The 72,089-nt window shown below is 39.0% G+C and overlaps 1 protein-coding gene across 1 annotated transcript; it reads right to left on the reverse strand.

Moving 5' to 3' along the window:
• Positions 1 to 5,608: 5,608 nt before the first annotated feature.
• nedd9 (neural precursor cell expressed, developmentally down-regulated 9) lies at positions 5,609 to 40,252 on the reverse strand. Its single transcript, XM_087786453.1, has 7 exons — positions 40,084 to 40,252; positions 22,532 to 22,948; positions 11,177 to 11,275; positions 9,545 to 9,697; positions 7,830 to 8,984; positions 7,672 to 7,761; positions 5,609 to 6,604 (listed from the first exon to the last, which is right to left on the reverse strand). The coding sequence occupies exons 1-7, from the start codon at positions 40,093 to 40,095 to the stop codon at positions 6,038 to 6,040; spliced, it is 2,493 nt and encodes an 830-aa protein (XP_087642579.1). The 5' UTR covers positions 40,096 to 40,252; the 3' UTR covers positions 5,609 to 6,037.
• Between the last annotated feature and the right edge of the window lie 31,837 nt (positions 40,253 to 72,089).

A 72,089-nucleotide genomic window follows, 5' to 3' on the forward strand; every position in this document is an offset into this window, starting at 1 on the left:
AAGCTTTGAAAGCTGCTGAAGTCGACTGTATCCTCTCGTCCTCAGTCACCGTCTTGATCTCGCAGGATTTCATTGTTACTTGAGCTGCGGAGGATGTAATAACTGCTGCCATCTAGCGGCCGGAAGTGTTATAGCAATAAAAAAAATGAATGCAGAAACAGTATGAATAGTATTTTTAAACTCTCTTTTTTTCCCCCCGAAACTGCGGCGTGCTGTAAAAAAGCACCTCTTGTTCTACTACATCAGCTCTTTCTTCACATCTGGAGATCTTATCAGCAAACGCAGCAGAAATAAGCTAGTATGCAAAACAGCAGGAAGTGATGCGTCTCACTGCGCCTAAGAACAGGAAGCTCTCTCTCTCTCTCTCTCTCTCTCTCTCTGCACCGAGAGTGAAGAAAGGATTCCACCTGACCAGATGTTTTGTCTGTCAGCAGCTGGATCTCTGTCACCGGTCAGGAAAGAGAGAAGCTGTAATTTTCAGTGGCTGCAAATACTTGAGAGGAAATGGTTGTGGTTCGAGTCTGCAGCTGCGCTCGGCTCGTAACGAAGACTTCCCACAATTCAAGTCGACGTCCATCTCGCACTTACTGTGGAACTTATGACTGTTTTTTTAAGCATTTCGTTATTTTTGGAGTCAATTAACGTCTCTATATTGTACGATTTATTTTTAAATAATTATGAATCTATAATGTAATAATTCATATTTTTGTCTTTAGGCAATCTTTTTTTGAATTACTTAAATTAGAAAATAATAAAATATTATTATAATAAAATACAAATTAAAATAAAACTGTATGAACAAAAAATCGCTAATTTAGAAAATATTTGATAAAAAAAAAAAAAAAGTATATATAAATTAAATATTTTAATATGTAAGTTATTGAATTAACTTAATATAAAAAAAAACGTTTAAATTAAATTATTTAAAAAAAATGTAATGCTTAAAAAACAACATTTCAATAATAATGAAATAAATCAAATTAAATTCAATCATTCAATATTATTTTGATATACTTCTTAATATGATAAATATGTCCTGGGTCTGCACCGAGGTCTCCACCTAGTTGCCCCGGAACACCACCTTAAGAAAGGCTGCATCCGAATATTATGTTATTTATTTTGTATCTATGTATTTTGAGGACGAAATAAAAACTTGTTTTAAAAAAAAATCTAAAGGCTACTGCTAGCTTAGCAATTTCTTCACCAGCCGTCATTTCTTCATCATCAATTAAGGCTCGTAGTTATTTGTAAATACATTTTAAATAAAAGCATTATTCATAATTTTGTGTCGACAGAGACATAAGACCTGAATAGACCGCCCCCTAGAGGATGAGTTTAAATGGTAGAAGGTCGTTTTTCTGAAACTCTCACGACCTCGGCCACAGCTCAGGTGTCGCTGGTGGTTTGTGTCGCCGACACACGATCCAGGTGTTTATCAGCGAAATCTGTAATTGTGTAACGACTCGCAACAAACACGAGTCTCCGCGTCTCATTTTACAGTCTTGTTGGCTTTGTTTGTAGCCGTGTTCACGTCAAGAAATTACCTAAATTGTTTGTTTTGACGCCGTTTTCAACAATTATGAGTAAGTTTAGTTTTTCTCGAACCGTAGCCATGAGTGCGACGATTGCAACTCATGTGTTAGTCGTCTTTTTTTATATCTCGGTGACTGATAAATCATGTCGCCTGAAGCAGGGGAACCACCTTTTTTTTAGGAGTACGACCAACAAAAATAGTTTGTTTCTTTTTATTATAGTTTCTATGATTATTATTATTATTATTATTATTGCCATTTTGTCTTTGTTTTGTGTTGGTCTGTGAGATTTGATGAGTGTAAACTGCATTTTTTAAATATGATACATAAATAAAAAATATAGATTTAGCAAAAATATCAATCCATCCAAATTCCTTATATATAAATATAAATATATATATAAAGTGTTTCTTCTGTTAAAGTGAAACCTCGTGCTCTCCGTCCTTCTTACTCTGGCACATAAGAATAGCTCCTTTTTTTAAAAAAAGCTCCCGATTATCGTCCTAATAAAGCTCCAATAAAAAAAGAAAAAAGAAAAACTAGAGCAAATTCTTTCCGTGCTGGTTTCCCTGGAGAAGTGAAGAGGAATTTAAGGGGGAATAAAAGCAGTGGTGGCTCGACTGTTAATGAGATTCTGTGTTTGCATGTGGAGCAGCAGAGTCTGAGTGTTCGTGTGCAGATCAGAGCAAACGTTTCCTGTAATAACTTTGAGTTCTTGTCTTCGAGATCTTTTTAGATCAGACACGAGGGGAAGTTCTTGTACTTGTTTTAACCTCATGAGGTAAAAAAACATCATGAGGAAACTAGTTATTAATACATTTATTTTTATTTATTTATTTAAATATATTTAGCTTGACTTTAATTATATTTGTTTTTGTAACTTAAGTCGTTTTCTTTGGTATTACAATTATATTTCGTCTTTTTCGCTCCTCGATTTTGGCTTGACGGTCCCTCACAGCAGGCCCTGTATAGAACGTGGCCCCTCAGTCAGATGTATTAAATCAAGGTTCACGTTAAACATTATTTAGCCATAAATTAAGTAGAATATGTTGCTTGTTTTACTTAAACGTATTTAAGTTTTACCGATTTAAATGAAGCATTTTAATCATTTTTAATTCACTCTTAACTTGATGGGCTTATAATAGCGCCACCTTAAACTCACTCTTAACTTTAAGGGCTTAAAATAGCACCACCTTAAATTCACTCTTAACTTTAAGGGCTTAAAATAGCGCCACCTTAAATTCACTCTTAACTTTATGGGCTTATAATAGCGCCACCTTAAATTCACTCTTAACTTCATGAGATTAAAATAGTTCCACCTTAAATTCAGTCTTAACTTTAAGGGCTTAAAATAGTGTCACCTTGAATTCACTCTTGACTTTATGTGCTTAAAATATTGCCACCTTAAATTCACTCTTAACTTTAAGGTCTTAAAATAGCGCCACCTTAAATTAACTCTTAACTTTATGGGCTTAAAATAGCGCCGCCTTAAATTCACTCTTAACTTTATGGGCTTAGAATAGCGCCACCTTAAATTCACTCTTAACTTTATGGGCTTAAAATAGCGCCCCCTTAAATTCACTCTTAACTTTATGGGCTTAAAATAGCGCCACCTTAAATTCACTCTTAACTTTAAGGGCTTAAAATAGCACCACCTTGAATTCACTCTTAACTTTAAGGGCTTAAAATAACGCCACCTTAAATTAACTCTTAACTTTATGGGCTTAAAATAGCGCCGCCTTAAATTCACTCTTAACTTTATGGGCTTAAAATAGCGCCCCCTTAAATTCACTCTTAACTTTATGGGCTTAAAATAGCGCCACCTTAAATTCACTCTTAACTTTAAGGGCTTAAAATAGCACCACCTTGAATTCACTCTTAACTTTAAGGGCTTAAAATAACGCCACCTTAAATTCACTCTTAACTTTATGGGCTTAAAATAGCGCCCCCTTAAATTCACTCTTAACTTTATGGGCTTAAAATAGCGCCACCTTAAATTCACTCTTAACTTTAAGGGCTTAAAATAGCACCACCATGAATTCACTCTTAACTTTAAGGGCTTAAAATAGCGCCCCCTTAAATTCACTCTTAACTTTATGGGCTTAAAATAGCGCCACCTTAAATTCACTCTTAACTTTAAGGGCTTAAAATAGCACCACCTTGAATTCACTCTTAACTTTAAGGGCTTAAAATAACGCCACCTTTAATTCACTCTTAACTTTATGGGTTTAAAATAGCGCCACCTTAAATTCACTCTTAAATTTATGGGCTTAAAATAGTGCCACCTTAAATTCACTCCTAACTTTAAGGGCTTAAAATAGCGCCACCTTAAATTCACTCTTAACTTTATGGGCTTAAAATAGCACCACCTTAAATTAACTCTTAACTTTAAGGGCTTAAAATAGCGCCACCTTGAATTCACTCTTAACTTTATGGGCTTAAAATATTGCCACCTTAAATTCACTCTTAACTTTATGGGCTTAGAATAGCGCCACCTTAAATTCACTCTTAACTTTATGGGCTTAAAATAGCGCCCCCTTAAATTCACTCTTAACTTTAAGGGCTTAAAATAGCGCCACCTTAAATTCACTCTTAACTTTAAGGGCTTAAAGTAGCGCCACGTTGAATTCACTCTTAACTTTAAGGGCTTAAAATAACGCCACCTTAAATTCACTCTAAACTTTATGGGTTTAAAATAGCGCCACCTTAAATTCACTCTTAAATTTATGGGCTTAAAATAGTGCCACCTTAAATTCAGTCTTAACTTCAAGGGCATAAAATAGCGCCACCTTAAATTCACTCTTAACTTTAAGGGCTTAAAATAGCGCCACCTTAAATTAACTCTTAACTTTAAGGGCTTAAAATAGCGCCACGTTGAATTCACTCTTGACTTTATGGGCTTAAAATATTGCCACTTTAAATTCACTCTTAACTTTATGGGCTTAAAATAGCACCACCTAAATTCACTCTTAACTTTAAGGGCTTAAAATAGTGCCACCTTAAATTAGCTCTTAACTTTAAGGGCTTAAAATAGTGCCACCTTGAATTCACTCTTGACTTTATGTGCTTAAAATATTGCCACCTTAAATTCACTCTTAACTTTAAGGGCTTAAAATAGTGCCACCTTGAATTCACTCTTGACTTTATGTGCTTAAAATATTGCCACCTTAAATTAACTCTTAACTTTAAGGGCTTAAAATAGCGCCACCTTGAATTCACTCTTAACTTTATGGGCTTAAAATATTGCCACCTTAAATTCACTCTTAACTTTATGGGCTTAGAATAGCGCCACCTTAAATTCACTCTTAACTTTATGGGCTTAAAATAGCGCCCCCTTAAATTCACTCTTAACTTTAAGGGCTTAAAATAGCGCCACCTTAAATTCACTCTTAACTTTAAGGGCTTAAAGTAGCGCCACGTTGAATTCACTCTTAACTTTAAGGGCTTAAAATAACGCCACCTTAAATTCACTCTAAACTTTATGGGTTTAAAATAGCGCCACCTTAAATTCACTCTTAAATTTATGGGCTTAAAATAGTGCCACCTTAAATTCAGTCTTAACTTCAAGGGCATAAAATAGCGCCACCTTAAATTCACTCTTAACTTTAAGGGCTTAAAATAGCGCCACCTTAAATTAACTCTTAACTTTAAGGGCTTAAAATAGCGCCACGTTGAATTCACTCTTGACTTTATGGGCTTAAAATATTGCCACTTTAAATTCACTCTTAACTTTATGGGCTTAAAATAGCACCACCTAAATTCACTCTTAACTTTAAGGGCTTAAAATAGTGCCACCTTAAATTAGCTCTTAACTTTAAGGGCTTAAAATAGTGCCACCTTGAATTCACTCTTGACTTTATGTGCTTAAAATATTGCCACCTTAAATTCACTCTTAACTTTATGGGCTTAAAATAGCGCCACCTTAAATTCACTCTTAACTTTATGGGCTTACAATAGTGCCATGTTGAATTTTCTCTTGGCTAATGTTCTCTTAATATTCGCTCTTTTCATCCCTTTTTCTTTTCCACTTCGATTTATCAACCTCTCGATGGAAACAATCACAACACAACCGGCGATAGTTTTGACCAAAAAGGTTTACTTTTTCTCTTCAGCGCCCCCTGCTGGCCCCTCTCTCCCCACATACACATGAATATCAACAACACTTAAAAACGAGTCACACTTCCAGCAGTGGGTGACGACAATCCATCGATGGTGTGGGGGGGGCGGGAGGAGGGACAAACAAAAACACGACAATCTCATAAGGTGCTTCCATGTAATATGAGACGGGAATGTTCGGAAAAGGTCGCCAACATCTACGGAAACACACGAGCTACACAAATATATATATATATAAATGTTATAAAATAACACAATCTACACAAAAATAGAGCCGATATTTACACAACGGACTATTTACAACATTAATAAACGGGCAGAATGGAGGCGCACAATATTCATATATATATATATATATAAAGTGTTAATAGGTTGGCGGCGCGTTAGCATCACAACTTAGCCATCTGCAGCAGCTGCTCCTTGAACTGCTGCGATTGGTGGGAAAGATCCGTGACTCGATCCACCATCTCCTGAATGGCCGCCGTGTTGGGGTAGTTCAGAGCGGCCGTCTTGGTGGCGGCGACCACCGTCTTCAGCAGGTCGCAGAGCACGTTGCTGGAGTTCATCACGCGGTTGGCCACGTCGGGCGCCGCCGCCTGCCGGGACAGCGTGTCGCCGATGAACACCAGCTTGTGGGCGCTGAGGATGACGAACTTGCTGTGCGCCACGAAGATGCGCGGCGGCTGCCCGTCGCCCACGCAGCGGAAGAAGGCGTCCACGGCGCTCAGCAGCGTGTCGAAGTGCTCCTTGCACTGGTCGGCGTAGAAGCCCAGCAGCTGGCGGTCGTGCGCGCACACGTGCGCGGCGGCGGGCGACACGGCGGAGGTGGACGACGACGGCGACGAGTCGGACGGGACGGCGGACGAGCGGCCCGAGTGTTGGTGCGACGACCACTGGGTGATGTCGTTTTCCACCGGCTTGATCACTTCCTGTTCCAGCTTCTTGAACTGATTGATCTGCGGAGAGAGAGGTATGATGGGTAAACTTGGTACAGGAAGTCGTTTGGAAAAAATAGTATCGTTATTAACTTTATTATTTCGCTCTAAAATGTGTGAAAATCAAAGACTATTTCATACTTTGGCTTCACTGATGGGAGTAAAGTAGTGATGGGTTGATGAGGCTTCATGAAACAGTTGATGAGGTATCATGATACAGTGTCTTCATTTTGATAGACCACTAGATGTCACTCTGCTTTATAATCTTTATCTCTTATCTACTGATTCAATGATATCTGGCATCATTTTTCAAACTGAGAGTGACATCAAGTGGTATTTCAAAATATAGACACTGTATCATGATACCTCATCAGCTGTTTCATGAAGCCTCATCAACACATCACTACTCTACTGATGTGATTAAACTACAAAATGACGAGTGGAATTTGGTTCTCAAAGCGGGACAATATGTCCTGAAATATAATAATAATATGTTAGTTTGTGTCTTTTTCAAACAATAAAAAAAGTTACTTCAATCCTAATAAAGTACAATTAAAAAAGTTTTAGAAAAAAGTATTTTTAATAAAATAAATTGTAAAAATAGTTTGTCAATGTTTGTCATCTCGTGTCATTAATCCCGGAAGTCTCCACCTCCAAGGGACTCTTTGTATAAACAAAGTGGGGCGTAATTACAGCTGGCAGGAGGATGAGAGAAACCATTATCATAACGCTCTCGTAACCCTTCGTTCGCCCAGATTTCAGTCGGGGGAGAACTTTAAAAAGTAATAAGTTGAAAACATGGTCATGATGAGAGACTTCCTGCATCTTGGAGAGGAAGATTCAACACTTATTATTACTTACTGTTTTTAAGAGATTTTCTTTTTTTTATTGAAGTGAAAAAAGTCGGAACTATATTTTTTTAAGTGATTTTTCTTTACATTTTTTAAGATTTATTTTGATGGAAGCAACCTCATTTTTTATTGCTACATTTAGTATTAAATCAACTTTTTCCATATTGAACAATAAGATACTCCGTACTGAAACCTTCTCAGTAACTAGAGTTCAACTTAAAGTATTCCCGGCCTCACCTGCTCGGGTCCCAGCTGCAGTTGGTTCTGCTTTATGATGTTTTCTTTCTCCAGAAGTTCTTTCTGCTGACGCTCAAAATCCTCTTTCCCCTGCGGAACAAGAAGCGCCCAGAGTTCAGTCGCTGAGTCGAGCCACCATGCGGGTCTGATCCACTCACCTGCAGGTGAACGTAGTCGTAGTCCTCCATCCAGCTCTTCACGCACTTCTCACTGTGGTTCATGTTGTCCTTGTCCTGGCTGCTCAGCACCGGGAAGGGTTTGGTCGGAGCCCCGTAGTTGTCGTTGTTGGAGGAGGGCGAGGTCAGCGGGTGGATCAGGGTCTCGTCGGGGGAACTCCCGGCGGAGAAGGATCCGTCCATGTGAGTCCTCCTGAACAGCAGCTCTGCATTTGCCCCGATGGAAGACACCAGTTGCTTGGTGTCGTCGGGCACCGTTCTGGACACCATCACGAAACGGTCCAGCTCGTCGGTTTTGTTGTGATGCTTCCCGGTGACCGGGTTGACCAAAGTGTTCAAAGCCCAGTTGCAGTTCTCCAAGACTTGGTAGATTTGTTGGAGGATCTGCTGCGAGTCCTCCAACCGGCCCAGCTGCCGCCTCAGTTTACTGTGCAGGCTGCAGTCTGAGAGCGCTGTGGCGTTGGCCGCGGCCCCCCGGCCGAACCCGATCAAGTCCCCGAGAGACGCCCGGACCCGGTCCAGAACGGTCCGGAGGTCGTTGATGTGGTGCTCCATGAAGGCGAAAGTCCTCCAGTGCGGAGAAGCTGCCAGAGAATGAAGCGTCACTACGGAATTGTCCACCGCCTGCTGCAGCCGGTACAAGCGCTGGATGGCAGAGTCCAGGTCCAGAGCCAGACGGCCCTCCGAGCTGGACCCCGTGGACGAGGAGGACGTGGACATGCTGCTGCGAGTGCTTCCAGTGCTTGAGAACGACAGACGGTTCACCCCGTCCGTGATATCCGCCGTGGCCCGAGGGTCCGGCGACGGGATGTCGTACACGCCTTTGCTGCCGTCTCGTACCGGAGGCGAGGGTCTCTGCATCCCCCGCGGGATGTCGTAAATGTCCGATCCCGCACCCGAGTGGGACGAGGGTGGCGGCACGTCGTAGATGCCTTCGTTGGTGTCGGTGGAGGGGGAGGCCGCCGGCTCCATGGACGGGGGGAAGTCGTAGTGGGACTGGGGACTCAGGGTGGGTTTGACGAGGGCGGGCGGAGGAACGTCGTAGATGCCTTCCTGCTTGTGTTTGAGAGGCTGCGGGAAGTCGTAGTTCCCCTCCTGGAGGCCAGGGTTGGTCCTGCAGGGAGGCACTGAGTAGACCTGTGGTGCAAGAACGAGAAGTGGAATCATAAGAAAGACACTAAGATTGTATAAAAAAAAAGAAGGGAATCTGTAGTTAACTTGTTCCTACGATCTTATTTTTCTGCTTTCTGCTTCTCCTGGAGAAAAAAGTCCTCACCAGTCAGTGACTCACATCAACCCTGAACCGCTCACTTAAGGCGGTTCTGCCCAAACTGTAATTAGGAGCGACGCAAATAACAGCTCGCTGCATATTTCAGCTTATTACAAACAAACTGATGGCAGCGGGCCCGGCGCTTGTAGGGAGGTCTGGTGAAACTCTAGGAGCTTCTGGTCCTACCAGTGGTTCTCGCTGAACTCTGCTGGCAGACCCGGTTAAGTACCTCGCCACAAGTATGTCATAACTGGGAACGTTATTCAATTATTACGTCCAATTAAGAGAAATCCGAGGAGACGGATCAATAAACAGAACCTTTTCCAGCTCCCGCTTCCTTTCAAACTCGCATTAACTGGACTGGAATAACTGTCGGAATGATTTTTTTTTTCCTTGTGGTTAGAGGTTTACTGAAATGTTCTCCTACCGCTTGAGAGGAGGGGGGGACGTCGTAGATGCCTTGGTTTCTGGAGTCCAGTTGGGACGGGGGGACGTCGTAGACCCCCTGGTGTCTGCTGCTGCTGCTGCTGCTGCTGCTATGCTGACTGGGGAACGTCTGACTCGGAGGGATGTCGTACACCTGGTGATGGAAAGATAGTTAGGCTCGGGAAGGAACATCTAAAGACGGGATGTATGAAACTGTAAAAACATCACGCAGATTAAAGTTATAGTTCACCCAACACTTGTTTTCTACTAACCCTGATGTTGACAAAAGACACACTTAAAGGTATCCAAATACTACCATAAAATCTTGGCACTTGAGTCAGTTTGGTTCACTCATGGGTCCTACAGAACTCTTTTTGGGCTCAAAAAGACCGCCCTGAACTTCTCTGTGTCTGGACTAGGAACATTTTTCCTTTTTGGCCTTATTCGCCCACAAAGGCAAAGCGGTTTTGCGCTAACTACTACTTTATTTCTAGTGCTACACTAGCATGAATAGTCTAGTTTTCTTTGTCTTATTCCAAGAAAGGTTTTTAACTAGAGCTCTGTAGCTAACATTAAGCTAATATTAAGCAATGCTGCGTCTCAAATCAAGCACTTTAAGTAAGTAAGTAAGTAAGTAACATTTATTTATATAGCGCTTTTCGAGACCAGGGTCACAAAGCGCTTAGACAATCAAAACAATACTCAAAAAAGTACATACTTTAAAGATCAAGATAATACTGAGAACAACACACTGCTTTACAGTACACTGTAAGACATGTTATGTTATGAGCAGTGCGCAAATTTGAAAAGTATAGTATTGTCTCGAATCAAACACTGCTGCTACACACTAACCGGAAATGACTCGACTTCAACCAGTCCTTATTATTTTTGTGTTGATTCGTGGTGAAATTAGTGTTTTCTAAAGACATTTCGTCGTTCGCAAGTAGTGACGTAGCTTCCGTTTAGCGTCATCTACGTTACTAAGATGGCGGCCATTACGGGTGGAAGGAGTGCACTCAAAATATTGAATGTAAGTACGGAAGTGCGTGATTTGGGACACGTCACGAGTGACTTATAAAATTTGCAAATCCTCCAAAGTTTTTGTTCTTTTCTTTAGCCCGTAGCAGCGTACGCGTCATTGCTCGGAATCTGATGCAATCTTCTGAAAATTGACTCTTGCACCCTTTTGAACCTTGTGCTGTCCCTGGGTCAAGGTGACCCGGTGGCCGTGAAAAAACGAATATCTTTGTTTACCTTGACCCAGAGACAAAACACAAGAAATACCTCAAAACAGGTTTGGTTTTTTGGGCCTTCGGGTCACTTTGACCCAGAGATAACAATAAGGGTTAAGTCCATGTTAAAAGGACAATTGAATATTTATTACTAAATAACGTGGCCTTTGAACTTTTCATTAAAATCATTTCTCAACGTTTTGTATCTTGGCAACAACTCCAGGTACTTCAGCTAGTAAGTATTTTTTAAGGTAATATCACAAAAAAAATCACAGGGTTTCGGTTCATGGCTATACGAGTGTTTGGTGAACTTTAAGACCATCTATTGGTAAAACATAGAGCGCAGGGTCAGACAAATCCGCGGTAGAGATTAGTGGATAAAAAGGGTCGGGACCACTCACCCCCTGGGACCGGCTGGGCGGGACGTCGTAGAGGTCCTGCTGGTTGTGCTGACCGGGGCTGAAGGTGTAGGACTGTCCCACTCTGGTCGGGGTCACCACCTGTCAGGGGGGGGAGACAACAACAAAAACCGTCAGAAAAGCTGTCGTCTAGTAACGACACCTGGGACGAGCGAGTCCCTCGGACAGATGCGACGCGTTCCCTTCATCTCGCGCCAGGCTTCGGAGATTCACATCCAAGCTGGTGTCAGACGAAACCATAAATGACAGAATCAAGAGTTGGAGTCGTTTGTTTATTTACTCGTTTGTGGTGAGAAAAAATAAATGGTTGATTTTTGCCTCCAGAGGATTTTTTAAAGCCAGCACCTGGTGAAGTCATCGTCTGGGTTCTGAACCAGGATCGTGGCTCCTCTCTCTTAAAACACTTAACACCCGCTCGGTCGGATAATGCTGCGATTACTGCTCGGAAAACACAACACACGGTTTCGCTCGAACGTTTTCTCTGCACATTGTTTTTTTTCCTGATTTCGTCTTTTCCCGGCAGACGCCCTCAGTGTTTCCAGCTCCCCCCCCCCCTCCGTCTTCACGCCGCAGAGCTCCGTACTACGTCGGACAGACACAGGAATGTCGGGAATGTTCCTGCAGACTCGACTCGTGAGGTCCCTGGACTGGATTTAGGAGGTTGATGATGTCATCAAGGTAATTCAACACAGCGTTACTGTGTTTGTGGAACATGTTTTCATTTGAATAGAAGGTTTTTAGTTGTTTTTTTGACACAAAAACTGTTAAAGAAAATGAATATATTTCCATCTAAACGAATGATATGTCCGTCAATTAATTATTATTAAAAAACATTTTTTTATAATAAAGTACATTTTTGTTATCCTTTATTTGAAAAAAATAGGAAATTAAAAAAAATGTAACTAAAATTCAGAAATAAATAATGTAAAATCAAATGAAAACGTTCAAAAAAAAGGTTTTTCTTTTAAAAGAAAGCTTTTTGGTAAAAAATATTTTCTTTAATCATTATCAGCTTGAATGTTTTTGAATCTTAATTAAATTAAATTTAAATGTAATAAAAGAAATATGGTAGAAAATGGATACAATTAGAAAATTTTACTAAAATTCATAATTCAACCATTTAAATTTACATTTAAAAGTACAGAAGAAAATACATTCAAATTGAATTCCTTTATTTGTTCTTTTTTTATATATTTTTTTGTTCTTCTATATATATATAAAAAATCAATAGATAAGAAATTTTGACAGAGACAATGTTTTCTTTATTTTATCTGAATATTTTAGTAGTTTATATCATTATATAATTGATACAATTTACTAAAACTCAGAAAAAATATATATAAAAAAGGGTAATTTATGGATGAAATATTGACAGAGATATGGATTTGTATCTTTCTTCTTTAATCATTTTTGTAGTTTTGGAATTTTTAGTGAATTCTTAGATGTGTGTTGAAAAATGGTTAATAACAAAAAAAACGTATTAACCAACACACAGGGGTTGACTTGGACTCGACCCTCCTGGGAGGCTCAGGATTGCATCTCCCAGTGTTCAGACGAGTTAATATAATCCCTCACAGCAGCGAGTCATTAACACGATGGCTTCGGAAGAATCCTCTTCTTCATTTGCTCCGGGGGGTACAGTGTGTGGGGGGGCGGCAGCGGTTGTTAAAGAGATTTATGGAGAAGGTAACGGAGGGGAAAGTGAGAGAAAGCTCCGAGTATGGGAAGGAATGCCATTCACCCTCGTCCAGATGTTTCTCATGAGTCCACTGAGAACACCACGCTGGTGATTTAAGGTGTTCGTTGTTGACATTCCTGCGCGGCGTCGTAGCCAGACGCCCGACACTCTTGGTCATCCACGCGGGAATAAACAGTGATTTACCAACGATGGTACTTTACTTTGGATTTCTACTGGACTAAGGAAGTATATCAGCTCCTTTAGAATATTGCAGGGTTTAAACGATTGTATTTAATAATTATTATACTGAAGTATTGAAATAGTTTTATTCAAGAATTATATTTAATTATTTGTGTATTAAAAGGTTAATTTTCTTTATAATAATTTAATTAAAAAATGTATATATTTTTGAAATGGATGAACTTTTATATTCTAATTCCAATAGTTAAAAACTAAACTTTGTAAATGCAATATTTCTTTATTTATAGCTGTTTAAATAGAATATCGAACTATGTGTAAACATGTTTTAGGAACTTTCTAACAAAAAATTTCAGCATATAAAAGATTGAATATATTGAATTTAAAAGGCTACAAATTAAAATATATTTCTCAAAGACAATTCACTTTTGAATAATTGGAGTTAGAATTGTAAACTCTATGTGTAAAAAATGTTTTAGGAACTTACTAGTTTTTTCTATCAAACATTTCCATATAAAAATTATTGAATATATTGAATTTAAAAGACTACAAATTGAAAAAATATTTCTTGAAGACATTTTTTTTGGAATAATTGTAATTAGAATATTAAACACTATGTGTAAAAATATTTTAAGAACTTTCCATTTTTTTTCTATCAAACATTTCAATATATAAATTATTCAATATATTGAATTTAAAAGGCTACAAAATAAAAAATATGACATATAGACTGTTTCTTTTTGAATGATTGAGATTAGAACATCGAACTCTATGTGTAAAATATATGAATTACATCATATACAAAAAATAATTCAAGATAAAAATTCAACATCTGAGATGTAAAACTCAATATTCTAATATACTTCCAAACAGGTGCAAAACGCAGTATATCTCGAGGTCGTCCCGGTTCGAGCCAAAGCTTACAAAACACGTCAGCAGCTCAACGATGGACTGAAAGGTCACTTCAGCCTCTGATGTCAGAACCCGAAGCGTCCTTTTTCACTCGTACGTGTCACCGCCGATGCACACACTGCTCGTTTGTCTCCCATCTTCCCCGGCTGTTTACCCAGAGGGCTCTTGCTCAGAGGTTCCTTGGCGCTGGAATAATTGCTGCTGGGTAAATATTTACCGCGTCCGGGAAGGTTGCTGCCTTCCCGTGGCGGCCCCCGGGAGCACCGAGGGCGATGACTTCACGGGTGCCCACGAGCAGACGGTTCAGGTGAAAGACGGGACTTGGAAGGGTCGGGATCAGAGCCGGCGAAGGCTAATGGATGAGTCGGACGCCTGGTGGCGAGTGAGTCACTGCACCTCAGTGTTCACCCAGAGTTATTAGTGGTTCTTGGCAGGTACAACCTTTTTTTTAGATCCGCCTCAGTGACTTCAGGACCGTCTGGTAAACAAGTACTTCATGAGGTGGCGTAGGGTTCTTGGGAGTAGCACGAAAGATACCAGTTTTTACAGCAGGGCGGGCGACAAAAGTGGCTGAATAAAGTAAATTAAATTTCATAATTTTTTATAAGTTTTTGTTAATATTAAAATCCCCTGTTTGGACTTGTTTTCCCACGAAAACTTGCTCCTGTGACAACGCTAGCTTACAGTTTTTACCTTTTTTGGAACTTAAAATAGCTTTTAAAGTACTAATAATGCAGCTATTCAGATGACAATACTACTGCTAATATAGATACTGATATGAAACCTTTAATGGTATCCTTGATGGGCCACATTTTATACACTAAATTCTGTTTTTGGGGACCGTCAAGCAAAGCATAAAGTAGCGAAAAGCCTAAATATAATGGAAAAACTAAAAAATGTAGTCACCAAAACAAACAAAATCAAGTAAAATAAGATCAAATTATTCAGTTATTGTATTTTATTTTGTGTTAATCTGGTGCAAAAGCACTTTAATATTATAAAATTTTCCTTTTAAACGTATTCACAGGCAAAAATACTTGAAAAAAACACACCAAATCACTACAGTATAGTCTAATTTAAAGTTGAACTAGTAATGAATATCACAAATAAATACTAAATTCTTAGTATTCGATGTGATGTTTGTTTGTTATTTTTTCTTTGATCTCATGAGGGGCCACATAAATACAGTCAAATGGCTGCATGTGGCCCCCAGTCTGCTTTCAAAGGGTGAGGTTGTGTAGCAGCTAACTTAGCTGTACTGATGGCATACTAGCCTACAACTTAACTAGTAGCTTGAAAACAGTATAATGTAAATATAATATTATAAAAAAAACTCTGTAAAGCAGCTAAATTGCTAATGTTAATGAAGGCTACTTTACAATCCGTGCTACTGATAGCATACTAGCTTAAACGCTAGCTAGTAGCTCAAAAACGGTATAGCTTTTGTGCTAACAACAATTGTGTTATAAGTCAATCATATATACTAGCGTTGCTAATGAACAGGTAGCCAGGAAGCGTAACTTTATTATTAAGTTAGATTCAATACATTTAGCTAAAATGCAAACCAACATTAAACAGAATTAAAAAAAAAACCCTGAAGCTTCGAAAACCATTCCTCGGCGTCTCAAGATGTCGCCGTCGTCGCGCCAGACTAATTAACGCGGCTAATTACGATGTTAATCCCGGACTCGTGGCGTGGCTAAACCCGGACAGACAGCGGGTCTAATGAGCCGCACAGGAAGAGGAACAATCGTGACGGATCATCCCTCGTTCCCTTTGATCAAAGTGTCGTCTTAAGCCCCGCGATTATCTGCTGAAGAGTGATTTAAAAATGAAGCTGACGCTCTTCTTTCTCCGAACACCATCGTATGACCCGCCTCGTGGAGGAAGCAGGAAGCTAGTTAACTTCCCGAACGTCCTGCAGGATTGTTAATCCTTGAACATCGCTTAGTTAAGAACAAAGTCTTGAGGGATTTAATCACATATTCATATTTAAAGAAGAGATTGTCTTTTTGTCCTCGTGATTTTTCTTTTTGCAAAATACACAAGTGATGCTAATAGCCTCGCATGCTAAAGCTAATGCTAAACCTAATTCTTCTCAGATTTCCTTCAGTGTCTTGACAATAACAACGATTAGGTGGTTTAAATTCAAACTGCATTAAATTATTGAGACCTGAGAAGAAAAAACTAAATGTATATTGAAGTCTCCATCTTAATCATTAGAGGCTAATCTTGTAGAAACGCTTTTGTCTGGTTCACTGGGATATTTGTACTTTAGCACTTTCATAATTCGGGCCATTTAAGTTAAAGTCAATATTCTACCTCTGTTTAAATATAAATGATCTGCTATTATCTATGTTTATGAAGCAGTATAATGGCATCGCCCTGAAACCAGGGGTTTTATATATACAGTATATATATATATATATATATAATATGTTTACTAACAGGAAGTCATTCTTGGAGGCTCAATCTACCATAATTCACAAACTCAACAAATCATCATATTCTGTTTCTTATCTTTTATTCAATATTTCCATTTTTATAGGTCGACTACATTAACTTTAATTTACTTAGAGATTTTGAGCAAACCATGGTGGGCCACATTAACCGACTCGGTGGGCCCCGGTTGAGCGTCGGGTTTGTGCCTCAAACCGTAAACTATATTTGGACTTTAAATATAGAGTTTACGAACTGATGTACTTCCTCCGTTTTTGTTCATAACAGTCTCCTCAGTATTCAAACCACAGCACAGACAACTTTTTGGTCGGAACTGATTTACGACCTCACTCCCCCCCTGCACCCCCTCCTCTCTGCTCGGCTTTTCACGGGCCAGCAATTCATCACAAGTCCCGACAATAGCAAGAAAACCCAGCAGCGTCTGAAGGTTCTGGCTCGCAGCTGCGGCGCTAACTCAGAGAAATGATAGTTGTGATAAAAACAAACATCGGGATCAGACCTTGTTAATTCTCATGGAGTTTTGGGAGGCACCCCCCCCCCCCACCCGGCGCCCGTAAACGGGTATCTGATGAGTCGTGGGGAGTCAATTAATCTTTGGGGTTCAGCAGGTCGTTGCGGCGCTTCTGAATAAATCGCGCCCGTGGGTTGAAGGCAGGAAGTGCGGAGCTGGTGAGTCAGGAAGAGGCGAATGAATAGGCCCGGTCTGGTTGGAGTTGATAAGGAGCTGGGCGGGGGGATGCTGAACTTTGAACCCTGCCCATCTTTGAACGGCCTGACCTCCGTGTGAGTCAGACCCCGGACGGGGAAGGGGTGGAACAGACGTACCTTTCAGAAGAGACCCTCGAGATGAGAGCCTTTCAGTAGTGGAATGATAAAAGACAAGCACAAGGCTTCATCTCTTTTTTTCTCGTAAAGCCCCTACAAGTTCCACACATCTGTCCTAAACTCCGAGACCTCACTTGGGGGGGCCCCTCGGCCGCCCACAGGGTCACACAAGGATAAGGCGCGACATCAAACGGGGGGGTTCAGGGAAAAAAAGTGCCAGACCTCAGTGTTTCTATGAAACGAAACCCCACACCACATGAAGAGAAGAAACAACCAGTCCCCGGTCCACACTGGCACGCTCGTGTCTGCTGTGCGGGCGAGCCATTGTGGCAGAACTGACTCCGAAACATGGCGAGGGAAAGCTTTTTTTTTCTCGGCAAGGCTTCGGGGTCTAAGAGCAGGGGAGGGTCACAAGTCAACATCCTTTTTTTTGCCGTATAACTTCCTTAAAGTTCACTGACATTGTCGGTCCGCCTTGCACTTTCGGTCGGAACTCTGGCTTTTTTTTAATGAGTGGACGAAACTTCAACTGAACCATTTAAGGGGAACTTAGTACCCCAAATAAAAAAAGTTGTAATGCATCAGGAATTGCCAGGACCAAAATTGGTAATGGTACCTAGTACCTAGGAGTTGTTGAAGCACACACTTGATGGTGTTGGATAAGACATGTTTGTGTCTAAAGTATTTTCACTTGAATGACGGTGAAGGCGAAGAAAATACAGGTTCAAACCCCCCCCCCCCCCCCAAAAAAAAGTCATGAGAACTACAGTATTTGTTTTCCAGTTAGCAAAGCAACTGTTCTCTACAAGGATGTGGGTACGTGCAGCGTTCCTTGACCACAACACGAAGATTTTGCAAAGTGCAAACGTGTACTTGTTATGTGGCCTCAGTTTCCTCCATGATTCGGAGAATTTAAAAAAGCTAGTTTGAATATTCACTTAATCTATGACACTATGGAGTTGTAGCGATGCTAACCCGTGGCTACTTAGCATCTCCGATGGACTGGTAATTATTATTATTATGTATCAACTGCTACGCTCAATATTCACGTGGTAACTAATCACAGCGAGTACTAAACAGGATGTGAAAGACTAAGGTCGAGAACGTCTCACGGTGTCAACATGTGATTGTAAAATACCTAAAAAGACACGTGATGTCGAGCCGTGCACATTTGTTAGCATCCTGTTAGCTGGACATTTGTTGTGGTGCCTTGTTACATTTTTGTCTGTTTTTATGTTAATCGGAAAACATTAAAAACAAGTTTGGAAATGTTTTTGCTACACGTTCAAAGAAGTATTTTTGCTTTTAAAATGCGACCACGACAGAACACAATATGGTCGTAGCAAAAATTATCATAAAAATGCTGGCTTCTATTGAATGTGATTCTTCAAAAAATGTGTGGTTGAGAAAGAAACATAAGCACTGTGAGACTGAGAGTTCTGAGGGTACAATTTTAAAACTTAATTTCCTTTTGTTGAACCTCCGTTGCACACAACCAATCCTTATCCAAAAAAATCACCATTGACGTCCATTACTCTTTGATGACTATGATGACGATCGTTTCTTGTGTTGTGTCGAAATTATTGAAGAAGCTTCTGGACACATAAAAATCTCCCAACACATGACAGTTTAATCGATAAAAACTCGATCTGCAGCCTTAAAAAATAGACTTAAAAATAACATTCCCTCTTGGCAAAAGGAGTTGACCAACAATACTTGTGGGCCCACGGGCTCTGGCTGGACTTCTGTCGGTCAGCGCTGGAAAACAATATTTTTGCCTTGATTCTGTCAGCGGGAATACGGTGACGCTACACAGACTCAACATGTTGTACTTTTACAAATGTACAAGAAATGAAACAAAAATCTAATAGGCAAGTCCACAGTGTTTTGGACAGCTTGGGCTCAGACATATTTTCATATTGTCTGTTTGTGTTACTACCAAAATAGTGTTTTTGTTCTTTTGTAACGCAGTTGCCTCCCCAGCTACTAGAGTATTTGTGTCAAACTCCTGTTTGAAAATCCTTTAGCAGTCTAGTTGCAGGCAAAACTAATTTATATTTACTAGTGATGTGTTGATGAAGCTTCATGAAACAGCTGCTGAGGTATCATGATACAGTGTCTTCATTTTTAAAGACCACTAGATGTCACTCTCTGCTTTATAATCTTTGATTCTGATCGACTAATTCAATGAAACCTGTCATCATTTTCAAACTGAGAGTGACTAGTGATCTAGTGATCTTTCAACATGAAGACACTGTATCATGATACCTCATCAGCTATTTCATGAAGCCTCATCAACATATCACTAATATTCACCTAATGGTAAGTACGATTTTGAGAATGTATTTTCATTCTTTGAGGCTTCTTCCTCAAATAAATTCATAATCTGTCTCTTATTCTATCTCGAACGCATATTTATAGGTCACCATTACATCAATCTACTATGATTTAGGGCCAAACATCCAATGGGTCTGGCCCAGGGGCCATTTCTAACACATTATAAAATGAAGTACCTTTGCGCACCAACCTCAAAACCCATCTTTTTAATACCACCTACATCACCTATTAACTCATTTTCCAACCTCTCTCGTTTTCCTTTCTACTCTCCTTGGTTGTTATTTTGCTTCATCTCTTTCTGTATGTCAGTTATCTTCACTTTTTGGTTTATGTAAAGTGTCTTTGCATACCTTGAAAAGCTATAAAAAACGTAAGTATTATTATTATTACCGTTATGTTGACAGAAATAATCTCTGTTGCTTATCCTATTATGTCCGATACTAACATTGATTGCAGGATTTTGCCCCCGGGGGCCTTGAGTTCGACAGTTGGTATTAAAGGACCAGTACAAGTTGATTGACAAGTCTCCGGTCTATCTTCATCAAAAAAAACCTTCTCGCTCACTGAGTCCACCTCCATTTCCAACTAGACAACCCATCATTACAAAGAGAGGATGAATCGTTCAAGGGAGTCAAAAAAGAAAAGTCACCTCAGGATATAAGAAGCTCATTGAGCATGTAATTACTCGCCGTCTCCTGGAGGTATGATCGGGCCGAGGTGCGAGGAAGTAGTTATCTGGGTGAGCAAGCAGCGAAATGTGGCCCTCGAAGTTTCAGCAAACTTTGCAAAAGACTAATTGTGACCAGGATAGAATCGGAATCTTCCAACGCTAAAAAAGTAATCACGTTTTATAACTGTTCAGCTTCTTTTTCCGTCGTGGGTCGCCACGGCAGGTCGGCCTCTCCCTCACCTTGACTCGTCTGGATCCACCTCTCTAGTCACACCTTTGGTTCTTCATGTCGTCCTTCACCACTTCTTCAACTCAACCATGAGATCCACACAATTAAATAAGAGGAATTGAAGCGAGAGCCTTAGAATAGATGTAAAAGTGCTACACAAATAAAACTGCGACTTTCTGGTTGTACCTGAACAATTTAATGGCCATGTTTCCAAATAAGCTATACATTAGTTTTACCTGATATAAGTACCTCATACCTAACCTAATTTAAGTCATTGAAACAGGGGCGTAAAACTAAATAACACAAGGGGCCAAATTGTTGTTGCACTCTTGGTCGTGGGCCAAACACAAATTCCCATCAACCTCAGTTGAACTCTTATCAGAAGTCCCCTGTATAACTGTTTAAATGAATAATCTACGTTGCTTATCTTCTTAATATGAACGTGAACATTACTCCACCATATAAAATTACTTTTTACCAGATTCGACCCCCCAAGCGTCCTGTTGTGTTATCAGTTTTATCTTGCCCTTTAAAGTATATACTTTATTGAATATTGTTTTGATTGTTTAAGCGCTTTGTGACCCTGGTCTGGAAAAGCGCTATACAAATAAAAATTGCTTACTTACTTACTTACATACATAGCCAAATTGAAATAGAATATTTTGAATATCTTCAAAATATATTTAAAAGGTGTGGCTCAGATCTTAATAAACTAGTTTTGTTCTGACCAACTGTATAAGCTATGGAACTATATATGAAAATCTGTATTTGGAAAACGGTCTCTAACTATCCTTGACCGTTTTAGCTGAGTCGGCATAAACCCATAGGAAAGCTCTAAATCATCACATAAAATATTGGTTTGTCGCTGTGTCTCCCTGTATTTTTGGGACTTATATAATTTCTCAAAAAACCTATAAAGACTGACCATAAAACAAAATAAGTAAGCACAATGGTTTTGCTGGTGATAGTTAGCACCACATTGAAGTACAGTAAAGCCTATTTTTAATGAGGCTCAGCTCCACCACCAGAGTCCAAAACGGCACAGCGCTGTTTGCTTTTCCACATGTTATTCCCATATTCACCAGCCCGCGGTGGCTTTTGTCGAGCTCCGTTACACACAATGTGCCAACACACAGGGATAAGGCGAATGAGAACCGTTCACAAAAACACTACCCTGCTCTGCGGCCGGCTAAAAGGGCCGACACACCCAGACCACATCTATCTGTGCGGAGCCGCGAAACCTTCGGTTCCTCACTGTGTGAAAGTCAAAAAGGTTTTTTATCACACCAGGTCGAAACATAAATGTCTTTTGAAGGTCAAAGAACAACGACTTTGAGGTTACCTTCAATCTCCAAAACTGGTTATTTTTATCTCCCATACCTCTGTCCCTAACAACCGTAATTACACAATAACACACTCCGAGATGGTTGGCGGGGGTTCCTCGTAACCTCTGGCCCCCGATCTACCACCAGTGAACATGATGAATGTCACGGTTTCCTTCCAAACCAGATCGTTTCTGTCTTCGTCATAAATGTTGCGGCCTCTACTTGGACATAAAAGGCTATTTAAAGACACATGGAGCTGAGATTCCCTTGATTTATTTCCAGAGGAGCGGGTCTAGGGATTGGAACTTATTCTTGAGAGGGAGTTATGATGCCCCCCCTGGGTCGATAGGGTTTAGTACTTTTCGGAAAATAAGGCGCACTTCAAATTTTCCCAAGAATCCAGTGCGTCTTATGGTTCTACTTACTGACCTCAGATTTTAGGTGGTACACGGCACTCGAAAATCTGTCAAAGTGTTGGTAAGCAACGAAGCTCCTTAGATTTTATCGCAAAAAGCACTGTAGTCAGTAGCCTCGTGGAGTAATACTTCGGAGGCGCACCACGCTCAATGGGCCTTATAGTCCAAAAGATACTGTAAATACCCCCAAAAATATTATACTACTTCAACATTTGGAAGGTGTATACCATCTAGTTTTTGTCCACATTGAAGTCAATTTACTGGGACATATTCGTTTGTGTCCTTACCTTGCTCGGTTTGTTATCAACTGCAAGCGTACTCCTCGGCGGGACTTGGTAGACATCCTGCCCTGAGGGTACTTGGTAGATGCTTTGCTGGTTCAGCTGCTCGGGGCTCTGGGCAGAGGGTGGCACCTGGTATAGCCCCTGGGTCGCCCCGCCGGGCTTCTGTTGATAAGCCGAACTCTGTGTAGGCGACTGAGCACTGGCGGATGCGACCGGCGACTGGGCCTCGAACATCGGGCCGATCAACAGCTTCAGGCGGTTGCCCGGTGCGATGCCCTGCCGGCCGTGCAGGGAGCACAGCCACCAGCCCTCCAGGCCGCCGGTGTTCTGCTCGATGACCGTCAGGATGTCGCCTTTACGGAAGGCCAGCTCTTCGGGAGACTCCGGGACGTTGTCGTACAACGCTTTAGCCATCAGGTTCTGCAAGACGGAGAAATACGGTGAGAGGACGATACCAGTAACAACAAAACTATCCTTAGTGAAGAGAGATATAGGTAGGTAACTTAAGACTAAATGTCACATTATAAAGGTAAACACCGGTGTACTTAAGTATCCTCAATGATATCACTTTCATACAGCAAAACAAATGTAGAGCTAAGACCAAAAGTCTAGACAAAATAGGCATCAAAAGAATGCTGTGCAGCACTTTATTTTTTCCCTGTATTGTGTTAAAGCTAGCTAAAGGGTTTAATCCTTACTACACCTGAACTTTCCTCTCGGGAATTGACGGGTTAGGGGGTTATTAGGCTGGTAGGTGGGTAGGTAGGTGGGTGGGTAGGTAGGTGGGTGGGTAGGTAGGTAGGTGGATACAGCTGCATGGGGATATTTTGCCGTAGACAATTATTGCAATAAAATAGTTGAAAATCCGATTATATTTTCTGCAATAACAGCAAGTTTTTTGGGGGAAATAGTTATCTTTTACAGGGATCACAAACAGGAATTACAGCGTATATTCGCCAGCTTGCCAGAGTGAGTACTGAAGTGCCAGAACTTCTCTTGTCCAGAGTGTGAAATTAGCCAAAACATCTATTTGAATGTTTCCATGTTAGCATTATCTTAATTCAAAGTTAAAGTTTCTGATTTAGGAGCAATATAAGAGTCAATATGGTTGAGGTATTTCAACGGTGCTATGGTAGCTGTAGATTTTACATGTAGCATCAAAAAAAATGCCACATTATAAAAGTAAACACCGTTGTACTTAAGTATCCTCAATGATATTGCTTTCATACAGCAAAACAAATGTAGAGCTAATACCAAAATAGGCATCAAGAAAATGCCTTGCAGCACTTTATTTTTTCCCTGTATTGTGTTAAATCTAGCTAAAGGGTTTCCATCCGTACTACACCTGAACTTTCCTCTCGGGGATTAACCCCTTATTTACCCCCCGGGGGCTGTAGGTAAACAGTGAAACAAAAAGGGCAACTCCAGAGTCCAGAAACTGCTGCTAAACATTATTAACCGGCGGCTGAGTTGATGAATGACGCGGAGATAACCGTCTTTCGGCACTTCAAATTACCATGCAGGAAAGCATTAGCCTTCCGCACCAGATGTCTTTCAGACCCATCCAAACTTGATTCTCCCGGCTCCCCGGTAGCCCCCGGGGTTTCTGTATTCTTAGGAGACGGGGTGGGCAGCGGGATAATGAGTCTAGAAACACAGATTTGGGAGATAGGGGATGCGGCTGAGGAAGGCATTTACTGCTAATTCAGGCACTAAACGCATCAATCTTGGAGCTTTTATTCCTCTGACGAAGGACTTAACTGAGCATGAAGACTCCATTTTCAGAGGCTTTTGAGTTCAAACAAACAAACAGAGCCATCATTAAAGAGAAATAGATGTTTTATTGTGATTATTTTGCATTTTAAGAGACAAGTATCTTACTTTTGAGTTTAATTTAAATTAATTCACCACTTGTTATGTAGTAGTGAGTCTTACTCTATACTCAACTTGTTAGCATCAACATGATTTGATGGTTTCTAGTACTAGCTAGAGTAGTAGCTAGCAGAACAAGCAGGGACATTCAACATGCTTGATTCGTTCCATTGGTGAAACTGTGTCTTTTACATCATGAAACTCTTTTATTTCAACTCACACCGCTGAGTCAGATAACCATGAGAAACCAGGAAGTAGCTTCTGTTCAAGACTTTCCTTGACCCATCTCTGGCCTTCCTCTTTTCCCATGTGAAACTCTTTCTTTTTAACTTTGTTATCGCCACTTGCAGATTTCGGCCTCCCTGGCCATTGTTTGATCCTACTGTCAACACCACGCCCACGGACCAATCGCGCTTACACTATCGCCCCCCCCCAAGCTACCGGGAGGAGAGAGTTTCGATTCTGTCCGCAGGGGTCAGCCAATGGCAGTGATCGCCTGTACCAACCATTCAATCGAGGCCGTCATCCATGAGGGAACAAAATACCGATCGCTGTTAATTACTGCAGCTCCAATTGTTTGGATACGCCGAGGCACAGAAAACCAATTTGAGCACGAAGACGACAGCCAGAATTTTCGATGATTAGCAGCGAGAATAAATAACCACAGCCTCACAACAACCGCTTATTCTGATTGTGTCGGTTAATTACAGCGATTGTCGCAACCAGCTGCCAAATTCAAAATCTGTTTAAAAACACGTCGAATTAGTGACAATACAAAAAAGAATAGAGAAACTATTAGAGATTTTGACTTTCGCAGATGGCGATTTTCTCCCAAGATATCCAATAACTTCTCAAAACTGCTAACACAAACATGTTTCCCCCTCCCTTTAAAAAAGTAGTTCAAGAAAATATACAATTGAAGCAAATTCCAACAACTTTTACGGCCTGCTTTTATTAGGAAAACGCAATTAGCGTTACACACGTAAACGTATCTGCATCTGGACTCACAGATGGTTTACATGTGTCTTTAAAAAAAAACAAGTGAATGCTGCAGCAACTTGTGCATTTTGAGGAACACACTTTGTGGTGAATACTCAGCCCACAAAAAGTTCTGCACAGCTGCAGTTACATCTTCAGCCAACTAACACACACACTTCCTTAATTGTTGTCAATGTTGCAAATTCTGCTGATGCAAAAAAAAAAGAAGTCTGGTCTGTTGTTTAAACATTACAAAACATTTTGAAGTTTACTTTAAAATTTAAGATTATTTACTTTCTACTTCAAATTGTGAACAGAACAGAAAGGTATTTAGATAGATAAGTAGTTAGGTGGGTAGGTACGTAGGTAGGTGGGTTGGTAGGTAGGTAGGTAGGTGGGTTGGTAGGTAAGTAGGTAGGTGGGTGGGTAGGTAGGTAAGAGGGTAGGTGGGTTGTTAGGTAAGTAGGTAGGTGGGTAGGTAGATTGGTAGGTAGGTAGGTAGGTAGGTGGGTAGGTAGGTGGGTTGGTAGGTAAGTAGGTAGGTGGGTGGGTAGGTAGGTAGGAGGTTAGGTGGGCTGGTAGGTAAGTAGGTAGGTGGGTAGGTAGATTGGTAGGTAGGTAGGTAGGTAGGTAGGTAGGTAGGTAGGTAGGTGGGTAGGTGGGAAGGTAGGTAGGTGGGTAAGTAGGTGGGTAGGTGGGTTGGTAGGTAAGAAGGTAGGTAGGTGGTTGGGTAGGTAGATAGGTGGGTAGGTAGGTAGGTGGATAGGTGGGTACATAGGTGGGTAGGTAGGTAGGTGGGAGGGAGGGTAGGTGGGTAGGTAGCTAGATAGGTGGGTAGGTAGGTGGGTACAGCTGCATGGGGATATTTTGCCGTAGACAATTATTCAATAAAAAAGCTGAAAATCAAATGATATTTTCAAGTTTTTTGTGGGAAATAGTTGTCTTTTACAGGGATCACAAACAGGAATTACGGATGTATCTTCGCCAGCTTGCCAGAGTGAGTACTGAAGTGCCAGAACTTCTCTTGTCCAGAGTGTGGAATTAGCCGAAACATCTATTTTAATGTTTCCATGTTAGCATTATCTTAATTCAAAGTTAAAGTTTCTGATTTAGTAGCAATATAAGAGTCAATATGGTTGAGGTATTTCATGGTCGCTGTAGATTTCAAATGTAGGTGTAACCCTCAAAAACATCTTTAATTTCCTAATATGTTCCTTGTTGCAGCTCGCTAGACATATAAATATTGGGTGAATATCTTTATAAATTCCCACTCCAAGGACAGAATGTATAGATACATTTCCCAGATTATAAGTCAGATGTAGTGAAAATCTCAACCGTAAAGAGCTAATTTGAAGCTCCATATGTAGCACTAACTGCCCACTGATGAACCGTAAACAAAGCCGCATATGTTCCTCTGAAGCGATGCGACGACGGAGTGGGAGCTTCTGTCATCTTGTTTTTGTTTGTTGCACGGCCCGGAACACCACTGTAATCTGAGCAGGTGAAACGGACAATTAGAGCGGGTGTTAGGTCTCCGGGATAAACACTGATTAGTCACAACACGGCAACATTGATCCTCCTATAAACACATGTGTTTCCATTTGTCGGTGGGGAAGCATGTGGGGGTCCCTGATCCTCAAGCCCACGGCTGAGCGTGAGCTTCCAGGAAGTAATTGGTCAGACGTGGCGGGCTTGTCTTTCCACTCGTTTTGGAGTGAATCGAAGTTGGAGCGAAGGATGTCACCGAGGCCGATAATCCACTCACGTTAAAAAACATCAGTTTGAAAATCTTTAAATAATCGAGACAAGTATGTTTCTTTAAAAAAAAAAAAAGGTTCCTGTGATTATTGGAAAGGTTTCCGGGTCAGCTGGAGCTTGTACAGTTTTTCCTTATTAACTTAAATAGCAATAGTTTAAAACATAACTTAGTGATACAAATTTAAAACCATTAATATCACTTATTGCCTATAAGTGAAAACCACTTTGTAACTATTACCCTTTTTGCAGCCCTAGCATGAAGTTAATCTTATGAACGTCATGGTTTATTCACAGTGTTAAGAGTAGAACTTCTTTTTTAAAAAAAAAGAGGTTCACCTCATGCATTGGGCTTCGGTTCACTGAACAGAGGAGGCGTAATTAACACCATTAATTTAGCCGGCGTTACATCAGTAATGACCTGTCAAAATAGAAGCGGCGAGAAGGCCAATCGTTAATCGCCGGCGGGTGCGATGCAGCGCCGACCATTTGTCAGGAAAGTTTCATGGCGTGATGCTGAAACTTTCTAACTCTTGTTAAAGATACAACTATTGTGGTCGAGATTATCAGATTTTTTTTTATCTCACTGTCTTAAGCTATGATTGGATGAGGTACCGTAGGGAACATATTACGTTTCACCTTCTGGCTCAGCTTAGTGCAGTACCTGATGTGACTCCAATTATCTTTAATAAAGATAAAGACCACAAGAAAACCTGTTCACTTAATTAGACTTTCACCGGGATTACCATTAGTAAACGGTAGGGTTGTACGAAATGGCCCCAAAGAATATCTATTTAAATGTTTAGTAATTAAACGATAATTACATTCTGATTATATTTTAAATTGTTCTAGGCTTACAGTACACAGTGTAAAACTAAAGACACATTACTCTACTATTGTTTCCCTTCGACTTAAATAATATAAGTACAATTTTGGGCAAAATAAAATACTATCACATAGTTGTTGATATGCTTTTTGCGGAAACAATTTTTTTTGGTTACTTTGCACCACTTTTTGTCAATTTTCAAACCACAGCATTAAACCGCAACGATACAACATATTGGGACATATAGGAATACTCTTACAATTACAATGGTATTTTTAGTATTGTCCAGTACTTGAATTTATAGACCACATGACTCTTGACAAAGTTGTAACTGTTCATTTGTTTTGAAAAACCAAAAAATTTGCTGTAAAGGCTGCTGCAGTCAACTGTATCCTCTCATCCTCAGACATCGTCAGGATCTTGCAGCATTTAATGTTTTTTTTAGCTGCGAATAATCTAATTTAATTTTTCACACAATATAAATCATGAAAGAACTTTGATTAGATAAGATACAAGAAATGAAAAATAAAAATATTGATACAGAGCATCCTTACAGTAACATGAAAAAAATGATCGCACACATATTTCTTGACACGCAGTTTTATTGTTTGAGTCCAGATTGGTAGGTTTCGAAGATCGTATTTCATCATGTGACTGCATCCTGCCTGTTGATTGGCTTCTAGGGCACAATGTCGGAGTCATAGTTCATATTCGCATTGGACTCATTTGCAGACTATAAATGCATGGAAGATAGTCTAAATAATAAGTATTTTTGTAAGATATATTTGTCAACAATGCATTGATGATATATATCACCCACCTTTACTCAATATCAGAGTCAAGATTGACCCCCTTGGACCACCTACTAATTTTATTTCTAAGGTTGAAACACCTGTGAATCAGTTCAACAGTTGCCACGAACTGTCGATCGCTTTATCCACGACGACTTAAGTAGAATCATGGGAAATCGGATCAGACTCCTAGGACATTTCATCTGTTTCTGTGGCATAAATGTCGCCACAACACACACATGACGGATCTCCGGGGGCCTCCTGGTGCCCTTGGCAACATCTGGCAGAAGAATCGCTCTGGCGGCGTGTTAACACCATTAGCGAAGGTGAGGATCCTGCGTGACGCGGAGCTGTCAGGATCCACACCTGGGGCTCACCGTTTAAAAAAGCTTAAAGACCCAGCTGCTAGGGGCCCCCGGAACCGGGGGATGACTCAAACGTCAACTTCACCCAGAGCCGTTTCCATCACGTCTGAAAATAAACCGGTAAGGTTCGACCTCTCATTTACAGGGAGCCGGTGTTGACTGTTCCAAAAATAATTCTTATGTAACGTCAACCCCGGCTGAATAGTCCGCCCTCTTGTCTCCTTCTTCTTGGGAACTTTATTCTTAAATCAACATCACTAATAAGGCATAAAATGCCTGTTAAGTCAGTATTTAAAAAAAACGCTACCGTTGCTCGAATCAACAAGCTAACAAGGGACTGTTGCTCAGCGTGAAAAAAAAACCAGGGCTGCTCCACCAGCACCGTCACACATGTCTCCGGGTGGATCGAGGCGCTGGCGAAGCAGCGAAAAAACTCATTTGGCCTCGTTTCACGTGGTTAAATTTAGAAAATAATTATAGTAATGACGATAATGAGGACCTGATGACTTTTTACAAGCCGTTCCTCCGAGTGCTGCGGGTGAGAGCCAGTCCAGATAAACGCTCTGCGCGAAAAAAAAAAAAAAGGGGGTTTAAAGGAAGAAAGGACTCATGGGAAAAATGGTTCTGAAGCACATGGTAATTTCTTCATTTGGACAGTTTTCAGGAGGGTTTGACCCGGTGATTACAGCCCTGCCAGTGGCCGTGCATTAACATAATTACACAGCAGGCTGAGCTATATCTAAGAAAATTACCCAAAAGAAAGATCAGTACTTCCTGCGCACTGAGGTTTCTTTCCTGCCCACAAAGAGAAACAAATGCATACAGATTCATTTCCTATGCGAGAAGCAGCATATCAATCCCGGCGGTAATTATAGAGGCATGAACAGACCATAATCAATCAGCTAATTCCCCGCTCTGTAATCATCCGCCAGGGTGGGCTTCTTCCTAGAGCTGGTGGATTTCCTCGTTTCGTCTAAAACACAAACAATTCCAATTGACCCGACTGCTAACTGACTGTACCCCACGAGGATTACACTAGTCTGAATCACAAGTCCGAGCAAAGGCGTGCTCGGAAATCTTGAAAAAAAACAGCAACACAGCAGCGATGTGGCAACAGAGTCTTTCGACAGGAAGTGGAAGTCGTAGATGAGCCGTGGCCGCAAGCTACGACAAAAACCACCCACAGCTTCTCAAGCAAGAGTTGTGCTTTAAAAATTTGGCAACGTACCGTCTTTATTTCACACTCGACCAGGTATCTTGAGACGACAATCAAAGTAGTCTCAGTCGGAGAGTGCAAGATTCTTGAACTTGATGACTTGACGCTGACATAGATATTCTATTTTAATCCTCAGAACACACCCAAGAATAAACACTTTAAGTAATGTTTATTTGTTCAGGCTTTTCCTTGATTTTCTGGAACTCCTGCGTTATTCTCGGTGTTATCTTGGCCTTTTAAGTATATATTTTATTGAGTATTATTTTGATTGTTTAAGCGCTTTGTGACCCTGGTCTGGAAAAGTGCGCTATAAATATAAATTACTTACTTACCCTTCTTGAAAAATACTGTTAGTACACAGTAGTAGTAGGAATTAAACATGTCCTTAGTTAGCAGTTTAGCTTTTTTTTTTGTTGCTCCAAATTAATCAAAAACAACAGATAAACACTGAGAAAACAGAGAAAAACAAAAGCCAGCGGCCAAATACCCAAAGTAGATTCATGATTGACAAATAATTTGCTATCATTTTACTATCAAGAAACAGTAAAGTACAAAAAAAAAGTCAAAATATCCAGAAAAGACTGGATCCAGGCCATTGATGTTAACTATTTATTAAGCAATCCTGAATCCTACCATTCTTGAGATCATGTTCAGGAAACGCAGCATAAACTAGTCAACATTTGTCAAACAAAGTCATTTAACCGCTCGATGGTTTTGTTGATATTTATATAGTGACCTATAAGGATGGCAGTGTTAAAGATAAGGAAAAGAGGGGTTAGAGATTTCACTAGAAAGAGTAAAACTTTTGTTGAAAAACATGAATTTATTTCATAAAAAAAGGATAAACAAAGAAATAATTAAGATTATCTGAGCCTCAAATAATGAAAATGCACATGTTAGGTGAACATACCCTTTATATAGCATGTCAAGTCTACTACTAGAAGTTTTCGGAACCTTCTGTGGTTAAGCCTGACACTCCTGCACTCGCTAATCAAAGTGAATGATCAGTTACGGTCAATAACATCCTCCACACTGGCACTGCCCTGTTATGACTTCACAGGAAATGATGTTGAGTAAGACGCCCGCTCGCTCCCCTCCTCCTTTTATCGTCGTCTTGTTTTGTCTCATAAAGAGGTGAACGCGACAGAACGCCCTTTGTTTCCGTTCCCGAATTTCTACAGCCTGCAGCCCTTTTCCTCTATCCATCAGGACTGGAGTGGTCCGGGTCCAAGTCTGCGGCTCTGGTCCTCAATTGTAACCGGTTATTAAATATGAAAAAGCTGCATTGGATGTATTCTTTCTGCTAACTTCGAGGGGGGGAACTGGAAGAGTTGGTTGGGGTTGGGGGGGGGGGCATGTTAATACTTCCGTAGACCGATTTGCCAAGTCACTGTGAAATACAGTAGTTACTTAGAGTGTTTTTTTGCTCAGGGGGGTTCAAATTCAGGAGATATACTTAGAGTACTTTGGGTTGTTAATGGTTCATGGGTGTGCACAGAAAGTGGCTGACTTGTTTCGGTGTGTACTGGATTGACAATCCCTCACCAATCCATTAACCCACTACCTGGCTGGCACCGAGGCAAAATACAAAATACATACAAAATGTATCTTTCATTTTGTGTCCCTTCATGGAGGTGTCAACCCCCCAAAAAAGGGGGTAGGGGGTCGGGTCTTTTGTGCTGTGGTGTGAGGCCATGTGTACACAGGGATGTTCAACAAGGCAGCGCCTGTCAATGAAGTCCTGAACCGTTGCCCCGATGTCGGTCCATACCCGGCGAAGACAGGCTGGTAGAACTAAGAGAGCACAGTGTGGCTTCAATTCTCAGGTTTCTGAGCCAACAAGCTGACTAGTTTTTTTTTTCGCCCCAGATACCGCAGAGGCGGATTATTTTCCGAAGCTGGGTGTCCATGCCAAATGAGGGTACACGAGTGCATCTTCCTCAAACCCCCGAGAGATCCAAGCTAATCCCTCCAGGGTGCAATAGCCAAAGATGTGAAGTATGGTTCGGTGGTATCTCTGCAGGGCCACATTGAATGGTTTTACATATAGGAATAGTCAATGAGATGGTAATTCGCTTTCGGTGTCCCTCCGATTTCACGGTGGGCAAAGATCTCGGCGACAAACAATCGAGGTCCTCTTAAAACACTAGAGGCCGCGGGACATGGAGGAAGACCCCTTTTGTTTGAAGTGACGGAAGCCCCACCTTTTTGAAGAGATTAGTCTATTTGGAAATGAATAATGGAGATCAAACTGCTTTTATGAAGCTCCGTGTTACGACGTCGTGTCACAGTAAAAGTCTCTGAACTCCATAAAAAAATCAACTCTGTTGTATGAGTTTGAAGAAAGACATCTTTCACATCAAAAAGCCATAGTTTTTAGACATTATTGGTGAGTTGATGAGGCTTCAAGAGACAGTGTCTTCATATTGAAAGGCTACTATATGGCAGGTTTCATTAAATACCTTGATCAAAGTCGAATATTATAAAGTAGGGAGCGCTATCTAGTGGGCTTTTAAAATGATACAGTATTAGCTGTTTCATGAAGCCTCAACAACATATCGCTAGCATCAGCGTTTACCTAAATACCATTATGGCTTGTACAAAGTGAAAGTCACTTGAGATTATACATCATACAGATACAGGAAGTATTGGTTACTGATTAGTTATCTAGCTTACTGTACTTTGTCCAAGTTAGCAATTTGGTCTTGCAACGCTTGAGAGGAAACAGCTATCAAAAATACACCCAGTTATAAAATAGCTTTGATCTACGATACTCTGAGAGTCATATAATGCTGTAAAAAAACGAGATTAAACCCACAGAGTGCTTGAGTTTGTTGGTCCAGATAAGCTATGAAGAACACTTCACTACACAATCTAAATAGAAATGATAACTATTGAGGAAATGGTGAAATTCGTTAAAGGAAGGTGAAGAGTAGGAAAGGTCTATAGGAACGTAGGATTTGTTTTTCAAGGCTCCAAACTATGAAAATAATATGAATTAAAATGTGCTTTTTACGGTATAGTAGTCTTTAAACGTCTCCCAAAGCTAGCCGGGGTCATCCGTTGCTAAAAAAACAATCTTGTGTCGTTGTCAGACATGATACAAATAGTTCGGAAAACAGCACCGTCTGAATCAAGGGCGGTGAAGTGCTAAGATATGAACTTTAATTCTTGCTAAAAGGGATGGAGAAGAAACTGCTGTGTTGTGGTTTATAACCTATAACTGGGACAGAAGCTAAACAAAAGAACCATTTTGACTATTTTTCGACAAGAAAAGTTCCGTCACCAATTAGTTAGTGTCAACGCTGACCTCATCCGAAGGTTACTGCTGACATGACCCGGTCCTCACGACACATTTAAGCAGTGGTATTAAAAACTTTTTCCCCAGCTGCCAGGACTCATCTTAACCTGCCACCACGGGGTCAAAAGGGGACGCCCAAGTCCCTGTATCACCCCGAGAGGTGACCCCGCGGTATAGCACGCATTCCTCAAGGCGGCAGGGACCAGGACGGCGAGAATTATTTCCGGCAGAAGGTCAAACATGGAGATGATTAAAACCCATTGTTGCCGATGAAGAGACTGATTTTATTGAGGGGGTCTGGAGGGAGGGTGTGGACAAGAGGGCTATGGGCATTCAATATAGTTGTCTTCCCGCTGATGGTTTTCAAATGATAATAGGGGCTCACGGCGCGAGGACGCAGCAGGGGCGGGTGGGGGGTGAAGGGTGGTGGGTCATCTATTCATTCAGTCTCAGGGAAACCTCTTTTATATTTCAGCTCAAGACAGTTTAACAAGCAGGAAAAAAAAGCGGTTGACAATATGAACAGATACGTTGATTGTTTCAGCGCCAACTATGGGTCTGATGTAAAAGTAAATCGACCTGTAGTAGATTTTGGAAAGAGGGTAGTAAGAAGTTGCATTTCCTTGGGTAAATTTCTGAAAAAAAACAATACTTTTATGAGTCGTTTTTAATCACTATACTTATTACTTTTAGTTAGAGTATATTAAATCAGAAGAAACAGTATTCTTACTCCGCTACATTAGGCTATACTGAGCTTGTTAGTCCTTAATAAGGTAACATAAAAGCATAGGACTAGTATGTCTAGTTCTTCCAGGGTTTATAGCTATACAAAGTGTGTATAAATTAAATAATTCAATTTTGTATTTACAATAACTTATAAATATTCACGGCGTATGTTCAGTTTTGTGTTGCAATTTAACTTGTGGACGCTTGATGCAGTTATTACAGCCTCTGCAGCCTATGGAAGAATGAAATTCTGCGAGATCCTAGCTATGACTGAGGACAAGAGGATACAGTCGACTCCAGCAGCTTTTAAAGCTGATGTTTGGACATATTTTGGTTTCAAAACAAATGAAAGCAGTTACGACTTCGTCAAGAGTCATGTGGTCTGTAAATTCTGCAACTACAGAGTCAAGTACTCGACAATAATATCCATATATACTTGTTACTACAGTACCAAGATATATCGTATCGTGTTTAACCAATAAAACGTAGCCTTAGCTTCCGGGCTAAAGATATATTTTGATGTAATGTAGATGGGATAGGAAATTTGTGTTACTTGTGCTGTTATCAAGTTTTTTTGGAAATCTATTTTAATGTACTTTATTGTTTAATTTATTTTATTTGTATTAAGGTACTTACATTTCCATAAAGCTCATTTTATTTGTATGTATTATTTTATTATTTATGGATTTTGATCTGTAATTTTTGTAATTAATTGTGATTTGCTTAAGTTTAAGTTTAAGTTTAAATAACTTTAATGCTATAACCACCAGTAGGTCATCATTCTTTCACTTATGGTCCTCTGGAGGATATTCCACTTTTTTTTATCCACACAGTTGTGTTTTTATTTACATAAACCCTTCTGCTGCGTCGCCACTTAAAACAATCAGCATTCAGCCCCAAAAACATTGTTTCTCATTATCTGTGACCCGGGCTAGCCATGAATTTAAAACAATTTAGTTCTTTACAATCTTTACAACGGCAGAAACAAAAACAAAACAATGAAATAATCGAGCAAGTCTAGAAACCGAAATAGATAATTACGTGTGAGGGTCTCAGAGCTGAATAAATGTGTTTTTTTAGGAGGCAAATATTGTTTTTTTCCCCCCCAGTCTCTGCACAACAGCAAATCCTGCCAGACTCATTAACTGTGTAAAGAGGCACCTTGTAACAATCATGAGCATCTTCCCAGGCACAATCGCCTGGAATGCTCTCGTTCTCATGGGGTTCTCCTCGACCCTGCTGCTACCATCCCCCCCACCACCAGCACAATCCCCCCTCTAAACTAAAGTACACCCAACTATGTTTGCCCTCTCGTTCCCCCCACAACTTCCTCTCCCTTTCATTTTGCTGCAGCCTCTTTTCAGAGTCGCAGGTCCTCCTCCCACTCAGAACAATGTCTGCTGCACTCTCCTCCAGCTCCCTCGCTTTTCTGGAGCGCTGCCTGGAATCTCAACCAGTAAAAAAAAAAAAAGAAACACTGAGGAAAACACACACACACACACATTTTTGGAAAGAATATATGTTCACCTAATCACTCCTCAATGTGGTTGTAAAAGCTATTTCTGCAACAATGACATCAGATATCAGGCACTGAGGTACAATGTTTTCACTCTTTTATTAGCACCAGAAGAAGAAGAAGTATTTGACTGAGTAATAACAATAATAACTATAAAACTGTTCAATATTTAGCTAATATTTGCTGTGCAGATAAACATGTATGAGGTAACACTAAAGAATCGAAGATTCTTATATTCAATTTTATCTCTTTTTAATATATAACAGCTCTAATGTCTATGTTAGCTTATTAGCACCGTTAGCCTTGAAGCGAAATAAGAAGAACCCCCCACCCCCCCAAAAAAAACAGAAGCTAAATGGCTTTTCTAACCCATAAAACTGGCTTGAACTTAAAAGCAACAAATATCTTATTCCACAGGTTTACCTCCTTAAATTGAATTATATGAGCTAATATTGCTAACTGCAGCTAAGCTAACAAAGTCTCAAATGGTAGCGAAATGCAGTAATGATGAAAAATGCCAAGGATTTGTTGTTAGCTCATATCCAAGGTCCACAAAAAATAACATACTTTTTATGTAAGTGAGGTTGTACAAAACCCAGCGGGTGGTCAAAATCGCGGACCCTTGAAATTAGCTCGATTAGCTGTACGGATAAACACCCCAAAAGGCTAAACAACTATTTCAGAACAAAGCCAAAAAAGTAGTTTGAGAAACCTGTATTACTGACTTCAACATACAGTATCTAGAGTCACAAATTCCAATGTTTACTTCCTCAAATTAAATGATAGGAATCAGAGTCTGAAAAACCGCTAAATAGCACCAATTTAGCCAAATGGTAGCAAAATGCAGCATTGCTTAAAAACTTTTTTTCTAAGCTATTATCAAAAGATAATTATAAACTGTTTTAAAACAGTAGCATAACATACTGTTGCCCACTTTAGCGCTACAGTGGTAGATAAGGTGCATTAGCAAACCTGTGGAATTAGCTTCATAAGCCTTGAAGCTAAGTCAGAAGTTACCCCCGAAAGACGCATCAATTTTACCCGACAATATATCTAGGGTCACAAATACCTAATTTCAATAGTTTATGTCCATTTAATTACACAAGCTAATGAAGCTAATTAAGGGTCTTACATGCTAACAAAATGTAGCATTGCTAAAACATGCTAAGGATTTTTTTATGAGCTTATATCAGCTGTGATGATGCCATCAGGGTCTCAGATGTTAGCAAAAATCATGCTAGGACTTTTTCTCAGCTCATAAAAGTAGCGTAACATACTGTTGCTAACTACAGTAGTCAGGGTGTCCCTGTGACGGTGTAATACAAGCGTATCCTTCGCACCTTCGACACCTGTCAAGGGGGCATCTCTGACGTCGACGACAGTAGCGCCTCACCTCGGGGGCCGCAGTGGAGAGTGGGCGCCGAAACAGCTTTCGGTGGGCGACCTTGTTAAGCCGCCGTTGAAACATTAGCACTCTGCGCGCTTAATATAGCGAGTCAATTATTCATGGATCGAAAGGAAACACGGAGGCGTTGGGACGGGTCGGACTTTGCAGGTACTTAACTGGAAGCTCGTCAACAAAGCGGGAGCGGAAAAATAGAACCTGCTCTGACGCAAACTGTCGCGATGACGTCGCAACACCTGCCTCTGTTTCATAATAACAATTACAGCGAGAGGATCTATGGCAGACAGTGTAATGATTTTAAATGTATATTTAGAAGAATATCTGGCAATAACTTCATCTTAACTATTTGTTATTATTAATACATCTTATCATATTTATTATTATAATTAATTACTAATAAAAAGATACTTTTATATAAGGTAAGGTAAGGTAAGGTAAAACTTTATTTCTCTTTGTTCTTGTTCTTATTTTATTTTTATTTTATTTTTTTTAATGAAAAATTGCTGTATTTTGCTGTGGCTATGGGAAAAAAAAGTTTTACCTTACCTTACCTTATATAAAAGTATCTTAATCATTGTTTATAACCCACAATCCACTTCTGTAGTAATGTAATTTTTATTTATATGTTTATATATTTGTTATTATTTTAATTAGTATTGTCTTCATTTTATTCATATAATTATATTATGTTTCATGATTTGGGATGTTTTGTTATTATTATAGTATGATTATTATTTAATGTGTTTTATTATTGTTTTTGTTATTATTTTTAATATGTAAATGTTTTTGTATGTTTTTTTTTCTCCTGAATTTCTGTGACAACTTAAAAATGACTATATTTGGAATATTAAAAGCTTTATCCATCCATGTTTAAATCAGTACCAAGCCCAGGATTTGTAAATTGGTAGATGTCTATAAAAAGGTAGAGAGAAATTTTCCAAAACTCCTTGTTTATGATGTCAGTCAAACTACAGATAGGAAACAAGCTGTGCTCACTTCACGCACTGCAAACAGATAAGAGGCGTTTGTGAAATCACACAATCAATCTTGTGCTTCAGGTCGAAGAATTCACCAAGGAGACCCGAACCAACGACACAAAACCTCCACCGTTGATATGTGTGTTTAACAGTGAGTCAGTGGCGACTCTGACGTAAACACTCGAATAAAAACCCAACATTTCAGCGCTGAAAGTGGATGTTTGTGTCGCTGACGTCAACGTCCCTCAATCTGCCAAACACCAGAAATAGTTTTCTTGCGAGAACAAAAACACATCCACACCGAGGCATGCTGTAAAATTGCAAATGGAAAAAAAAACTATTTTCTAAGGCATAAAAAGTGTTGCCAATGTCCCCAGAAATCCCGAGGTAAGCTGGAGTTGATCCTCCGGCTCTACGCCCGTCCAGACTACTGGATTAAAACTCAATCTCAACTCAAGTTCCTGTGACACCAAGTTGAACCGACAGGTATTCCATTTCAGAATGAAGAAAAAAAAAAACCCGCAACAATCCAAGCTACTAAATGAGGTCACCGGGGAGAGTTAAGAAGGCTTAATTCTAAGGAACATTCATCATCGTATTACACATTTACTAGTGTTGTGATATTATTACTAAGCAACAAAGCTGCTTACACCACAGCATTGGAACCAGAAGACATCTTAAAAATGTACTTTCACATTTAGTTAAACCTCGCAAATCAAAGTTACCCGTAAGGAAACATGAAAAAATACCCACAAAAGTACAGAGCTACACTAGCTAAAGTGAGGCTAACAAATCGTTAGCATTAGCATCGGTTATGTAAGTGTTTGGAAAGTTTTCAAATGTTTGTTTATGTTGTCATTAATGTTTAATATATAATGTTAGGCAAATAACTATTTAAATAAACTCCTGATGAAGTAATATATCAGCAACTTGTCGTAAACAACAACTTGTTGTATTTCTTTGTGTAGTACAGAACAAAAGAATGAAAATAAATCAGACAAACGAATACATAATAATAATATTATAGATATACTGTAAATATAAAAGACTTTAAATTGCAATCTGGTGAGGAATAACTGCCAAGCTCACTGTTCTTTGATATGTTGTATATATATATATATATATATATATATATATATATCATATCATATGATCATATTATCTGATCATTTTGTTTTTATGAGAGTATGTTTGCAAATGTAATATATGTGGTATGTTATACGTTACACATGTTAGCAGATGTATTTAAAGTATGGTCTTTTATGAAGTGCACTTTAAAACGTACAGTTTAATATTTTACTACTTTGCTAAGAATAGTCGTTTTCGTGAGTTAATGAGCAACAAAAAAATAGATTAAATGTATCTAAATAATGCTATATATCCTTTTTCAATACATACATTGTAAAAAAAATTGTGATTAAATGGAATCTTGAGACTAGTTAAAATGCATAATATAACAATAATAATAATAGAACCAATAATAATAGTTGCCACTTAACAGAGGTAAAAACCATCTAACCAGTTGATCAATGAAACACGTTTTGTTAAAATGAATTGACCAATAATCAAAGGAACTGAAAACATTGACATAACAATGTTGTATTACAAGGGGGGGCAGTGGTGCCCCTCCGCGCACGTCCTCCTGTCGGTCTATGGACGCCCCTGCCGTTACAATCGGTGTCCATGAAAGTAATGCTCGGTTAAATAAATACTTTAGAAACAAGTAACCAAATAAAAAATACACATCAATGGTATAAGTATTTGTCCAAATAAGGATTTTAGCGGTTTTAAAAAGTTTTAAAAATGGAGTCTCCTCCTTCAACTTACTTTGTATTTCATCGTGCACGTCCTCGCGAATCTCCACAAGATACAGAAATATCCGTCAAACCGCGCGCATGAGAGATGAACGGAGCGCAGGGTTCGGTTAAACCATCCAGTTGTTCCGACGCGAGGACAGGACGTGGACGAACCAGCCGGCGAACTGTCGCTGCTGAGTCTCAACTCCAGCACTGCTGGCTCCGCTCTGGCTCCGCCCACCGTCGTTAGCATGACGCCACGTGATTGGATGGAGCGCTCACAAAGAGACACGCCCACTGGCGACGCTTTAAACCTGACGTCATGACGAGATGACGAACGCGCGATGAGATCATTCCCGGAGAAGAAAAGTAAATACGATGCAGGAATGTCCTTTTTTGGGAAGTAGGATTTGGACACAACAACGATTTCCTTAATACCACCGCAATTATTTAAACAGCGATTCAATCAAATAAAAGTAAATATTAAACAATAAATGTTTTCTTTTGTTTGTGATTTACTTCTAGTGCTAAATACTAGTTAACATGGATAACAATTATAATTTAGTTTTACAAATTATTATATTATGTTATCACTATGTTTTTTGTTGAGTTGTGTTATCATTTCAAATACAATTAGTCTAATATAGTTTGAACCACACGAAGAATATGTTTATATAATTAAAGTGTATTAACGTTTTAAATCTTCTTATATTTTATCTCCATATGTTTATTTATACTATTTTGATCCTTAATCAATCTTTGATTCTGATTAAATTATATATAAATGTATTATAGTAATACAAAATATTGTATAATATATAAATATAAAATTAGTCTTATATAGTTTTAACATAGGGAAGACTATTATACTAACAAAATAAAAACAATGTTTTAAAAAATATTTATAAAATAAACATGTTTAAACATTTTAAATATTTGGTTTCTAATTGTCATGTTTTTATTCATACTCTTTTGTTTCATATTAACACAATTTAGTTTTGATTTTATTTATATTCCTTGTAAATTTGACTGATCAAACTATATTTTCTCCAGCAAGAAAGGGTGTTTTTAAGTTGTGTTATTGTGTGTTGTAATGATTAATTGCAATGTTTAAACAGATACATTTAGTCTTGAACAAAAACAACAACAACAATGTTTTAAAAAATAAGAGTAAAAATATATATTTTTGTATAAATATAAAAAATAATTTCATTTATCTTTTAAAGTAGGTATAATTAATTTTTATATTATTTGTCTCCATTTGTTTATTCATGCTCTTGCTCCATAACAACGATAGTTAATTCTGATTTAACTAAATATATTTGATTTATCTTATATACTTTACACAAAAATTATGTCACAATAAAAATAAAAATGTAAATGTGTATACATATCAAATTTAGAGCTATAATTTGTTTTGTAAATTATTTTTTATTTTTATGTCTCTATCCCTTTTGTTATCTCAGGGTCAAGGTGACCCAAAGGCCCAAAAACAAATGTGTTTGTCGTAGCCCTTGTGTTGTCTCTGGATCAAGATGAACGACCTCCACCACTACCTTCGGGGTCACCTTGACCCTGAGATAACACAAGGGTTAAATATACTCTATTCTTTTATAATAACAAAAGCTGGTTTAAATTATAAATAAATGACTCTATAGTTTATGAAATGTAGATTAACAAGTGTTTAATTATTCAAGCTTTGACTGAACAACATATACATATATATATATATACAGTATATATGTAACATTTCTGCAGCAAGAAATGGTCAATTGAAGAGAGTGAGAGATGAATAAATGAGATTTTCCATTCTTCTTTGATCGTCTCTCAACTTTAAAGATGATTGCCAGTAAATTGCCAGTTGTAAAAAATCTGAAGTGATTATTCTCCACGTTTGATCTCAAATTACAATTTTTTTTTATTGTGGCATGATGTTCATGCCCGCCTGCTCGTGACTGGGAACGGCTCATAATAGAGCACCACTTAAGGTTGACCTACTTTTTCAAGCGAGGAAGTGGCTGAAGAAGGAGCAAAAAAATGCTCAGTCATATTTTAACACCACAGACGAGCGTTGTTAAACCAGGACAAGGATTCTCATGTGTGCAGCATCTTCTTCTCTCCTGACAAGAGTCTATTGTTCCAGTGACTCACCTAGAAACATCGTCCAGCTCTTCTTGCGAGTACTCGTGATCTCGTTCTACCCACCACTCGTGGGTAGAGACGTAGAGTTTTTTAACCAGAACTTTGCATTTTTCATTCGCTCTCTTTTCTCCACTGCAGACAGGCGTATCATCAGCATAACGGCTGATGGGGCCCAAATCCGCCATTTGCTCTCACGCTCCATCCTTCCCTCACCCGTGAACCAGACCCCAAAATACTAAAACTCTTCCACTAGGGGTAGGATCTCATCTCCAACACGGAGTCAATTCGATAAAAAATCAGGGTTAGAAAAGAGAAAAAGAAAATTTAGGCTCTACCTCTGGAACTCACATTTTTAAACACCAATATAGTATAATTAATTATAAGCTTATGCTTTTCGTTTACTATATATGTATACTATATATACTAACATGCTTACTTCCTTTTCGGACATATGGGTTCATATCAGTATTGTTTTGACTATTATGGTTTTGACTATCGCTATCTTTGTTTCTCTAATCTCATTGGTTTTATTTTATTGTTCGAAGCCTACTTATGGACCTACACATGTATGGAATAAAGCGTTTATTAATTATAATCGCAGCTTAGGAATCAGACTTAACGCGTTTACTTACTTAAAGAAAGAATATGACTCAGATCTGGTTCAAAGTTACACATTTTACTTGTATACAAGTGAGAAAAATACAGAGTTTACATGTCAGTGTGAATCCCATCTGTAGCACAGAGCTGATATTTCACTGTTATATTTCCTAACGCAGGCTTGAAGTGGTTGTTGTTCTCAAGGTCAAAGGGTTGCGTTTACCTCTAGTATTATATGTGGTTAATTATATTTAATGAAAAAAAAAATTTAGCTTGTGATTTTCCCATCATAATACAAGTTAAATCCAGTGTTTTAGTGATTTAATGATTCTCTGGGTACCTTGACGTCAAATAAAATAAAAGTGGAATTATTATAAATTAATATTATTGTATTATTAATGAATTATGAAAATAGAAAAAAATACATATATATATATATATTTATATATATATTAATTGATCATACTTCACTTTATTAATGTACAGGAGTACTTTAGAATGTACTACAGTTAATATCATTGTTAGCTATTTGCTTATTAACATGTGAAGTCCGTGGGAGGAGACATTGAATTAATTCATGAAATTCATTCATTTCATAATAGAAATTAAAAAAAAAAAAACGAATTAAGTATAAATAATAAAATAAATAAATAAGGTAAATAATAGTAATATCAAAATAATAACAATAATAAATTGATTGTTAATTTAAGCGTATTGACAGTTTTTTGATGTGCTAATGTGGTATTTTAATTTATTTTATTTTATTTATTTTAACATCTTCAATAGGCCAATTTTCAATTCCTGATTTGAGGTAAAAAATCGAAGACTTGAAGGTTTATAGGCTGAACTGTCGGTCTGAAATAAAACTTTATTACTTCTTACCACAAAATAAAAATAAAGAATAATCCTGCATTATCTACCATCACAACATAACACACACACAATTTATTATGAATTTAAAAAGTGTGCTGATACTGTTCTTATTTTGACACAATTTCGATGCACATTGTTTTTGTTAAACCAAGGCGAGTGTTTGTTGTGTATCCACCCCTCCTACTGTGTAAGCTTTTCTTCCCTTGTTTTTTTCCACAATGAGATGAAAATAAACGCTATCAAGGGTATCTAAAGTTTCTAATCTGTGCCAGCTCATTTATCTCAATCACAGCGCCGTGAAGGTCTCATTGTCCTCGTCCATCAGTCACATCCTCGGGTGAATGACTCGCGTCCAGAGCGAGGAAAACGCTTGTTTGTCCAGCGAACACACGGTGCCCAGCTGGTGCCACCACCGTGCGACCGCCGCTATTCTTTTGGTGATTACGCATCTGTTTCCTCTGACTAACATCGGTCGTTACTCTCCGGTTATCAGGAGCACAGACATCAAAACAATAGTGTTTATTTCAACATTTAACTGTTCCAGAATTTACAACACTTTTTAATCTTTATCTGGTACTGTTACCCCTTTAAATGGAGATTCTCTTGAATTTTATCCTGAGGACATCAATCATGCTGGTAGTCAGCGTTCTTGTTAAAATGCTGTAGTGTGGTGGACATTTAAAAGCACCAAATCAGTGCATACTTACACCAAGGAGATCATTTTCTCCTGACGAAAACAAACGTGTTTTGACAGGGATTTGAACCCACAACCACTGAGCCACAGACTCCTGAGCTGTCAAAACTAAAGTAGCATTGACTCACAACCATTGTTGGGCAAGTTATATTTGTCATATTAGTAACTTAGTTACTAGGGGTGTAGGAAAACATCGATATATACAATTGTAATCTGTATTACACCATCCTTTTTTCAGATTTATTTTGTTTTATTTTATTTTTTGTTCTAACCATTTTTCAGCTCTAGGAAAATTTCCCTTTCTCCTCTTGTGAAAAAGAAGTTAGCTTCCCTAGTAACTAGTTACTCTAGAAGTAGCGAATACCTGAGTTACTTTTGAAAGAAGCAACTAGTAACTGTAACTAGTAGGGCTGTGGTTTTTTTTCTCTATTCTGTATCATTATTCAATAGCAATGTATCTATATTTAAAGAAAATAATGATAATAATTGTTTGTTTTTTATGATAACATATTTTTTAATTCAAAGTTATTTTATGGTTTATGTTTCAATAGTTTGTGTATAAAAGACGATCATCAGATGTTACCAACGTTCATTCATTTGTTTGATGCAATTAAACATTGGTCATTTCGAAACTGTCGAAATGGCAGCAATGACTAAAAAAGTGAAATATAGTCCAGCAGCTTTTAAAGTTGATGTTTGGCTTTGAAACAAAGTTTAAAGGTTAAAATGAAACACTGAAAGATTCTGAATATTGCATGTTGTTCCAGTTTTTTTAGACTATTAATGCACTTTATTGTTAATATAAGTTTATATTTTTGTTAATATTTAGAGAAGCACTTTCCTACAAACACTTTCACATTTGTTTAGAGAAAGTATTTGCTCATTTATTTGTTGTAAAAAGCCAGAAAAAGTGTTGTTGACTTTATGATGATTGTACGTTAACTATGCTATGAGGTTTTTTTTTTACAATACAACAATATATCGTTGTTACTACAGTAATCGCATTATATCGTATCGTCACACACGTATCATGATACGCATCGTATCACCAGATTCTTGCCAAAACACAGCCCTATTAGTTACAGTTACTAGTTGCTTCTTTCAAAAGTAACTTAGGTATTCACTACTTCTAGAGTAACTAGTTACTATGGAAAGTAACTTCTTAAGCACAAGAGGCAAATTTTCCAAGAGCTAAAAAATGTTTAGAACAAAAAATGAAATAAAATAAATGCGAAACAAGGATGGTGTAACACAGATTACAATTTATAAACACATAATAATAAAAATAATTAAATACAGGTTTTAAAGGGGATTTAGGTAAAATATCAGGGGCATCGGGTAGTTTGACATAGTGTGATGTCAAATGAAATAAAAGTAGAATTATTATAAATTAATATTATTGTATTGTTAATGAATTATGAAATATATATAACATGTCAACAACAAAACCCTCAAAACCTTCTTAAATACACATGGAATTTTATGCTAGTTCATTTCCTAAAAATAAAATTGATATAGGTTAAGATCTCATTTAAAGACCAAACATAATATTATTGGCAGATATAGTAAAGTAGCTAGAAATAAATGAAAAATAAAAAGAATAAAATAGCAGATGCAGGTGTTATGTTTCAGTTTCTTTAACTCAAAATCATTTGTTCCTTAAAGAAAATCTCCAGGTCGATGAAACAATTTCTACTCTCGTTCTCCTGGCAGCTAGCTAGCCTAATATTAGCCTAGCCTCCTGGCATTCCTAGTATTGTTGGATATAAGCCTGTAAAGTGCAGCGACACTTTCTTTTGCACGTACATTCGCGCCTGTTCACGGCGTGTCCGACTCATGTCGCATGTATGCCGGGACCCAGAGCTCAGTCCAACCATCAAACCGAACAGCCGGGGTTCATTAATCTCACGCCAGCTTGACTTGGAGCCCCTCAAATCCCTCCTTTTCGGTCCCCGGAGGAGAAGTCAAATAATAAGTGACCGAGGGAAGATTTGTATTGGCATCTGGGTCCCACCCCCACGCCCGCCCGCCTCCCACCAGTCTCCATGGCAACCTCAGCAAACGATACGCGCTCTCACACCTACCGTGTTACACGACTATTTACAGCTACACGAGTCCTTCACGAGTTTGTTATGGAGCCGAAAAACGAGTCGCTTGCCTTTCATCTCGCCAGGTGTCTGGGTTGTTTGGGTTACATAAGACCCCGCAGACCCGACCCCTGGGTTTCACCGGGGGGAGCTAGGAAGTCGTACGTCTTCTATAAGTAGATCTAGCCGGGGCTCTGAGTGGCGACGGAGAAGATCTCCTCGTTGGATGGACGGAGACAGCGGGACAGAAGCTCCTCTGTGCCGGGGCAGCGTCGTCGTGGCCCCTGTGAAAAAACTCTTGCAAACTAACTCAGACAGATTTATGAGACCACCCCCCCTCTCAGCCCTCTCCTTCCTACCACCTCCACCTCTACCACCCTCTGTTGCCGAGCTCCACAGGCACCGCTTTGACGGACGAAGACTTAGTGTCTCCAAAGGTGTGTCCTTTGACCTTTAGAAACTCAGTGGCCCTGCGGCAGAAACCGAAAGAATGTACAGTGGAAAAGAAGAGAGAATTCATGCTTGTCGTTTTTTATTCCTCCCTCGGTATCAGAGGCACATCTCTTGTCGTCTGAGGTGTTGTTTATTTAGGGTTCTCGCCCAGGCTTGAGAAACAACGACATGCTCCACCTGTACTGAGTTGTTTGTGCGAGTCAGCTCGGCACTTGACGCACACAGAGGTCGACAAAGAGGTGGTTTGTTACGTAAATCTGATCCTCCGTGAATCGCTGCTGTTTGCTTTTCCTCGTCCAATAAATTCTGGCAATCCTGACAGAACATTTCGTTCTCCGGTTTTTGCCTTAACGCGCTTATTTATTATTATTATTTCTTCCATCTTTCCTTAGAAGGACGTCTCAAGCCCCATTCACACCGGATTAGTTTCACCCCTTGACCTTTTGTGATTTGTAAATGACCCCCCACCTCTGTGTTATTTTAGGTAAATTCACACGGGATGAGTCTGTAAAATAGTCTGTTTTAGGTTAGGTCAGGTTAGGTTAGGTAGAACTTTATTGATCTGTCAGGAAATTGTTTTTTTTTACAATTATCCACAGCAAATACAGCAATTTTTCATGAAAAATAATCATAATAAAATAAGAACATGACTGACATTACGGTCGGATATGTCGTCACATTTGCTTCTACTTCAGGCAATGTGCCAGTCTTACTCAGGGGGGGGCGTGCCGTACTTTGCCCCCCTAAGGCTGTCAAGACCACTTATCAAATATCCACTGCAGCCTCCATTATTCTATACCAATAGCCTAGAGATACAGAATATAAAAAGGCGAGTAATCAGTGAAAGAGAAAGGTAGCATTTACACGGCAAGATGGAAAAGCTCGCAATTGCAATAATAAACACCGGGATGCAGATTCGCACTGGACTATTCAATTCAATTCAATTCAATTCAATTCAATTCAAATTTATTTAAAGTGTCTTATCGAAACAAAGTTATCTCAATACATTTTACAGTTGAAGTAAGACTATAGTTGATTAAGGAAAAACAGATCCCAGCAATTCAAAAATGAGCAATAATAATTCCACAATAAACACTGTGCAGTGAGCTATGGCGAGGAAAAACTTCCTTTTATAAGGCAGAAACCTCGAGCGTAACCAGACTCATTGTTGACGGCCTCCTGATGTGACCGGCTGAGAGGAACGATGGGGGGTAGACAGATGGATAAAGAGAAGAGTGAGGGAGGATACAGTGAGAAAAAAGAGTATGGGAGAGTCCATGGGAAATAGAGAAATAAAAAAGTGTGGGTTTAAACTGCACAGGTCGCTTGTGTTGTATACAGTTGGTAAATTAGCGGCGGAACTATTACAAATATTAGAAATCACAGACATGGCGCCTATGCAGGGGATTAAATCTCCGACATTCTCCACAATTATTTACAAATCGCCTTTGGTTCCACAGGTAATACTTATCCAGTACAAATGAGACTTTGGTGTATATAGAAGGCAAGCAAAAGGGAAACAAGTAGAGAGCAGAGATTCAAAAGTTTCACAAAGTCTGCTACTTCACTCTTTCTTCACTTGACACAGTTTCTCTTGTTTTGTTTGGTAACCACCGACCTTGCTTCCTACTCGAGAAGGGCAGTCTTACATAGAAAAAGCAAGATTAGCCATGAAGCATTTTCGCGCTAAAGAGAGTCTGGGTGGTATCTGTTCATCGACCATCAGACACAAAAAGGTCGAGGTACCGCGGAACAACTTTGTCCACTCTGTCTTCTAGCGTTTGCAGTTTGTTTCCTGTGTCTCTTCCCAAGTAAGTGGCCGGAATATTAGTCTTTTAGCTTCGGCTCAGTTTGCTTTGAACCAGAGCAAGACCTGGTACTAAAAATAGTACTTGGAAAAAATACCATGCTGATGGAAATGCAACATAAACAAGTCGAGGGAAGTTATGCGAGGCTGAGATGAGCCGTAGAACTCAAATCCTGAGTTGGACTTCGTCGAAGTTTGGCTTCTACCACGACTGTCAGAGATCCAGGCAGTAGCTTGTGATTGACCTGAGGATTACTTCGCTGTAACTTGTGGATGACCTGATGTTTCTTCCAGTGCTTCCTGGGTCCACGCCCGGAACAGATCAAATCCTCTCTAAACCGAAGAAGGGTCAGGCTTCTGCTGTCACGACCAAACGGCACAACAGATTGGGATCGTGAAGCGGAGCATTTCTTGCTCGACACAGGGGTTCGATTATAGGCTAATCTGTAGATTCATAATGGATGAATGGATGAGTGGATGAATGGATGAGTGGATAGATGGACGGGTTGCTGGGTGAGAGGATGGAGAGAAAGTACAGTCCTATTTTTTTCTTTCTACAATTGAGTTGCCAAAAAAATGAATATTTTAAGAACCTTGACTAGTATGTTCTTTATCTTTAGACTTAGATTGTATCATCTTGTTCTTTCTCTTTATTTATCTTTGTTCTTGTTATTTTATTTTTATTTTTATGAATAATTGCTGTATTGCTGTGTCTAATTGGAAAAAAAAACAATTTCCCGAAGGAGACCTCCTGAGGGATTAATAAAGTTCTACCTAACCTAACCTAACGTAGTAAATGGTCTCATGTTTCCTGTGAACTGTGTTTTATTTTGGTGGTCATCCTTTTGGTTTGTTCTGAAATTTGAATCCCTCTTAGGCAGTAGAAATTGTCCACGGCTGAGATGATTCAAAAAGACAAACTTAAACACATCCAAATAACTCTGTAACGTCTAGCTTGTATTGAAGCCTTGATATTAGGAATTGTTCCAAAAAAAACAATTAATGAAGACAACTGAGCTTCAGTTGCTATATTAAAATAAACTTACATTTTTGTCTTAAACTCTAAAAAAGAACAGATTACTCTGAAAATAATCCCAACCCTTAGTCGACATAAGGGTGAGTAGAAAATGAAAGTTATGAATGAGATAACTCTATCAATGTCCAACACATGTCACTTTATTAAATGTGGCCCTCTTAAAAAAAAAGGTTTGGATGGTCCTGACATAAAGGGCCCCTTAAATATTCATACATGTATACAAGTATATATTTTAGTAATGCAATGGCACTGGGATAACTTTCAAGGTAAGTAAGTAAGTAAGTAAGTAAGTAAATTATATTTGTAGAGCGCTTTTCCAGACCAGGGTCACAAAGCGCTTAAACAATCAAAACAATACTCAATAAAATATATACTTAAAAGGTCAAGATAACACCGAGACCAACACAGGAGTTCCAGAAAATCAAGGAAAAGCCTGAACAAATAAAAGGTCATCAGCCGGGTTTGATTTATTGTCTTAGTTTTGAATTATGTAAGAGACAGACCGGTCAAAAGCGTTTCCTGATGAAGCCTGTACTGGACGTGAAACTGCTCTCACATTAAACAAGATTGATTTTCTTCTGCAACATTAGTCGCATTAAGCAGCGATCAGAGTAAACAGCGGCAGCAGTCGCTCCTCGGCGCCGGTCCCACGGTCGTGAAGTGTCTCCACAGACCCTCATCATCGCGGCTGTAAGTCACCCGGGCCTGAATGACTCCTTGTGCCACCTTGTCTCGGGATTTAACCGCCGACTGACTTATTGATATAAAGAATCACAGGGAAAACAAGGCCGTAAAAAAAGTCGGGTCACCGACGGAACTTGAGAAACTCTCAACCGGACGCCAACGTTGTCTTTGGAAACCAGAGTTCAATGTTCACTGTGTGGCTCTGGCTTGTTCATTGATCGTACATTGCCTTGCGCACCTTCCCCTGTGAGTCATTTGCCTCTGGATCGGACTCGTACCGCAGCACACGGGCCACGCTTCATCATCCTGTCACCAGCCACCGCCGTGTAATGCTACAGTGTCAACAGCACTTTTACAATTAAGACACGGATGGCTGCCGGGAGCAGATTTATGAACGGCCATGGAAAGGTGAAAATAGTTTTTTTCCTGTGTGTGTGTGGTGTAAGTAGAGGTGACATAAAGGGATATTGACACAGTTCAGGTTCAGGTCATTCCTCTAATCATTTACTCATATTAAAGGGATAGTTCAGCCGCTGTTAAAATGTCACTCATTTTCTACTCACACTCATGTGGACCAAGGGTTGGGATTATTTTCACAGTAATATGTTCCTTTTTATAGTCATAGACTAAAATGTATGTAGCAACGGGAGCTAAGTTGTCTTCTGCTGTCTCAAATCGCGCACTAAGTGCACTGCTTTGCAGAACACTGTAAGACAGTGCACTTACTTGCGCAGGGTGCAAATTTGGACAGGGTAGTCCTGTCTGAAATCAAACACTGCTGCTACACACTTACAGGAAATGACTCGACAGCTTCTTCTTCTGCTACTATTTAACGCTGATTAAAAATAGTTGTTGAAACACTATCGTCGACACTTGACAGCGCTTTTCGCCAGTTGAAACAAGTAATTAAGTTGTGTTACATTGTGTTATTGTTGTTTTTGTGTTGTTTTGTGGTAAAATGAGTTGGTTTTTTTGGACATTTACGTCGGTATCTGCTCTGAAGACGCGTCGTCAGCGACGTAGCTTCCATTTAGCGCCATATACGTCACTAAGATGGCGGTCGTTGAGGGTTGAAAGTGTCCATCGATCAACACTAAATTTTTTGCCCATTTGTGTGCGCCAATTAAGTGCTCATTTTCGCAAACTTCTCATCGGAACACACTTGTGCTCTCAAAAGTGTAAGTGCAGAAGTGTGCGATTTGGGACACAACCTGTGTCTTTATCTTCGTCCAAAAAGACACTTAAAAACATTGAATACCTTCAAACTACTCGTCTGTAAAAATCTATTTTGTATTGAAGCCTCAACATGACAAATTATAACAAAAAAATGGAATAAATGACTATATTTTAAGCTTGTTTTTAGAGGAAGATCCAAGACAATCAGCCTAAATCCTGCGCACTTGCGATGTGTTTCAATGAGGATACACTTGGAGCTTAGAGACTGGGATCGTCTTCAACAAACAAGCCAAAAATATACAGATTAGTTACGTTTTTTTGGAACTATTTCTAATATCGAGGCTTCAATACAAGATGGACGTCACAGGCGAGCAGTATGGAGGTATTTGGATGTTCTTAAGTGTCTTTTCAAAAGAAGACGAAGACAACTGAGCTCCACTCACTACATTAAAATGAACAAACATTTTTATCTATAACTCTAAAAAGGAAATATTACTCGAAAATAATCCAAACCCTTTGTCGACATGGGGGTGAGTAGAAAATAAGTGAAATATCACTTTATCCTCGAAGCGTTCTCCTGTCTCGTCCAGCAAAAATAAGGCTATTTAAGTGATCGTCCAGTGAAAAGTGAATCAATAAATCATGGTCGTGTCTCGTGGATTTCGTCCGAATCAAGCGCTCGGATGGTTCAAGGAGCCTCGGTTCCTCCTGACACTATTACAGCAAAACCCGTGGCTTTCGACGTGAAGGTGATGATCGCTGATAAAGTGTCGCCGCTATCGCTTCTGATGGGGGTTATTGTCCGCCCGGTGGGGAGCACCATAAATCCCGCCAGTTGTCAAGGTGACAGACATGAACCCCCCCCTTCGCTGGGGAGCGTGATCGACTGTGGTCGCGCTCGCCGACACTAATCCCGGGCGCTGAAACGAGACACTTTGAAGCTTCGGTGAACACTTGTTTGCACGTCTCTTAGATGAGCTTTTTTTTTTCTTTCGCTTTTCACTTTCACTATCATTTAATTGATCAGTTTCATTTCGTTCATCACTGGCACATTACAAGAAGACTCTTTCAGGTTGTTTCTCCAACAATAAAAGGAGATAAATCCTGTTGAAATTCTTCAAACTGGAATATCCTAAAGCCGAGTTGGACTCGTTGAAGTGTCCGCCTTATACTGGAGGATTCATCGAGCCGAAGGGACAAGAATGACGAGAAAAAGAAGCTTTATAAATAAAATATACAAAAATGGAAATTTAAAATTGAGCTAAATTTGCAATATGGTCTTGAAGGGTTTGTTATTGTCATTCTTCATTAGCGATAAAGCTAAATGTGTCCCTCAGACCCGCTAAAAAAAATGGTTAAACCTGGTGCGTTTTTTCCATGCGTTTACTCCGGGGAACTCTGGTTTCCTCCCACAGTCCAACAGAGATTAATCGATAACCACTCAATTGTCCGAAGTTGTGAGTGTACGGCCACGGACTGGCGAAACTGTTCAGGGTATCCCTCGCCTTTTGCCCTTAGTAGCTGGGATTGGCTCCGGGAATCAAAGGTAAAAAAAATGAATGAACAATGGATTTTTAAATAGTACCTCGATTTTAACAGAATCTTCTCTATTGAATACATTTGTATAATCAACAGGAAATAGGAATCTGATACAATTTTTTATATTATTATTTTGATAATTCTGTATCTTAATTATCTTTTTCCTCCAAGATCAGTTGATCACAAAACTCTATTTTCATTGAAATATTCACATTAGAAAATGATCTTAAGCCCCGCCCACTGAAAACTGGAGCTGAAATCTTGTTTACCGTAACCACGCCCACTCTGCTGTGATTGGCCAAGCATTCAGGTTTGTCAACGCGCGTCATCAATCCCGGGAGTCTCCACCTCCGAGGGACTCGCTGTATAAACAAAGCGGGCCATAATGAACAGATGGCTGGAGGAGGAGTGAAGCCATTGTTACGTCACAATGGACTCCGCTCTCGTAACCTCTCGTTCGCCCAGATTTCAGACAAGGGATAACTTTATAAAGTAAGTTGAAAACATGGTCATGATGAGAAACTTACTGCATCTTGGAGAGGAAGATTTCAACATTTGAAACATGTGAGTGAGTCAGGAGAGTTTTTTACATTATCTGACCGTTAATTAAGAAAAGTAAACACAAAATCAGACATAATGACTTTTAACATGTTCATGTCCGACTACCTTGTTGCCTGTGCGTGGATTGGAGGAGATTCAACTTTACTATCTGTTTAGTTCTCTTGAATAAATCCACCTCCTTGGCAGAGGTAAATATACATAAATATACATAGACATACATAGAAAATGATTTATATAACTCAGGCTAGATTTATCTAAACACAAACATTGAACGAGGTCTCTTACGAAATGTATATGGAAATTGTTTGCATTTACAATTTAAGAAGCTTCTTCATCACACAAACTCTTGAAAATAAAAAAAATCACCATGACTTCGCTAATTGATTCCGCAGCCACGGCAAAAAAAAACACTTTATCCGACCATTTGAAGTTCGACTACTATATCTGGACCGAGTCAAAGATGGATTCTGGCCCGACTCGTCCGCTGCTTGGAAACAAAGCACGGAGAGAGAAAACATTGTGGTTCTGGCGTCGCTCCGGCGGTTATTTACGAAGGGGATCCATCCGTCCTTTTGTGCTCCGCGGACAGAGACGATGCGGGTGGGAATTCTGGGAAGTTAAAGCCATAAACAAGACAACGCTGGAGAACTATTTACAGATAAAGCGTGAAAGCAAACACAACGTTTTTAAGAGGGGGATCCTGACCTTTTATTTTCTAACATCCTGTTGCTCTTCTATTCTCTCTGCTCGCTGACCTACTTCCACCTGAGTCCCGCTCGCACACCATCGGCAAATAAACCCACACGGTCGAGCAAATAAGTGGAGACGATTTAAGCCGAGCGTGTCGTTGTGTGTTTCTATCGCGGCTGGCGCTGATCTTAAAAATAGGCCTGAATGGGTGTCGGTTCCTGATGAAGTCATAACAGGGTGTAGTCCGGGGCCTCGTGGCGTTTGCTTCACGTCTGGAGGGAGTTTACGCGAAAGATGCTGCCGTCAGGAAGCCCTGAAATCCGCTGCCGTCGGACTTGAACCAACACCTCAGCAGTGGGCGGACGAGACGTGACGAGACACGGTGTAAACGTCGCTGTAATTTTGAGATGGAAAAACAGATTACATCAGGTTGTAGCTTTGAACACGTCAAACAACATCGTTCACTTGAAAACCATGTGATGAGAGAGTTGGCAACGTTTCTTTTCCGTAGTTCCACCTCCTTGAGATTCAACGGAAAACACGTCTTTGAAATTCTGGTGTAATAAATATTACATTTTCGTCATTCATTCATTCATAAATGATTCAGACACTTTCCAGAATCTCCCTGATTACTCGACCGCGAAAGTTCTGAGACATTTCCAGGTCAACTGAGAAACTTTTAATCACTGTGCATGTTCTTTGAGGAGATTTAGTTCTTACTCATTAATACACTGTTATTTTCTCTTTTTTCTCCTAAAAATCTGTATTATTATTTTTCGCAAAAATTTGTATTAGAATCTAGTATATTTCTTGATTCCTCTATTTATTTTAATTCTTAAAATAAGTTATTTTCTATTTGATTTATTTTTTTATTAAAAATAATATTTATTGTCATTTTCTTTGACTGACAAAACAAACATTTAAACAACATTACTGATTAAAACACTATTATTTTCTTCTTCTTCTTTTCCTAAATACTTAAACTTAAAATATTATTATTTTTTCTCAAAAATGTGGATTAAAATCTTGTCCATTTATTGATTCCTTGTTATTTTAAATCCTTAAAATAAGCAATATTTTATTTTATATTCGATTTTGTCTTCTAAATAAATAAAAAAAATTTGTAACCATATAAAAATTCGTGGTTTCACAGAATACATAGAAACAGATCAATATTTTACATTTAATGTTTTATTTTTGTTCTGTTTTCTTGTTTAACTTTTTACTCCCAAAAAGTATTGGTATATGAATAAATTAAACTTCTTGAAGATGTTTGAATTGAATTGAATTGAATTGAACATAGAATTTTTTGCTAGTCGATCTGTTTTTAACCCTTGTGTTGTCTCCCAAAACAAATGTGTTTGTGGTATCCCTTGTATTCTCTCTCGGTCAAGGTGACCTGAAGGCCCGAAAACAAATGTTTTTTTTCTTATCCCTCGCGTTATGTCCACCGACCTCAACCACTGAATATGTATTGATGTCGTTCACCTTGACCTAGAGACAACACAAGGGATACCTCAAACACATTGGTTTTCACGCCTACGGGTCACCTTGACCCTGAGATAACACAAGGTTTTAAGCTTGAGCCACAGATGGTGGAGTTTCATTTCCAACCGTTTTCTTAGGATTCGCCAAATCTTTTTTGGGGGGAATCTTGGGTTCTTTTGAACTTCTTACGTTTTTTTATTTACAAAAAACAGAATCCTTAGCACTACATAACCAGTATTCTTTAAAATTGTTTTAAAGTTTTTCCAATTGTTTCATTAAAGACAGTGTAAGAGTATATTTTTCAAGACGTACATTGACTTCTCTTAGGATTCAACCTTCTGACTCGACCTAAGAACACAAATGAATCATTAAATACAAAATCTCGATCAGTTTTGAAACCATATGTGAACATTTGAGGGTTTTTTTTTTAATAACAATTACAAAATTATGAGCTTCAAAAATGTTTTTTTCGGACGTCCTGCACTACACAAATTGATCATTCATCTTCTAGTTGTGTATTCATCTGTTAGATGGTTATGAACCTCATGTTTTGATAAAAATCCTTCAGTCATTTGTTTGTGTTTGTCACGTTGTACTACTGAGATAAATATAGTCTCGCTGTGATCCATCGATAGTATCTGTTGTTGTCCATCCTCTGTTTTATTTTTACATACCGACCCACCTGAGGCTGGAGCGAGTCCACCGGTGCCGTGCGGAGACTCCAAGGGTGAATATTTGACTCGCCCGCCGCGGGGTACGCTTGTGCATAATGTACCCCCCCGAGCTGAACTCTGTGCTGCTTCGCCCACTCGTTCAGTCGTCGACTCGTAAACACATCTCTGCGAACAAAGATGTTTGTTTGTGAAGCAGTCCTGAGGCCGAGCGAACCTCCGGAGGAGCAGCTGTAGATAGACGCTATTTTTAGCTTGTTTTGATCGTGTTGGAAAAACACTGGTCGTAAACAAACAGTGTTTATCGTTCCGTAATTTCATTGTGATTTTCTCGCCGAGCATTGAAATCAGATACGGATTGAAGCTGACAAGAAGCAGCAGTTTGATCTTTTCTTTTGTGTCTCTTTCTAAACGACGTGACCACGTAATGGATGATGAAACCAAGGTTTTGTTTCGACTACAATGAAAAGTAAATGACATTTAACGGATTGTTATGCTTGGAATCTTAGCTTGTTGATGTCACTGCTACAGAAACATTCATATCTGTGAAACACTTCATGACTTAATAAGATTCTAAACTGTTTCAATCTCTTATTGAAGCAAAAACTTACAGTGAAGTAAAGTTCATGACTTGAAATTGAGTTTAAACTATTTTAAGCTTGAACCTTAGAATGCTCCACAGAAATCAAATCATTTTAACTGTAATCAAACAATTTTCAACTATAATCAAACAATTGTCAACGATAATCCAACAATTTTCAACTATAATCAAACAGTTTTCAATTAAAATCCAACAATTTTTAACTGTAATCAAACAATTTTCAACTATAATCAAACAATTTTCAACTATAATAAAGCAATTTTCAACTATAATCAAACAATTTTCAACTGTAATCAAACAATTTTCAACTATAATCAAACAATTCTCAACTATAATAAAGCAATTTTCAACTATAATCCAAAAATTTTCAACTGTAATCAAACAATTTTCAACTATAATCAAACAATTTTCAACTGTAATCAAACAATTTTCAACTATAATAAAACAATTTTCAACTATAATCAAACAATTTTCAACTGTAATCAAACAATTTTCAACTATAATAAAGCAATTTTCAACTGTAATCAAACAATTTTCAACTATAATCAAACAATTTTCAACGATAATCCAACAATTTTCAACTATAATCAAACAATTTTCAACTATAATAAAACAATTTTCAACGATAATCAAACAATTTTCAACTATAACCAAACAATTTTCAACTATAATCAAACAATTTTCAACGATAATCCAACAATTTTCAACTATAATCAAACAATTTTCAACGATAATCCAACAATTTTCAACTGTAATCAAACAATTTTCAACTATAATCAAACAATTTTCAACTATAATCAAACAATTTTCAACGATAATCCAACAATTTTCAACTATAATCAAACAATTTTCAACTGTAATCAAACAATTTTCAACTATAATCAAACAATTTTCAACTGTAATCAAACAATTTTCAACTATAATCAAACAATTTCAACTATAATCAAACAATTTTTAACTATAATCAAACAATTTTTAACTATAATTCATACATTTTCAGCTAAAATTAAACAATTTTCAATTATACTCAAACAATTTTTATTATAATCAAACAGTTTTCAACTGTAATTGAAAAATGTTCAATTGTAATCAAACAATTTTCGACTGTATTAAAAAATGACCACGTTAATTAAACAGTAAAAAAAACTGACCTAACAAGATTGTTTTTATATTGAAAAGCATCTTGACTAAGTGAATAAAATATCTTGTCATTTCTTATTTAAAATTTTCCACTTCATTTAACTCAATATTTCTGCTCGACCTGTTTCCCTTTCAACAAACGAACAACTCCGATGACGCTGAGTGACAATCCTCTGGATCTCTTCAGGAAAAAAGCTCATTTCTTGTGTGTGCTGGTCTTCCTGGATGCAGCCTGACAACCTGCCAACACTTGCTTTCTGTCAGGATCAGATCCAGGCACTGAAGACCTTCAACACAATAGAACAACTATTTTCAATGATTCTCGTCTCATAAAAAAGCGATCTTGGCTCGTCTCGTCTTTCTCTGAGCCTTTTGTTTGCGGCGAGAGCTGTTGTGTTTCACTCTGACAGCTGGATTCAGTGCAGTCGCACCGCCACGCCCTGCAGTTATACCTCCACAAAACAACTCCGCTCGGGGATTACAGCGAACAGGATGTAGTTTTGCTCTAAACAACGGGGATCACCTTTCATCGCTCTTGTTTGTGCCACTCCGTTAGAAGGTCGAAAACCTTCTGGGGGTCACTGGGTTCACGCTCTGATTAAAGGTTGGAGTAGATCTTAAAAAGTGCTGCCAAGTGTGAAGTGCACGAATGCTGCAAAGGGTGCAAAACAAATAGACTCAGGGACTCATTCATTCCTCAGGCTATTATATTGTACAATTCTGAGTTCGGGGGCAGGAGTGGAGTGAAAGTATCTGGATGTTCTGTTCTATTTTAATCTTTGTATCCTTGTCTTTGTTATTTTTCTTTAATCTATGTTCTTTATCTTTAGACTTAGATTGTATCATCTTGTTCTTTCTCTTTGTTCTTGTTCTTATTTGATTTTGATTTTTTTTAATGAAAAATTGCTGTATTTTCTGTGGATAATTTGGAAAAAAAAAACAATTTCCCGAAGGAGACCTCCTGAGGGATCAATAAAGTTCTACCTAACCTGAGTAAACAACCGCTCACCAATGTAAGTAAGTAAGTAAGTAATATTTATTAATATAGCGCTTTTCCAGACCAGGGTCACAAAGCGCTTTAACAATCAAAACAATGCTCAAAAAAGTACATACTTTAAAGATCAAGATAATACTGAGAACAACACAGGAGTTCCAGAAAATCAAGGAAAAGCCTGAACAAATAGAAACGTCAATGCTAATGCTAACCCTGGACGTCCACCTACGGTAGCGGATTCTCTCGATGAAAGGAGTTGTTCCCTCTATTAGATCATGTCACCTGCTGTTCGTGGTCCTATGATGTCATGTGATGTTTCAGGAAACTCCCTCCGAGAACATCTGTAGATTTTCGTGACGTAGTTTTGGAAATCCCACACCGGAGCTAACGCTAACGTCGCCCTGAGCCCCGCTTACCTCGAAACTTGATCGTTTGACGGCGAGAATGTGGATTCATAGTGACACGGTACTACCTTCACAGAAGTTATCTAAGGACCATTTCGGTTTTAGAACAGTTTCGAGCCATTTGTGTCGAGATAAACAGGGATTTTTTTATATTTTCTTTTCCAAGAACCGAAAGATTACCGATTGGTATTGTTTTGCCGTCTGAAATGTGTTTTATTTTGACAAAAAAACAGGATTTTCTCCGTAGTAAAATTAGCTTGTGGCTATTGACACGTCAAGGCGTTCTTTTAAGTCAAGTTTATTTTTTAAAATGAACCTGTAAACTAGTGAAAATGATTGAAACACAAACTCCATATGGTTAAATTTGTACTGTTAAAGACCGTAAAAAACCGGTCCGTGGTTTATAAAAACGTTGGGCACCCCTGACTTTAAAGACCCTTAACCAGGGCTCTTGCAGAACAAAGGTCTGTTCATAAACAATAAATATTAATTTATCTTAAGCATTTTAGAATAAGATTATCGGCAAAAATGTCATCTCCACAACAAAATTACGGTCTGTCATAGTTCCGTACAATACAATGTAAAAACCCTCTTTTAGTCTAAGTAATCTTTGAAAAACAAAGACCATTCTTCATAAGCTTGTCGTGTCAATTATGTAAGAGTATAAAACATGGCTAAACAAAAATAAAAAAAACGAGAGGTTATCTATTTAAATAATCCCCAAAATAATTAATATTAGACATATATTGTTGCTAGTATCTTGCATTGTGACCTAAAATATGAATTGTATCTGGACAGTGGCTTTTTTTCATGTGTGTTTTGACATCCATTTATTATTTTCCTGGTATGTTAGCATTTACGCTAACTAGCGCAATATGTCGTGGTTACATTTAAAGTCATGTTTAAAGCATGATCCATTCACCTTTGGGTGGAACTTTGAACATTTTCAGAAGGACGGGGGTTATAACTTAAGAGGATTTTTTTTTTTTTTTAATTGTGTTCATTCACAAAGTACAAATGTGTGTTTCTGATATTGGTGTGGATCGAATGAACAGGCAAGCCAATTTAAAAAACGATACTAGGACAACATCTTTGGGTATTATGTAAGTAAGTAATATTTTTAGAGTTCTTTTCTAGGGTCACAAAGCAGAATTTTAAAGTTGATCCTTAAAGAAACTGGCAGCCAGTGAAGAGATTTAAGGATCAGACAAATGTGAGTTCTTCTACTAGAGCAGCTCAGAATTCTTACTGCATTTTGTATCAACTGTAGGCGAGACAACTGTGAGCAGTTGAGTTGCAGGTCGGCTTGTTAAAGTATTGATTATTATAAAGAAATGCATAACTAATCACTAAAAATATATGACCAATTATTAATAATATCCACTGGAGATATCGTGATGAATTTAATTGTTGATTAAATTGTAGAATTTTAAGAATAGATTCTACTTCTACCTACTAATTTTCAAACATTGCTTTTTTGTTTGTATTTTTCTTTATTTTATTTTAGTTTAACAATAAACAAATACATTTGTTCAATAATTCGTAGATACTGTAGTTAATCAGAATTTAAATGTAAATTAAAAGAAAAGCATTTTGTTTACACAAAATATGCGTCACATGTTATCCTTTGGCCACAGAAAACCAGACAATAAAACACAAAATATCACAACAAAATGACAAAAATAAGCCAAAGGTTAAACAAAAACAAGATGTAAAATAGTAGATTGTGAACAAACCAGCTTGAATTGAGCAACTTTTACATAAACAACAATTGTTCTGCTTGGTTTGCTGTAATAAAATACTATTGTTTTTCATTAAAGTTCATGTTTAGCGAGCGTGAGTTCAGTGCGAGGCTAACATAAGTTTTTCATGCCGGCTCGTAATTGATGTTTTTTACATATTTTCCGACCCGAGGAGGACAAAGAACAAACATTTCTATTGTCTCCTTCGACTGTGAGGCTCACAGATATAAATCTCGCTCGCGTCTGCTCAGCCCATCTCGCCGTATGAAGTCCGTCAGAACTGGGTCAAGGCGGACCGCTTCCTCACCAGACGAGTCCAAATCTTGGCAAAACGCACCAGACCGACGTCCCACGAGCACCAGAACCACAAGACTTTTTCCACTGCTGCGTTTGAGTGGAAGCGGTGATGAAACGCTCGATTCTCTGCTCCCCGTCACTGAAACGGGGGGAGAATCAATGAAATATTGGCGAAGGGTCTCCGTGGGGAGAGGAGGTCGGCGGGGGGGATTCGAACCGGCTCCCCTGCCGCCTTAAGTCCTCCGAACAGATGCAGCTTTGTTTAAAAGGTGAGGACAGAGGGAGGCTTTAAATCTCAAGATTTGATAAATATTCCACAGCAGTAAAAAACATTATAAAAATAGTTCAAACTGGATCCATTTGTTTTTATAAAATGTGTCTTTAGTTATGAAAAGCGACTCATAGTCTCAGTATTGTTCGAATTCTGCCGAACCTTCAGGCAAGTATGTTATCTGAGGCTTTTCGGTTTTCTATGGATCGTCATTGAGACTCAAGTAAATTCAATCCAAAATCAATGTAGTAATTGAAAAGCTCCGGTTAGCATTAGCACTGACCTCACATTTCAATCCATGCAAAATGACTTACCAGTTGATTGTGTTATCAAATTTGCTTAACCACACATTGATCGTTGTTTGTTTTTTTTAAACAATGATTAGTCTCAGTTAAAAATGAAATGTGTGAGAATTTTGCGTATCTCACGTACCTTCTTTAACTCCTTGCGTTGTTTGGGGTCAGGGTGGCCCAAAGACAAATGTGTTTGTGGCATCCCTTGTGTTGCCTCTGGGTCCAGGCGAACGATATTTGTGGGCCACAAGGTCACTTTGACCCAGAGATAACACAAAGGTAAATCAGAAAACCAATAAGCTTTATAAGACCAGCTGTTATTTGTTCCATTCCGTGTTTTTTCAGTTGTGAACTTAGTTCTCGTCTCTAGGATAATCAATAATTTACGATGGTCTTTAATTTGTGACCGAAAATAGTTCTTAATTATGAGTGAAAATGGGACATTTGATGAGAAGGTTCTGTATTAAACTCTCCTTGCAAGTATTTTTTTTAACTTTAAACCAATTCTGATCTCTGATGTCTCTCCTTTGTCTAAGTTTACAGTCTTAAACTCGATTCTGATCGATTACGATTCAAATCAATTCAAGCAATCCACCAAAATTCTATGGTAGACAAGAAGGCAAATGTTTAACCGATCATGAGGTGATATAGAAAGTAAGATATTGAAGAACAGATTATTTTTTCTGCTGTGTGTGAATCTGCGTATCAAACTTCAGTTCTACGGCGGCACCGAACGAAATGCTTTGGTAGCATCAAAACATTCTTCTTTTTCCAGCTCAAATGTTCGTTATCCAGAGGGGAATCACATGTTTAAGACATGCTTATGTTGGCGGTGATTGGCCTGAACAGACGGCTTCACTTGCACAGATCTACAAAGCACCAACTGTGAGTTGATAAGATGGCATCTACGTTTGTCTACCCACCGTCACATTATATATTTGTTAATATATCCGTGTAATGTTGACGTGTATCTGTGCTGTGATGAGAAGAAGTCCAAAGCGATGCTGGCAACACTGAGTGATTTATTGAATCACTCTAACGTGCGCGGAATCAATTTAAGAGCAGACTGCATGAAGAACGCTCGGCATCCGTCCTTCTCTCGACATTCAAGTCCGCCGAGAACATTCGAGCAGCCTGAGTTAAAGTCTCCAGTAACGAACCCCTCTTCCTCTCGGTGTAACAACTACATGTCTAAAATATATCAAGAGCTTCAGCCATCTTGATTCTTTAGTTTCATTGTTAGCGCTGCTGCTTAGCATTTAGCTTCAGGCTGCACAGTGCACATGTTATTGATACGTTCTTAAAGAAAAGCCCCGGAAGTAATTGAGAGTTTGCAACTGTATTGACACTCAAGGTAGTAAAATAAACAGTTATATAATCATTGATAAATCGTGTATGCCCCTCAAGGCCATGCATCGCCATATTGACCCTACTTTTTTGGCCCTTTTTCCACCGGCTGGTCTTAGCCTTGCTCCACCCGGGTTGTGTTGAATTTCCACAGCACGGTACAAACCAAACAGATGGTCCTTTTTTGTACCAGCTCCGGGCTTGCTTCAACTGAGTTCAGACCGGCACTAAAAAGATGGCGTCAACCGACTACTGGCCACTGACTGACCAATCGGGTCGGTGCGAATCCCAAAATAACAAACACCCGTCTATTAAAAAGAATGTCAGAAGAACAGTATGTCTTTTCTATGCCTATCCACAGAAGAGGTAAAGACACTTTTGTAGCTGGTAAGTACACAATTGAATACAAGTCCTGTGGCGCTATTTTAATAATGGCCCCTGTCCACTGCGAGTAGCTAGCAGGGCTCAGCCGAGTCCAGTCCGGTCTAGTCCAGTCCAGTTCAGTCCAGTCCAGTCCAGTCCAGTCCAGTCCAGTCCAGTCCAGTCCAGTCCAGTCCAGTCTAGTCCACTCCAGTCTAGTCTAGTCAAGTCTAGTCTAGTCCAGTCCAGTCCAGTCCAGTCCACTCCAGTCCAGTCCAGTCCAGTCCAGTCCAGTCCAGTCTAGTCTAGTCTAGTCTAGTCTAGTCTACTCCAGTCCAGTCCAGTCAAGTCCAGTCTAGTCCACTTCAGTCCAGTATGGCAGAAACTATGTAGTCGAAAAGCGCCATTTGTATGTAGAGGTGGTCTTTGAAAAGAGGTGATGATTGACAGCAACAATTGGAGATGATAACTGAGATTACCACTAATAAAGATGCCCCCCGTCCCCCAAATTCAGGTGGCAAATAAAAAGTCACTGAAGGCAACGACGACTTCCTCTCACGGGCTGAAGCGGTTGATTAGAAAAGTTGTTTTCAAAGACGCACAAGTGTTGAATAATGCATCATGAAGTGGACTCGGAATCTCAGACATAAATCACGGCTGTCGTGACGTGAATCTTGTTTCAAGGTTGAGCAGAAGAGATACTGTCTGTCTCACGCTACGAGCGGCGCCGCTCTGACCTCAACCAGCTATTTTGGAAACACAGAGAAGGAGTTGCAGCGTCGACTCATGTAGGAAGTGTGTGTTCTTAATAATGACACAGACTCTCGACCGTTTCTGAATCGGAAATGCCATCGTCACGAGAAAAAAAAGGGTTCGATTAGATTTAAGATTCGAACAACAAATATGTATTATGGGAGTCTCGCTCGACTTGTGAGAGAGGTGACCAGACAACATGTTTGTGTCTGTGATTCTGTTGTTTTTTTGCCAAATGCAAAAACATTAATGTTTTCTGGCCTTGATCGGTTCATCTGAATGGCCTTGGTTGTCAGCGGACAACAAATCAAACGCTTACTCAAATTCTACAAGTTTTTACTGGAAATTGTTTTTCTGTTTTGCTTCAAGTCCTGTTCACAGACAATGATTGTTGCCCATTATTTAGAAATTATAGCATAAAAAAGAAACATATTCACCTCTGGAATATTTTTTAATGTTTATGAAAAATTGCTGGCTACTGGAAAAAAAACAATTTCCCGAAGGAGACCTCCTGAGGGATCAATAAAGTTTTAACTTACCTTACCTTACCTTAAAGTACAGTGGGTTTGCTTTATCGCGGTTCACCTTCTGCTGGCTTTGTTGATTTAAAAAAATATATATTTATATATATATTCCATTTTAGCGATCCTGACTGACAAGACAGTCACATTTTTTAAACTTTTATAACTGATGCAGGCCACATAAAACAACAAAACACAGAAACACAGTTCTTGTCTTGTGCTGGTTAACAACAACAACAACAAGAAAGTAAGTAAGTAAGTAATTATTATTTATATAGCGCTTTTCCAGACCAGGGTCACAAAGCGCTTAAACATTCAAAACAATATTCAATAAAGTATATATTTTAAAGATCAAGATAAAACTGATAACACAACAGGAGTTCCAGAAAATCAAGTAAAAGCCTGAACAAATAAAAACGTCTTAAGAGGAACAACAACAACTCTCTCTCCTGCCCCTTTACACCGGAAACCAAAAAACACTTCCTTTGAAAGTCTCATGACACCTTTACCGACAAATGTAAAACCCTGAATAAATTAATTTCTGGTTCATTCAATTAAAAAACGAGGAGAACGACGAGGGTGGGGACGCAGTGAGATCAGAGGAACTGTAATATATTCCCCTCTAGAAATTGTTTCAAATTTTGTTATTTTATGTTAGTTTTTTAAGAGAGTATTGACTGTGGAAAATAGAAAAGAAAGAAAGTTTTACGCAAAGTGCAAAATGTATTAAAATAGTGAAAAATCAAACAATTTAAGTAAGTATGTAAGTAAGTAATTACTTGTAGAGCACCTTTCTTAGACCAGGGTCACATAACACTTAAACAATTTAAAACAATACACAGTTAAAATATATACTTTAAAAGGTCAAGACAACATAGACACAAAAACAACAGCTCTAAGATAACTAAGAAAAAGCACAAATAAAAAGGTCTTAAGATGTTTCTTGAAGGAGTCAGTAGATCATCAAACATAGAGGAAGATCGTTCCAAAGTTTAGGAGCAACAGTCTGGAAGGATTTCTCTCCTCTGGTCCTGAACCGTGTTCAGGAACCATCAGTAGATTCTGATCCACAGACCTCAGAGCCCAAGCTGGGGTGTAAGGCTGGATCAGATCACTGATGGAAGGTCTGATCATGAATAGATCTGAAAGTAAGAACCAGAATTTTAAAGTTGATCCTGAAAGAAACTGGCAGCCAGTGAAGAGTTTTAAGGATTGGGGAAATGTGAGTTCTTCTACTAGAGCGGCTCAGAATTCTCGCTGCAGAGTTTTGTATTAACTGCAGGCGAGACAGATCCTTCTTGTTTAGACACCAAAATAAACAAATGGGAAGGGGGGGTCGAGTCGTTATTCAGGACATTACCCCTTTTTAAACAAGGGACCACTGTACTATAAAATGTTGTCCCATTCCTTTTTTCTGCTAATATGTTATTTTCGGAGGGGTGTTCTCTATCTCTATCTTTATTTTGTTTGATCTATGTTCTTTATCTTAATCTTTAGACTTAGATTGTATCATCTTGTTCTTTCCTTTTATTTCTCTTCGTTCTTGTTCTTATTTTATTTTGATTTATTTTTTATGAAAAAATTGCTGTATTTGCTATTGGAAAAAAACAATTTCCTGAAGGAGACCTCCTGAGGAATCAATAAAGTTCTACCTACCTACCACATTTTGATCGATTGGGAACTTGGTATGACCTAGAGTTTCCTGCGTCATGTCCAGGATGTCCGCTGCCCCTCGCCCCAAGAAACTGGGATAGGCTCCACCCCCCCACAACCCAGCTAAGGGAATAATAATTGGTAAAAAATGGATGGATGGATGGATGGATGGATGGATGGATGGATGGATGGAGGGAGTTGGACTTTTGATTTAAAATGCCAGCTTCTTCACAACACTTTGAAAACATCTACTCCACCTCTAAATAAAAATAAAAAAAAGTAAAATAGTGCTTTACCGAGTTCATCGGCTTAGGACCAGATAACCAGTGCGAATATCCACAGACAAACAGACTTTTAAGCTAAAGGCAAGTATTGAAAGTGAGGGAAAATAAAGTGCTGTCAAAAGAAGCTGGACAAGCCTGAACCCAGCCTGGACCTTTTCAGGTGAACCCCCCCGGTGAAAGGCGATCCCCAAACCCCCCCCCCCCCCTCACTCTTCCATTTCGTCAGGAGTGTCTGATTTCGAGGGTTTCGTGCCGAGCAGAACATCTTAAAAGGGCCTCAATGTTGGAAGCTTCTGTGGGAAAACAAGGGACAAAACGACTGTAACCCCCAGAGGAGAGCGAAAGCTGAGCATTAACCACTTAAAGCGGCGGCGGTGTCAGGTATTACTCGCACCTTGTTAAGAGAAGTCCTCGGGGACGGAGTCGTGGGGGAGACAATGGGCGAGGACGACATCTGTGGCGCTCAATGAGACGTTGACTCATGTGGCTACGGGACAGAAGTGGAATCGCCGAGACGGTTCGTATCGCATGTCAGCTGGATTACATAAGTATAAAGTGTTTCATTTGACACTTTTGAATTAAAGATGACTCAATTAACCATCAGTAAAGGTGATTTATCTTCCAACTGAGGGATGAAACTGGATTAGACACCAACATGTGAAGTACAGACTAGATGTTAGGACTAAAAGAGTGCCAGGACGAGTAAGTGTATTTATTTTTGGACATTTTAGGAACTGAAAAATGTCCTGAGTCGAGGTTTAAACACCTCAGACCTGAGGTATCGTCACATTAAAACAAGTTTATCCAAAATTGTTTAATACATTTTATTAAAGTTTACATTTGATTGAAAATAATAATAATAATAATGAAGCGTGTGTCAAGAATCTGGAGATACAATATGCAATAGATACAATATACTGCATTAAATTGCAGTACTGCAGGAAGAAATACACCTACAATACTGCAGGAACAACTATATATTTGTAGTATTGTCCGAATACTTGACTCTGGTGTCGCAGAATGTACAGACGACATGAGTCTTGATGAATTTGTAACTGCTTTCATTTGTTTTGAACAACCAACATATGTCCAAACATCGGCTTTAAAAGCTAGTGGAGTACACTGTATCCTCTTGTCCTCAGTCATCACTGGGATCTCTCTGGATAAAATTTTTCCTTTAGCTGTTGAGGACGTAATGGCCGGTAAGTTGACTAAATGCGACACAAAAATGAACAAACGCTGTTGAATAATCGATTGTTCATGGTATATGCCACAAAGGCACTATAATAAAAAAAATACAAAAAGGGATTTTAAAGCCAGAAATAAAACAAATAAAAATCGATACAGTGCTGTAAATATTTCAAACAGGCTCATTAATAACTAATTTAAAATAAACATTTTTCCCCTTGGGGATTTGTTAAAGAATATTCAAGTAAACAAGAAAACATCTTATGCTATATTTTAGCACTTTAATTAAACCTCCAAACCCTTAACTCCAAACCTTTTTTTAATGCAAAAACTATATTTAAGATGATTTTTGGATAATTTTCTTTACTTCTTTATTATTTGCATAAGAAGCAGAAGTTAGAAGCCATACAAGTCGTGGACGAAGCCCCTTCTGAATTCAGATGGAAGTACAGAACCAGTAAAAAAAATATACTCATTTGTTAAAAAGAACCTTCAAATTTCAATGAGAAACATTCATCTCTCCACCAACACACCAAATGTGGAAGTAAAAATCTTCACGTATTTATTTCTGTTCGCACCAGCTTCCTTATCTCAGATCAAACGTTGAATATTGTCTATTTTTGTTTCCGTGTATTTCAGGTAGAACACATGTTGTTTGAGTTTAAACATAGAACCGTCCTGCTGTGAACTTCTCACCTTACCACAGAGTGCTTCACCCCCCAATTTCTCGTGGCCCTTCTGACCCCCGACCTTTGCACTCAAAACAGGCCCACGCGCACCTTCCGGATCTCCCTCTGGGGGTTTTTCGACCGCAGACGGATCAGCACGTTCCCCCCGGAGTTGAACTAACAGGAGCCGACGTCGTCTCGAGGGGACATCTCCTGTAAGACGGAAGACAAAACGATGATCCGTCTGTGCCGCGGGTCACTGCTGTCAGTGCCGGAGCACAAGAAACCAGGCTCTCCGGTGCCGCTCGGATGCAACATCTCGCAAAGGTCTGTCGGTGGTGAAGTCTTGTTTACTCATCAGGCGTTTCTTCCAGGAATCGCAGCCTCGGCGAGGTTACGGTTTGACTCATTGATTACCTGGAGGTGACTTGAAAGACCTCTTGGATGGTGGACGGCAGGTGTGAAGATCTTGGTTCATCTGTGACAGCACATGGATAGAAACACGTACTTGACGGTTCAACTTTCTGGAAGAATATTCAAGAACTTTGAATGCTTGAAAAACAACGATCGTCCAAATAAAAACCTTAGTTTCCTAAGATTATCTACAGCCATTTTTGTAAGTGAAGTCTATGCCTTTTATTTTAATTTGAATTGAATTTTTGGAATAAACATTTGTTGTTTGTATTCAGGATGACGGACATGAACCACAAGTTCCTGAAGAATAGCAATAGACCAGAAACAATTGATAGATAGACATTTACATCATGCATCCTTCCATAAAATAAGGGATCTCATTTTTTATTACACTATTAAAGGGATTGATAATTTAAAAAGTTGGATAAATAACTGGTCAAAGTCTTTTTTCGCAATATGAAATGATGGAGACAACGGTTCCCAAAGCTGTAGTCTCCAGGAACAATTTTATGAAAGATAAGAGGAAAAATAATTAATCGTGTCCATACCATCTACTGGTTAAATCAAGATAACTATTTAGACGTTCCAGGTGTTTAGAGTAAACATTTATGGAATTTATGGTCTCATTGAGTCTCAAAACCCATTGTCATCGACTGAAAGTCTAGTTGCTGTAAACACATGAAGGATCGAAATTTGTCACTACTGTGACACTTATTTGACTATGTTTAGCATTCCCTATTTCCAAAGTGTCTTTAAATGTAATAAATTGAAGCTTATTGCAAGGAAATATATACTGTATTTTTTCGGACTCTAAGGCGTATCTGACAAATAGACGATTCTATTTTCATACATAGAAAGCACCAAATAACTAGGCACATTAAGCATTTGTAGTACCATCTATATTGTGGTTTATTGTATTGATACACTGGGTATTTAAAATGAGTGTGAGATCCATAAGGATTCAAATAATCAAAACATTTACAAGTATTTGTGCTAAAATGACTTTAAAGACAAACTTTAAGACTCACTTTAAATCCTTAAATTTTATCAAAATTGTAAGTAAGTAAGAAAGTTATTAGTATTTATATAGCGCTTTTCCAGACCAGGGACACAAAGCCCCTAAACAATCAAAACAATACTCAATCAAATATATACTTAAGAAAAAGGAGGAGCCTACTTTCCAACATCAGCTTTAAAAGCTGCACTCACTGTATCCTCTCGTCCTCAGTTATCATTGGGTCTTTTAGTCCAAAGAAAAATTTAAAGTTCTGGTATCTTTTTTAGAGACTAAGTGTTTGGTTTCCTGACCTGATGCTTTTTCCAAACAGCCTTCCAGACGACCCTGATGAGGGGCAGCATTAACGACCATCATGATAGATCCCTCAAGGGCCAAAATCCAGGAGGTTCCCTCTGACGGATGTAAGTTTTTGTTTCACGCTTATGATTAACAAGCAAACCGGGAATTTAACCCCCAACCATCCATCCACACACTCCTCTCCACCTCACAGTCCGACATCCATTGACACTTCCTGAACACTCTCCGACTTCTAGTGCCTTGAAAAGTCATCATTTATCTCCTGGAACTTAGGAGGAGGACGGAGGATGGAGTCGGCGATTTATGAGTCTGGGACGGAGAAACAAACTGTGATTTACTTCTGACCAGGAGGGTCAGAGATAGACGAGCCTCATCATCAGATGGTACGACCGCCACTTAAAACCAGAGCAGACGTGACTCGTGCACATGACGCTTGTCTTGACTTGAAGATATTCCTGACGGCGCAGGTGAATCTTTAGGGATTTATTTTTAGGTGTAGGCGTTTGCTTATTCACGCTCAGATTGATGACTTATGGGTCATGTGACCCTGTTTATTTACCTGACCACCCACCGACGTGTGTCACCATCACTCTGGATTATCCGAGTCTGTTTGTGTGCGAAGGAAAAAACGGGACAAAGAGATGTCGACAGATAACGGAGACTTTAAAATAGTCCGGCGATGGTTGAGATCGTTATCCACCGATCTCCGGCTGAGCCCACGGGCCTGATTCTTATCTTGAAAGTTCTTGACCTATAAATATATCTATGTTTAAGATAAGATAAGGGACAGAGAACAGGATATTAACGATACAAAATAAAACTTAATCTTGTGAAGAACTGGTTGTGTATGTTGGCAATAACCACCTGAAGTGCCCACAAACCCCCACAGTACCTTGGGGTATGCTTCGACCAGACACTGTTCTACAAGACAACATCTGGATGAAGTGAGGGCCAGGGTCACATCTAGGGTCTGGCTTATCCGCCACCTGGCAGGTACGACTTGGGGAGCTTTTGCCCCCCGGACCCTACGCATATCGACACATGGTAGTAGCCGAATACTGCGCCCCTTCCTGGAGCAGGAGCTGGTGATGTGTTGATGAGGCTTCATGAAACAGTTGATGAGATATCATGATACAGTGTCTATGAAAGGCCACTAGATGGCACTCTCTACTTTCTATTCTATACAACATGGCACAATTTCTCCAACTGAGAGTGGCATCTAGAAGTCTTGAAGGAAATTAAGACACTGTATCATGATACCTCATCAAACCATCACTAGCAGAAGCACACAAAG

This window comes from Callionymus lyra, chromosome 3, assembly GCF_982586985.1.
Source record: "Callionymus lyra chromosome 3, fCalLyr1.hap1.1, whole genome shotgun sequence".
NCBI classification, from domain to species: domain Eukaryota; kingdom Metazoa; phylum Chordata; class Actinopteri; order Syngnathiformes; family Callionymidae; genus Callionymus; species Callionymus lyra.

Bases quoted from the DNA above. Each gene is read 5' to 3' on its own strand.
- nedd9 (XM_087786453.1), bottom strand. The intron at 9,698-11,176 runs GTGAGTGGTCCC...TTCCATCACCAG, and splicing joins CGCCCAGCCGGTCCCAGGGG to GTGTACGACATCCCTCCGAG. The intron at 6,605-7,671 runs GTGAGGCCGGGA...CTCTCTCCGCAG, and splicing joins TGCAGCTGGGACCCGAGCAG to ATCAATCAGTTCAAGAAGCT.